Raw genomic sequence first — 60,948 nt, forward strand, 5'->3', positions numbered from 1 at the left:
GTCCCCTGAACATCTGGCTCTCTGCTTATTTTCAGGCAGAAATCAGCAGTAGGTGCCATTCTTATGAGTTGCTGCAAACAGGGAGCTTGAGTGACCCAGGACATAGGCACATGGCAAAGGTCACAGTGCCCACACCTTCAGCCTAACCCCCGTGTGCCTGTGAGCTGGGGGAGCTCATGCCCGGGGTCCAGGCTCCATAGTCCCCGGAGGGGGAGGGACAGGCTCCAGCCCCTCCCCTGGGGGCCATGTGATGCCGGAGCAGACCGGCAATGCCTATTTGGGGAGTAGAGTGTCATGGTTCCAGCGCAGCTCCGAGGCCACTCAGCTGTTATTTGCAGACCTTGCCTAATGACCCAGCCTCCGAGCTCAGAGGTGGGGGCTGGACCTGCAGCCGGGTCCAATTTCTCCTGCTCGCTGGCTGTCCCAACCCCTCGGCATCCCACCTTCTTTCTTCCCAGGAACACTGGATTCCCTGTAGGGGAGGTGCCAGAGGGAGGCGCTTAAGAGGGGGGCAGAGGGCCCACCTGAGGACCAAGAGGGGTTCCTTGTCTTGAGGGTAGGGGGGCAGGAAGGGCAGACAGGGTCCCTTGAGTGGGATAGACATGGCCCTGCTCTGTAGGGGCTCCTGGGGCTGGGGTGGGGGTGGACAACAGGATAGGTAATGGCGATTTCATAATTATTTCCCTCCTCATTCAAATGGGAGGGAAACTGGGTGGATGAATAGAAAATGGCCAGCACATCAGATAAATGTTCCCAAAGCTTGGACCGTTGACTCCTAGGCTGGTTTTTAAAAAAATATATTTATTTATTTTTTAATTTTTATTTATTTATTTATTTATTTATTTAATTTTTTTTTTTTTTACACAGAGAGGAAGGGAGAGGGATAGAGAGCTAGAAACATCGATGAGAGAGAAACATCGACCAGCTGCCTCCTGCACACCCCCTACCAGGGATGTGCCCACAACCAAGGTACATGCCCTTGACCGGAATCGAACCTGGGACCTTTCAGTCCGCAGATCGACCCTCTATCCCCTGAGCCAAACCAGTTTTGGCCCTAGGTTGGTTTTTCGAAGGTTGAGACTGGAATCTGAAGGGCATTCCTGTGACCCCCTGACATCAGGGCTGCAGGCGTGGTAGGGATGAAACTGGCCTCTCTGCTCTCTATGTCGGTGTCCCTGGGGTTTCATGCTGACGAAGTCCCTCTCTTTACCCCTCAGCCTGTGCCCTTGGCCTCCCCATCAACCACTTCATAGCCTTTTACCCCCAATGCAAGCGCTCTGTATCAGAACAGTCCCTGTCTCGAAATGTTGTGACAACTAAATGAGACAATCCTTGTGGAATGCTTGCAACAGCATTAGCACCCGGTAAGCACTCCATCAATGTCGCCATGGTTACCAGAGGTCATGGTACCAGGACAAAGGTGGCCAAGGCAGCTCCAACCTCCAGGCACTGGTGTGGTTCCTCAGCCTACGTGCGGCTTCTCAGGAAAGACAGTCCAAGGAGGGCGGCACCGATTGCCCCGGGAAGTCCCCCTGGGAAGCCCAAGACAACCAGCCAAAGGGCAGCTAAGGGCATGGTCCCTCCTTCCAGCCTAGGGCATCACGCCACTCCCTCTTCCCCTGCCTCTGCCTGTGCCCAGTCTCTCCCGAGAAAAGGAGGAACTTGGAATCCCCAGCCCCACCCTCCACCAGCGGCCTCAGTTGGGCAATGCAGGCTGAGACAGAAGCATGGTTTGGGGTTTGGCCTCCTGAATCCCAGAGCTGACGGCCCAGGGGCAGTGAGGACTGGCCCGAGCCCAGCCCTGAGGCTGCGGTCCCAGTATTGTACGGCTCTCTAAGCTCTCCCCTGCTCTCATCCCTGCGGTCACGGCTTCCAGCTCTTATAGCCGCGGGGAAATGGACTCCAGCAAAACCTCCCGGAATGATCTGTTTCTTCCACAAAAGACGTGCTGAGCACCTACTTCGTGCCAGACAACACTGTGGATGCCGGGGTGGCGCAGTGGGCAAAACCGGCAGAATCCCTGCTCTCTGGGAGCTCACGTTCCATGGGGGAAAGGGGTGAACAGGAAACTAAATTAGAAAATATTAATTTCTATTAATGATAAAGGCTAATAAAGAGGGGAGTGGGATAGACAGTGTCAATGGTGAACGTGTTATTGAGATGGAATGGCCTCATGGAGAACCTCATGGAGAAAGAAGGTGACTTTCTTCTTATTTAAAAAAAAATGTATTTCTTTATTGATTTCAGAAAGTAAGGAAGAAGGAGAGAGAGATAGAAACATCAATGATGAGAGAGAATCATTGACTGGCCGCCTCTGCATGCCCCTCACTAGGGATCGAGCCTGCAACCCAGGCATGTGCCCTTGGGCAGAATCGAATCTGGGACCTTTCAGTCCTCAAATCGATGCTCTATCCACTGAGCCAAACTGGCCAGGGCAGAAATGGTTGGATATTTTAAAGGAAGAGCCCACAAGATTTGCTGATAGACAAAATGGGGGCTTTAAGAAAAAATTGTATGTGCATATGCCCGGTATAATGTAAAATCCTTTCTAGAGTAGCACAATATCACTAAAATTTCACCATAATCATGTAAATGAGGTTCCATTGTTATTTGCCGTGTTACAGAATAGGGAAATGAGATGGAGGGAGGCTAAGAGGCTTGGAAAATCACGTGGCTGGGAGGTGCTAGAGCTGGTCTACATCAGAACCCACAGCAGCCACAGGGCAGGTCTCATCCACTTATTTAACGTGCTTCATTGCGCAGCTCCTCTGCAGCAGACACTGGACTAGAGGTTAGGGGTGCAGAGATGAGTGAGGACATCTGGACCTTGAAGAACATGTGCTTTGGAGGAGGAGGCAGAGATGTACAAACATAACAACGGTGAGGTAGGTGTGTAGAATCCTGGCCCTCAGAGGGCTGGGTGACTAAGTCTGCATAGCGGGGAGGGGAAGAGAAAGCACCTCAGAGGGGGTGATGTGTGGGGAGATTGCAGACGAAGCTGTGCCAAGGACAAGAAGGTAGAAAGCGGTCTGTGCAAAGGCTCTGGTTTGGGAGGTGTGGAAGGAGGCCTGGGCAGGCAGAGGTGAGCTGCCTGGGAAAGAGTTTGCCTGAGGCCAGAGGGCATCACTGCAGGTTTCCAAGGGCCGGAGAAGCCATCAGATCTATTTTCCAGAGATCTCACGTAGTGGGTAGGTGCCAGGAGAAGAGGACATAGTTTTCCCTGTTTTCGGATGACGCTGCCCGGGGAATCTGAGAACAGATGTGGGAGTGTGTATACATTTCCAGGAAACAGTACTTTCTGGGTGTGCGTGTCTATAAATATACTCGTACACAGGGCCTGGCTTGAGTCTCACTTGAATCAATGACAGCACTTGCCACACTCCCTGAGCTGCCTCTGCTGCCCCCTCCTGGCGAGGAGCCCTTACAGCATCCGATTTCACCACCTGGTGGACAGGGCCAGCTTCTGAGCTCTGTCTCACCATCATTCCCCTAGGGGCATGGCCAGCAAACTGTGGCTCGAGAGCCACATGCAGCTCTTTGGCCCTTGAGTGTGACTCTTCCACAAAATACCATGGCCTGGGTGAGTTTATTTTGACGAAGTGGCATTAGAAGAAGTTTAAGTTTAAAAAATTTGGCTCTCCAAAGAAATTTCAATCGTTGTACTGTTGCTATTTGTCTCTGTTGACTAATGGGTTTGCCAACCACGGCCCTAGGGCACCAAGGCGAGTCTCTACATGGCAACACTAACGATGTGCGTTCGGCCAGAGGAGGAACTATGGAGACGGCTAGATCCAAGCTGGGCCTGAACTGACTACACAGTGGAGTGAGAAGTGGGATTTTATTTGAAAACCTGACCCACATCCAATGGTTCAAGGACCATCCTGGTCAGAGGTAGTGAATGGATGAGATAGATGACCCTTATCCCATCCAGCTCCATGATCCATGAATAGTGGTGAGAGATGGAGACATGGAAAGACAGAAATGTATATCTGCACATATATTCTCTTTCTATGTATATATGAATGTTTACACTAGTACATGTAGATACACACACACATGCACACACGAGAGAGAGACACAGACAAGAAACAGGGACAGAAATAGACAGGGACAGAGAGACAGGGCAACCAAATTTGGGTTTTAACACGATAATCGTCAAGGCCCCAGCGGGAGCAGACCTACTAAAAATAGGCTATAATGTTGGTATGCAGTGGAGCCCAGCCCAGCTCCCCTTCCACGTCCCCAGCTCAGGAATTTGTACCAGCATTTCCCCTTGTCAGCCTGGAGGAAAACATGAAGATAGAGGGACAGGGACGGGAACAGGAAAAACCTAGACTCCCAGGGATTCGCACTGAGGACCGTCCCCTCCTCCCCGCCCCCCTGCCCCCCGCCCTGCCCCGAGGGCTTCCTCACTCCTCTGTGCCCACAGAGGGGACCCAGGTTGCTGGCAGCTCTTCCTGAGGCTGAGTCCCAGTCCAAGACCTGAGGGGGGCATGCCCTGGGCGCCCAGCTGCCCGCCGCAGTCAGAGGAGTTGGCCTGTCTCACGGGGCAGCTAAGCTGAGCCAGCACATCAGCCAGCTGCCTCCTTCGCCATCCGGCTCAGCAAGGGAGACAGCGGAATCCTGTTCTCCACGGGACTCGAGAGTCAGGGAAACGGTTCCTTCCCTCCTGGGCCCCAGTCTTCTCATCTGTAAAATGGGAATAAAAACATCTGCTACTGCCCTGGCCCATGGCTCAGAGAGTTGGAGCATTGCCTCATACATCAAAAGGTTATGGGTTCGATTCCAGTGGGCGCATATGGGAGGCAGCAGATCGATGCTTCTTCCCCACACTGATGTCTCTCTGTTTCTTTGTCTGTCAGTCTCCCTTCCTCTCTCTAAATATCAATAAGCATGTCCTCAGGTGAGGATTAAAAAAAAAGAAAGAAAAGAAAAGAAACATCCACTACTGTGTGATATCACTTATATGTGGAATCTAAAAGAAAAACAAAAACAAAAAAATCAAGTTCACAGGTAGAGATCTGGTTGCCAGAAATGGGGTGGGAGTGGACAAAATGGGTGAAGGTGGTCAAAAGGGGCACTTCCAGTTATAAAATATGTAAATCCCAGGGATAAAGTTACATAAGCACAGTGTCTATAGTATATAATACTGTGTTGCATATTTGAAAATCATTGAGAGTACAGTAAACCCTCGATTTTGTGGACTCGATTTAACGGACTTTGGGCTTAACAGAAAATTTCTGGCCCATGTATCATATGTGAAAATTAATGCCCTATTCATTTTAAAATGCTTTTAACCAAGATTCAGTTATAATTAAATTATCAGGTTATTTTTTTATGTTAATTCACTGTTATTTTGAACAAATTTTAGCAAACAGGCCCATGTTGGAAAAAACACTCTAGTAGTAATGCAAATAGAAATAAATATTGAATATCTACAACTATAGTCTACACATTTAACTCCGGAGTCACCGCTCTCAAACAATGTTAAATGATCAGCAGGTGGTCACATGGCACAGTGGGCGGTAATTGGCTCTGTTGTCACGTGGCATGACTCTCTGCAGCAGTTTTATCAGATGCCTCACTGTTCCCAGGGGCGCTGAGCCACGCCCAGCCATGCACATTCGTTTACTCCAGTGACTGATGAGTGCACGCATTTACCAGACCTATTCAGTATACACTTAAAATTACAGCAATGCATATGGAAAACGTTTCTGTGAATTCAACTTTCCATACCATTACACAAGCATGTCTACATACATAAAAACAGGTAAGCTAATTAGTCAATTTTTTAACAGACACGTTCAGAAAACCTACTTTATTATAGAATGGACTTTCGGCTTTCATGCCTGAATTAGTCCGTTACATCGGGGTTTTACTGCTGATCTTAAGAGTCTACATCATGAGAAATAGTTTTGTCATTATGTGTGGTGATGAATGTTATCTAGACTCACTGTGGTGATCATTTCACAATGTATACCTATACCGTGCACCTCAATAAAAACATCAACAAGTCTGCCCTCTGTGTCACAGCTGAGGAAGCTGTGGCACTGGGCAGTGAGTGACTGGCCCCGGTCATTGTCCTGCCCAGGATTTGGACCAGGCAGCCTGCCTCTGGGCCACGCTTTCATCACGCTTCTCGGCTGCCTCTCCAGCATCAGAGAAGGGCTCTGCGGTGTGGTGAGCGCTTTTGCTCAGGACGGGAGACTCCAGGACTGAAGACTCCAGGACTGAAGAGAGCCATTCACTCTGACTCTAAGCTTTCATTCCTATCCCTTCATTTGCAAACACAGTGGCCTCCACGTTGAGCTCGGTGCAAATCTTTGTTGCCCAAATGTTCAAATACAATCTGTACCCCTTCCCCAAGCCAGAGCACTGCCCCTGTGACAATGAGGAAGCCAGCAAAACTCACAGCGTTAGGCAAGTGAGGTGGTTTAATACAATCGAGAATTTTAACTAACTGCCCAAGACATTAAGTCATTATATTTTTAGCACTTTTCAGAAAACCCCTTCGACTCTTGTGGTGTAAGAACTGTTAACAAGCACAGCCGGTGTGGCTCCTGGTTGAGTGTTGACCCATGAACCAGGAGATTGTGGTTCGATTCCAGGTCAGGGCACATGCCTGGGTTGTGAGCTCAGTCCTCTGTAAGGGGTGTGGGGAAGGCAGACATCCAGTGATTCTCTCTCATCGTTGATGCTTCAATCCCTCTCTCCCTTCCTCTCCCTTCCTCTCTCTGAAATCAATAAGAACATATTTTAAAAAACGTTTCTGAAATGCAAAAAAAACCCCACACCCATCTTCATGAAAACAAACAGAAACAAAACATCTGTTGTGCTTACCCCCCACGGGATTGGGGGCACAGCTGAGGGCTTTGTAAGCTCTCTTGAGCACCACAGCACAAGGGGCCCTGGTTGTGTGTCTGCTCAGGGCTGTGCCTGCTTCCGGCCCCGGCGGCTCCAGGTGGCAGCGGTGCGGAGCAGGCTGTGTGTTTTCTTGGAGCTGTGCCTGAACTGGGGGTCCTGTGGAAGACCTGTTAGGGGACTTCCCGACTCTTAGGGGATTGTGTAGAGAGTGTGGGGAGGTAGGGGACAGGCTGGGAGGGGGCCACTGGGGAGACGAAAGACCTCTTCTCCATTCACCCGCCCCCAAACCTGCCTGCCCCTCAGGAGCCCGCAGGCCTCCAGGCTAGGAACACTGTGGGTAGGGGTGCTGGGGCAGACCACTCTGCAGGGTGTCCTTCCTTTCCCCTTTCCTCAGCCTCCACGCTCTGCCTGGAGTGGACACTGGGAAAGGGGACGGCAGGATCCGGGACACCGACCTGAGGGAGGGCCCGGAGGGAGGGCACAGCAGGCCTGGGTCAGATGTCCGCAGGAACCCGCCCTGTCCCCTGCTGTGAAGTTCATCTCCAGCAGCCTTGGCTCTGATGGTAATCCACGAAGAACGTCTCGTCATCAGCCCGGCCGGCGTGGCTCAGTGGCTGAGCGTCACCTATGAACCAGGAGGTCACGGCTCCATTCCGGGTCAGGGCTCAGGCCCGGGTAGCGGGTGCCATCCCCAGTGTGGGGTGTGCAGGGGCAGCCTATCAGTGATTCTCTCTCATCATTGATGCTTCTATCTCTCTCTCCCTTCCTCTCTGAAATCAATAAAATATAGTAAAAAAGAAAAAGAAAAAAAAAGTCTTGTCATTAGTCTGAATTAGTCACACCACAGTTATAGAGATTAGATCTTTAAATTAAGCTTATGAGCCAAAACTGGTTTGGCTCAGTAGATAGAGCGTCCGCCTGTGGACTGAAAGGTCCCAGGTTCGATTCCAGTCAAGGGCATGTACCTTGGTTGTGGGCACATCCCCAGTGTGTGTGTGGGGGGGGGGAGGGGGCAGGAGGCAGCTGATCCATGTTTCTAACTCTCTCTTCCTCTCCGTAAAAAAATCAATGAAATATATATTTTTAAAAAATTGAAGCTTATGAAACCCGCCTCACTCTCAGGATAGCAAACGTTACAATTTACCGAGTCCCCCCCACATGCTGGGCAAGGGGATAGACATCTTACACATTTCTTTTTTTTTTTTTTTTAATAAGTTTTTATTTTTCATATTATTACAAATGTTCCTCCCCGCCCCCCCCCCCATAGCTCTCCTCCACCAGGTTCCCACCCCACCCTCTGCCCTTTCCCCTCTCCCCATTGTCCTCATCCATAGGTGCACAGTTTATGTTCAGTCTCTTCCCACGGCCCCCCCTCCCCTTTTCCCCAAGAATCGTCAGTTCACTCCCCTTCCATACCTCTGATTCTATTATATTCAACAGTTAATATTGTTCATCAGATTTTTTTAATTTCCTTGGTTTTTAGATTCACTTGTTGATAATTACGTATTTGTTGTTCATAATTTTTATCTTTGTTTACTTTCTCTTCTGAAAGAACCCCCTTCAGCAATTCATATAATTCTGGTTTGGTGGTGATGAACTCCTTTAGCTTTTTTTTATTAGTGAAGCTCTTTATCTGGCCTTCGATTCTGAGTGATAGCTTTGCTGGGTAGCTTATTTTTGGCTGTAGGTTCTTGCTATTCATCACCTTGAATATTTCTTGCCATTCCCTTCTGGCCTGCATGGTTTCTGTTGAGAAGTCAGCTGACAATCGTATAGGTGCTCCTTTATAAGTTACTACCTTCTTTGCTCTTGCTTCTTTTAATATTCTCTCTTTATCTTTTGCTCTTGGAATTTTAATAATGATGTGTCTCGGTGTGGTCCTCTTTGGATTCCTTTTGTTTGGAGTTCTGTGCGCTTCCTGGACTTGTAAGTCAAATTCTTTCACCAGGTGGGGGAAGTTTTCTGTCACTATTTCTTTCAGTATGTTTTCGATATCTTGCTCTCTCTCATCTTCTGGAACCCCCATAATTCTGATGTTGGTTCGCTTGAAGTTGTCCCAGAGGTTTCTTACATTATCTTCAATTTTCTGGATTCTCTTGCCTTCTAGCTTCTGTGGAGGAGTGTCTTCTGGCTCTTTATGTTCCAAATCTTTGACTTGATTCTTGCGATCTTCCCTTCTGTTTTTAGGACTCTGTAGAATATTTTTTATTTCAGACAATGTATTCTTTATTTCTTGTTGATCCCTTATCATTTCTTGTTGACTCCTTATTAATTCTAGTTGATCTCTTTTCATATCCTCATAGGCCTTATCCATCTTTTCTAGGAAATTCTTGAAAAACCTTATAAGCGTAGATTTGAACTCTATATCCAGACGCTTTTTGTCCTCCATTTCTTTCGTTTGTGATCTCTTTTGTTGTCGCATTTCGCAGTTACAGATGGGACGGGGTTTCAGGGTGGAGCCTGCAGCTTTGGCTTCCGTCAGCCCCGCCCTATGCGGGTCCTTCAGTGCTCGCTGCCGGCGCCTCTGAGAGAAAGGTGCCCTCGATTTTCGCCTGCTGCCAAACAGTCTATGCTCTCCCACAATGAGCCCGGTATTGGGGTTCAGTTCAGTTGGAAGTGGAGTTGGAGGTGGCGTTCACAGCAGTCTGGAGCCCCAGTCTCCTTCCCGTCAGGGCAATCCCGCGGCACAGCCGACCGTCCCTTCTCTGGGGGCAGTGTGCGCGCCTCCGGGACCTCCTTTCTCCGCTTCCCCGGGTTCCGACTTACAGCCCAGCTCCCTATGGCTGAGCCTGAGTCCCCGGGGTCTGGCCCAGAACTGGGGTTCAGAGCAGTCAGGGGCCCAGCACAGTCGGAGTGTTTATCTCCTTCCCGCTAGGGAACGCCCGCCAGGCACTCGGCCTCCCTCCTCTCCGGCTCCGTCCTCTCCGCGCGCCGCGTGTCTCCGTACCTTAGGCTTTTACAGCTCCTCCGCGCTTCCTTCTGGTTTTCTCCTTGCTTCTTGTTGTAGGATTTCCAGTCAGTCGACTTTCCTGTAGTTCTGGGTAATGTCCATTTTATATTTTAGTTGTATTTTATTAAAATTGTTGTGTGCGGCTGCGGCTAGTTGCCTACCCGAGCAGCCATCTAGGATTGTCCGACATCTTACACATTTCAAGTCTAATCCTCCAGCCGCCTAGGGGTGGCTGTCCCCAGATGACAGGTGTGGGAGCTCAGGTCCTACGAGGGAAAGTCATGTGGCTGATGCCACACAGGGGAAGCCTGGGGACAGGCTGGCACCCAGGTCCCGAACTGGCAGCCTGAGGGGAGTGTGGGCGAGGAGAGTGAGGGGCAGTGCCCTCCAATCCTGAGAGCAGAGAGTCTCCGTGAGGTTGAGTGGGGAACACCCTCGGGGGAAGAACGTCACCAAACACAGCGGCAGCCCCGGACTTATTTGGGCATCTGGCTCTCAGCAGAGAGCTGTGTGAGAGAAGGGCTCCGAGGAACGGCGAGAATTCGTGGCGGGTCCAGCGCAGCGGGGCCAGGAAGCTGTGTTCCCAGAGGCCGCTGCGGTCAGTGCCCCCGGCTAAGGATGGGGCACTGCCACCGCCCAGACCAAGGGCTCCCGTGATTGCACGCTGTCATGGGCGCACGGTGTCTTACGCTCCTCCCAGCGCTCCTGGGTTGTTCTGTGATCAGCTCAGGTGGCCGGCGGAGAGGCTGAGGCGTGAGGACTCTGCCAGGGCCACTGTCAGCCCAGACACCTTTCCCCGAAGCGCTCCGGCAGGCGGCCACCTCCTGTCCACTCTGACAGATGCGTGTCCTCCCGCTGGGCTCGCTCCCTTCGCTGGGAGCTGCCTGGGGGTGCTGAGTGGTTCCAGCAGGACCCCACCACCAGCCTTAGCGACGAGTCCCCGCCCCTCTAAACAAATTCATTGGCATTCTGTTTGCCCACCTGCCTGCTGGGTGTTTGGTTCCTGCGAGCCAGGCCTTCAGATGTCACCAACTCTGGTGACCTGAGAAATAAAAACAAGTCCCAGACCCGTTGAGCAAAGACAGGCTGTTATCGTCACCAACGTTCTGCCTGCGGGAGTTGGGGCGGTGAGGGGCACAGGCTCCCTAAAGACCCAGTGATGCCTTGGGCTGTAGAATCCGAGACCCTTGCTGTGTGTCCTGGGGTAAGTCACTTAACTTCTCTGAGCTTCGCTGTCTAATGTACCTCACAGAACAAAAATAATGTGGAATCACTGTGAGTTAAAGTGCTCTGTGGTCTTTTCCCGCAGGAGCTCAGCCACCATGGCCGCCACGGTGCGGGCCTGCCTGGCCCAAGACTTCAGGGCAGGAAGTAGAGTGGGCCTTGCTCCTGTCACCTGCCAGACAGTTCCCCTGCTTCTTTCAGCCTCTGGAAGGCAGGCCCTGCGTCCAGCCAGCCCTCTGGACACCTGTCCCCAGGCAGGAGGCTTCTTCAGGCTTGTCACTCCTCAGCTCCTTGTCTGTACCCCCAAGTTGGGAAGGATGGTCACAGAGTGGCTTTTCAGTAAGTGTTTATGGGGGGCTCTGGGCTGTCAGGAAGCAAGAGGAGAGCCACCGACTGGGCGGGAGGAAGGCCCCGCACTTGGTCTACCTCCCAGTGTGAGTTCATCCTCTGCCAGTGTGGCTGCAGGCCCTGTGCCACCAGCCCGAACCATCCTAGTTGCAATAGCATCTCTGTTGTGGTTCCCCAAGGGCAGGTCAGCATCCCTCACCCCCACCAGACCCGGGACTGGGGTAGAAGCCTTGCTTTCTCCTACCTGCCCGCATCAGACTGACCCCCAGCTGGGCAGGATCCATTCTTGGGGCTCAGCAGGCGACAGAGCCCAGGCTGGCTGCTCTGGCTGATCCGATGAGCAATGACTTGCCTCTGGCTAAGACAGTGATCTCGCTGAGCTCTCGTTTTTGCCTTCTTGTCTAAGAACCGAAAGGCTGTTTTGCAATCTTTTGGCCCCTCTCCTCTCCTGCCCCGGACCCCTCTAACCTGGAGGACAGGGGCACAGGGCGGGATCGCTGCAGGGCATGGGGCAGGGCTGACCCCAGGGACCATCTCTGGAGGCCACCCAGGCAGATCCTCCCCATGGCAGGGCCTACAGAGCATCTCCTTCCTGGGCTAAGCGCGGTGAGTGGTTCTGGACCCTTCCCCGCCCCAGCAGCACCCTCTGCAAGCACAGGACAGGCTGTCTGCAGGAGAAGCTCTCCCGCCACTGCGGACAAAGCTCAGAGACAGACACAGGCGTTCCTGCACGGAGAGGGCTCACACACTCCTTTGGCCCCAAGTACTTCCACCTCCTCCCTGTCCTCTCCCCTCCTCCCTCCCCCACTCCTCCACCTTCACCCCCGAGAAAGTCAGATGGTGAGACATGGTGACTAGCTTTAAATAATCACAACCGGCTATTTTAGGCCTCTGGGGACAGGGTATATTTTCTGAGCTGCCAGAAACACACCTTGCATAAAGTAACACCTGTTGAGGCCTGACTTCCCAGACCACCAGCCCTGCACTCGGGCGGGGCAGCTGGAAGACGAAGGCCTGCCTCCCCCTGCTGGCGAGCCTGAGGACCACACCCCCTCTATACTGGATCCTCAGACAGTAACTCCGCCTGTTCCTCCTTCCCTCTCCCTCCGCCCAGGGAACCAGAGAGCTTGACTGCGGTGGGAAAGAGATCTCTGTCACTCAGAGGCAGTGTTCCTCTTCCTGTGGGGCGGAAGGAAAGATGAGGCTCAGTAAGTGTGTGACTTCCCCAGACTCCCCCAGGAAGTTGGAGCCTCCTTCTCTGCAGAACCCAGGAAGCGGCAGGCGTGTCCTCCTGTGTCCTCCTATCTCCATGGGCCAAGGCCTCCTCCCTACTGTGTTCCTCATCTCTGTCTGCCGGGCGCTCCATGAGCATTTGGGCTAAAGGAATGGCCGCCGTTCAACAGATCTGCAGCCAGAGAGACTCAGCAGGGCCAGGTGGTCTACGTGTCTCCTGGTTTGGGGGTCCTGGAGGAGCTGGAATCTGGGGTCCAGGAGAAGGGACCTCTCCACGGGGGGTTCTCACTCATGGAGGAGACAAGCCAGACGACTCTACCGAGAAGTCACATTGCTGCCCCAAGCAGGGACAGCGCTGAGTGTACAGCTGGAGGTAAGTGGCCCCAAGGGTAAAGGTTGGAGGGCTCCGGGATTAAGACTATGCTGGGGAGCTCAGTCTGGGAGCAGGTGCCCTGGCCTAGATCATGGCTTCCTCATGAGAAAGCTCCTGAGTCACGCTTCCCTCCATGCTCAGCATCTTCCGGATTACGAGAAGTGCTTGCCTGTGCTTCTTGGAGGGGCCCCTCTTCCTCTTTCCCAGAGAACATGCGGGTGGGAACAGTGTCCGTGTCCGGCTTTCCTCAGACCCTGGCCACCTCGGTCTCAGTTCTGCTGGACACCCCTGGGCTCCAGCTGAAGCGAGTCCTGGTGACTGACTGCAGCTCACAAAGGAGCTGTTTCTTTCCAGAGTCGCTGGCCAGGGAGTGTTGGGAGCCAGCAGAGTTGAGGCAAGCAACTCAGTCTTAAGAAAATAGAATTAAGTTCCTTCTAGCAGAAGTTATGCGGTGCCCTGAGGGCTTGGCCAGAAGATAAGATTAACCTGCAGCTTAGCATCTTCCTGCCGCTTCCCCTTCCTGATCCTCCCTCCTAGATAGCCCAGCCTTGGAATGTTGCACCTTAGACTGTTACACCTCCCTGTCAGTTAGCCAATCCTGTGTTGCCAGATGCCAAAGACCCCTCTGCATAAGCAACCCTGCCCCCCTTTGTTTCTGCTGTATAAATACAGCCATTTTAGAGAATAAAATTGAGGCTTGATCAGAACCTTGTCTTGCCTCCATTCTTCCGTATTCCTTGTTTGCCTCATTCTCTTAGGTGGTTCCTGTGTGCCCAGGTTGTTGCCCCGAGGGTCGGGACAAGGGAGGTCTCCCCACCCCCACTTGGCCCAGGCTCTCTACCCTCCGGGCCAGGGCCATGGGAGAAGGAATGTGTGGGGAAGTCCCACGTCCGCCCTGCTGTCCTAGCACCTAGTCATCGCACCTCTCCAGCCTCTAGGCATCTTGCTGGCTGGTTTGGTGGTAACTGCTGGAGTCTGTTGCCTTCGGTCCCCAAAGCTCCTCACCGAGGAGAGGGCTTCCTTCATGGTGCCCCTCCTTGCTAATTCCGCTGTGTCAGCAAGATCCCTTAGCAACAAATGCCATCACTGGGCAGTGGGTAAATACCTCCTAAAGGGAAACCCATTCTTACTGGAAAATGGTGATTCTAGGACAAGGGTCTGGAGCCAGATGGACCAGGATCTGAATCCTAGTTCAACCCGTTACTCTCTGTGTTGCCTTGGGCAATCTGCATAACCTCTCTGAGGCTGTTTCCGAATCTGCCAGTGGGATGATGGTTTGTATGCATGGGGTTGTGCAGGACTGAAAGGAGATAATGCCGTGACTCCACGTGGTTTAAATGTTGGGTCAAGGACAAGTGGAGCTAAAGGTAGCAACTGGAATATTAATACTACTATAACTTTTTAGGGAAATGTATTTTGAGGTAAACTACCAACATGTGAACTCTGAATTTTATTTTTTTAAAGGAATATTTTTATTGATTTCTGAGAGGAAAGGAGGAGTTAGAAACATCAATGATAAGAGAGAATCATTGATTGGCTGCCTCCTGCACACACCCCTTACTGGGGATCGAGTCCAAAACCCGGGCATGTGCCCTGACCAGGAATTGAACCCTGACTTCCTGGTTCATAGGTCCATGCTCAAACACTGAGCGTGAGTTTAAATTTTAAAAGAGGAAATAAAAAACTGAAAGGAATGTTTTTACTTGCTTTGGGTTATAATCTAACCTTGAGGGTTAAGAGTCTGCCTGTGTGGGTATGTCCATGGAAGAGTCTGCAAGTGATGTGTGTGAGTAGCCAGGTCCTGCCGGGTGCACAGTGGGGTGGTGGGGACTCATATGTAATCATTCCCTGAAGAGTCCTGGCTCTCATGGGCTTCAACCACTGACACCAGGACTCTTGGTGTGGGGTGGGGTCCCCTCTTGCAAAATCACTAGGAGCATCAGAGAGGTGGGCGGGAAGAGTCTCTTTTTTTCAGACTCCAGGGTGATAGGCCTGGGGGAAGATAAGTCAGTTGTTCCATGTATCAATGCCTCTGTTTGTACTTTGTGCATCCGTTTATTTTGTTTATTAAACTCCACTGAGAAGTGAGATCACATGGTATTTCACGCTCTCTGACTGGCCTTATTTCCCTTAGCATAATAATCCAGGCCCTCGCCGAAACTGGTTTGGCTCAGTGGTAGAGCGTCGGTTTGGGGACTGAAAGGTCCCAGGTTCGATTCCGGTCAGGGGCATGTACATTGGTTGCGGGCACATCCCCTGTAGGGGGTGTGCAAGAGGCAGCTGGTCGATGTTTCTCTCTCATCGACGTTTCTAGCTCTCTATCTCTCTCCCTTCCTCTCTGTAAAAAATCAATAAAATATATTTTAAAAAAATAATAATAATCCAGGCCCTTCCCTGCTGTTGCAAAAGGTAAGATCTCTCTTTTTCATGACTAAATAGTACTCTATTATGTAAATGTACCGATCACCTATTTTTTTATCCCCTCATCTACTACTAATGGGTTCTTGGGCTGTTTTCAAATCTTGGCTATTGTAAATAATGCTGCTGTGAACATAGGAGTGCATATATTCTGTCAGCATAAGAAACATTAAAAACTGTAGAGAATTTTTATGTGTTTATTTGAGCCAAGCTGACAATGATTGCTGGAAAGCAAAACCTCGACAGACTGAGAAAATGCTCCAGATAAAACCCTGCTTTAGGAGAAACCAAGATGGCGGCATAAGGTAGACACCCAAATGCAGCCTACTACAACAAATTTGAATTTAGAACTGGAAAACAGGAAACATCGACCTGAAGCACCGGATGGCTGGCTGAGAGGAGGCTCTACCATCTGGGAAGGAGAGAGAAGGCACGCTGAACCTCAGGAACTGTGAAGGTGCGGAGAACTGTGCGCACAAAAAGGTGGCTGCCAGACTTCGCTGCTGGCTTGCTTGTGGAGCACAGAGAGGGCGGGCTGAGTTCGCTGCTGGCTTACTCCCTGCAAGTGGAGAGGGCGACTGGCTTTCTTGTGCAGGAGGAAAACAGAACCACCCTATTTCTCTGATAGATGGCCTCAGACAGGGAGAGGCCAGACTGTCAGGCAGTGGGCAGAGATCTCTCAGAGGTGTGTGAAGCCAGCGGCCATTACTGCGGGACTCAGAAACCAGATCCTCGTAGGGAGGGGCTGACTAAAGCTTGTCTGCACCACCCCGAGACTCTGCCCCATCCAAGCAAAGCACAGAAGCCTTTTCAGTGGCTAGCTTTCTCGTTCACCATGAATAGGACTCTCCTAGGGAGGGGTAGACAGGAATCTAAAGCTTGTCTGTGCCTATACCAAAGAGGTGCGCGCGCCTTCAACCAATCTTCGGGATTCACCAAAGCTTGGCTGTGCCACTCTGAGTCTCTGCCCCATCCAAGCAGAATACAGAAACCCTCCTAGCTGAGACACTTCTGATCCTCATACCCTCTTGGCTTGGAGATCAACGCTTCCCAGTGATACCAACAACAAGCAAGGCTTAACAGCAAGACTGCACACACAACCCACAAAAGGCTACACCAAGACTGTCCACCTCAGGTAACTGGGAGGCTGACCCACTCAACCATATAGGACACCTTAGCACACAAAGCCACCCTACCAACTCAGGGAAGCTGTGAAAATGCCGAAACACGGAAACATCACAAATAAAAGAAATGGAGGACAAGAAGCAACTCGATATAGAGTTCAAAACCACACTTATAAGGTTTTTCAAGAGTTTCCTAGAAAAGGCTGATAAAATAAACGAGACCTATGAGGATATGAAAAGGGGTCAACTAGAAATAAAGAATACATTGTCTGAAATAAAAAATATTATACAGAGTCCTAAAAACAAAATGTAAGATCACAAGAATCAAGTCAAAGATTTGGAACACAAAGAGCCAGAGGACACTCCTCCACAGAAGCAAGAAGACAAGAGAATCCAGAAAGTTGAAGATAGTGTAAGAAACCTCTGGGACAATTTCAAACGAACAAACATCAGAATAATGGGGGTCCCAGAAGAAGAGAGAGAGCAAGATACTGAAAGAATACTGGAAGAAATAGTTACAGAAAACTTCCCCCACCTGGGGAAAGAAATAGACTTACAAGTCCAGGAAGCGCACAGAACCCCAAACAAAAGGAATCCAAAGAGGACCACACCAAGACAAATCATAATTAAAATTCCAAGAGCAAAAGGCAAAGAGAGAATATTAAAAGCAGCAAGAAAAAAGCAGGTAGTTACCTATAAAGGAACACCCATATGATTGTCAACTGATTTCTCAACAGAAACCATGCAGGCCAAACAGGAATGGCAAGAAATATTCAAGGTGATGAATAGCAAGAACCTACAGCCAAAAATACTCTATCCGGCAAAGCTATCACTCAGAATCGAAGGCCAGATAAAGAGCTTCACAAATAAAAAAAAGCTAAAGGAGTTCATCACCACCAAACCAGAATTATATGAATTGCTGAAAGGGGTTCTTTAGGAAGAGGAAGAAGCTATAGATAAAAATTATGATCAACAAATACATAACTATCAACAAGTGAAACTAAAAGCCAAGGGAATTAAAAAACCTGATGAACAATATTACCGTATTTATCGCCGTATAACGTGCACTTTTTCCTTGAAAATAATGGGAAACTGCATATGTGCGTTATATGCCAATAAATACAGTATTTAAAATTTAGGGTTTTTTTCCTGAAATTTTCCTCTTAAAATTAAGGTGCGTGTTATACGGCAGTGTGCGTTATACGCCGATAAATACGGTAACTGGTGAATATAATAGAATCAGAGGTGTGGAAGGGGAGTGAACTGACCACTCGGGAAAAAGGGGAGTGGGGGGTGCGGGAAGAGCCTGAACAAAAACTGTGCACCTATGGATGAGGACAATGGGGGGTGTGGAAAGGGCAGAGGGTGGGGTGGAAACCTGGTGGAGGGAAGCAATGGAGGGGGGGAAAATGAGGAACATTTGTAATAATATGAACAATAAAGATTTATTTAAAAAAATAAGAAAAATAAGCATAACCAATGGGGAAAAAAAATAAATAAAACCCTGCTTTATCCATCACCATCAAAAGAGCAAACCGATGGATAAAGCAGGCTATGCTCTGAGGTGCCTGCGCTTTGAGGGGTCCGGACAAAGGGAAATTACTTCTTTTCTGCAAAGGCGTGTTTATCAGGTATGTCATTCCAGATGCAAGGTGAAGATTGGCCTTTGTCAGGGGAGATTCTGGCGTAGGACATGGCCACCTGCCACAAACTGCTTTCAGTCCCAAAGTTTTCATTGGAGACCCTCCTCTGTGTTTCCTCTCGGTCTCTGAGGCCTCCCCAGAGCTTGTCAAGTTTAGCATGTGGCCCTTTTTTACTTTTTGAGGAAACTTGGTGCCATTCTCCCCAGCGGCTGCACCAGTCTGCCTTCCGCCAGCAGTGCATGAGGGTTCCCTTTTCCCCACCTCCTCTGAGCACGCTTCTGAGTTTCCATCCAGTGACTCCCAGTCTCCCACCTGGCTCCTCTGTCCTTGTGCACTTTGACCCCCACATTCTGTGGACTCGGGGTTGGCGTCCTGGGTGTTGGGAACCGGTGGCCAGGCCTCCTGGGACTGCCACAGAAATAGCTCATGAGGGGCCAGTTGCACGAGAGCAGAGGGCATGACTGGCCAGAACCAGTGTAAGCTCAGCACAGGGCCAGGCATGCAGTTAAGGAGTTAATGAGTCTGTTTCCGGCTGCTCTGTCTGCTTCTGCTTTTCGTACATGTTTGCCTCTTGACAGCCAGACCCTTGAACTACTCCTGACCTCCAAGCCCTGCGGTGAGGCCATCATTCCTCTGTGTGACACTGCACTTGTATTTCAGCAGAGACACTTCTGAGCACCTTGCATGGGTTTGGCTGACAAATTCAGTCACATATCCAGGGAGACAATTACATCTTCCGGGTTTGAGGAGACTTCTCAGGTCCCATTGCCTTCTTAGAGGAAGTGAAGCTGGAGTTTCAGGGAAGCTAAATCAGAAATGGGGTCCAGGGTTTCTGTTCCATGTGGTAGCCGGGTCCCGCTCAGCATCCGGCTAGTGGCAGCCCATTAGTCCATTGGGCAGGGGTCTTCAAACTACGGCCCGCGGGCCACATGCGGCCCGCAGAGGAGTCTGATCCTGCCCGCCAGGTTTTTTGGGCAGTGAGCGCAGCCGAGGTGTTACAGTAGGAATTAGTAGTTCATATAGTCCGGCCCTCCAGCTCTCTGAGGGACCGTGATCTGGCCCCCACTTTAAAAAGTTTGAGGACCGCTGCTTGGGTGTGGGGTCCCCATGGCTGTGGCAAATGCAGGAAGCAGGAGTGAGAGAGCCCCGCACGTCAGGAGTCAAGAGCAACCAAGAGAGCGAATTCCTTTGTTCAGGGGAATAAATATCCCCAAGTTTCATGCCCTTGCAGTGGCCACACCTATTCTGGCCAGTGGGCTAGTCTGAGGTGTAACTGACAACAAGCACTTTCCTTTAGTCACCCTCAGTTTCCTGGGCATGTGTCTGTTTTCCTCTCTGTCCAATCTGCGGGAAAAGACACGTGGCTCCCTGGAGAGGGCAAAGCTTTAGCGTTCTGGTGAAACTGCCCAAATGACATTCCTGTAATATTTGGCCTCCCCTTTGCTCCTTTCCTGTTATTAACAACTAGAGGCCCGGTGCACAAAATTCGGGCATGGGGGGGAGGAGGGGCCGCTGGGGGAAGGGTCCCTCAGCCTGGCCTGCACCCTCTTGCAATCTGGGATCGCTGGCTCCTAACTGCTCACCTGCAAACCTGCCTGATCACCCCTAACCACTCTGCCTGACTGTCCCTAACCACTCTGCCTGCCTCATTACCCCTTACTGCCTGCCTGCCTGCCTCATCACCCTTAACTGCTTGCCTGCATGCCCAATCGCCCCTAACTGCCTCTGCCTCAGCCCTGCTGCCAGAAGGTTGTTCTTTGTCCAGAAGGTGGTTCAGCTGTGCGGTCTAATTAACACATTATGCTTTTATATTATAGATATTAGCTGATTACAATAGCGTCAAAAGGATAGTTTTCTAGGAAGGAACTCAGTGTTCTTTGTTCTTCCTCATTCTTTCTGGTCATGTCAGTTTTCTTTGTGATGGCACAGTGTTGTTTAGATGACTTTCTCATAGATAAATAGCGTTGATTTGTCTGGCGATGTGGGCAGTGAGTGAGGTTTCTCCACCTGCCAGGCAAACACAAGCATGCAGAGCACTGAAGGTAGGCAGGCCTCTGTACCCCTCAAGGTGAGCCCTCCATCCCAGATACTCTTTACTGCCAAGGTTAACCCAAGCCTCCCAACTTCACCTGTTCCCCTGTGTGATCACTCTGACCTTGTTGAATGTTTAAGGCAGTGGTTGGCAAACTCATTAGTCAACAGAGCCAAATATCAACAGTACAATGATTGAAATTTCTTTTGAGAGCCCAATTTTTTGGTAGGTACATTGTTATTAACTTAATTAAGGTACTCCTAAGCTGGCCTTTCCTAAAAACTCAAGGGGCCAAAGAGCTGCATGTGGCTCGCGAGTCGCAGTTTGCTGATCACTGGCTTAAGGAGCTGAACTTTTCTTCCAATAATCCGCCAGAACCAACCTTTCCTTTCACCAAGTAAACTGCTTTCCCCACCCTCATCTTTTCTGATCTGGTCCGACGGGGAGACAGAAGCCTCACTGCTGCTGCCGAGTGTGATCTGTGAAGGAATAGACTTTAAAGCTGACTCCCTTCGCAGTCAGACTCAGCGGGGTGTGCAAACCAGATGCATCAGAGGTGGAATACGGAAAGGCAAAGCACATCTCCCCTGCTTCCAGCTTACTGGTGGCTCAGAAGCAAGCTGGAGTTTCCTCCCAGGCACAGCCTCTCCATGGCCTTTTACCTTCTCCGTGTCTCCAGTGAAGGTCTTGCTGAATATTCTATCATTCTTACCTAGAAGCTCTCTCCTACTCTATTTTGTTCCACATTAGCCCCATTTGATTCTAAAACACAATTCTCTTCTAGTCTCTATTCAGGGGTCTTTAAACTACGGCCCGCGGGCCACATGCAGCCCCTGGGGAGTCTCATCCTGCCCGCCAGGTTTTTTGGGCAGTGAGTGTAGCCAAGGTGTTACAGTAGGAATTAGTAGTTCATATAGTCCGGCCCTTCAGCTCTCTGAGGGACCGTGATCTGGCCCCCACTTTAAAAAGTTTGAGGACCCCTGCTATATGCTATGTAACTATAAGCAAAGGGAATGGGGACGTCCTGGGGAGCTTCTCATTCCAGATCAGGAAATATGAAATCACTGGGGCCCGAGAAATTTTAAGCTAAGCTTGAACTAGCAAAACTGATAGAACAACTAAGGTGAAAATTGGCTCTAATGATTCTTACCTTTGGGGGCATTTGCACTGTGGAATAAAGAGAATTTATCGAATTTTCCTCTGGAATAGTTGTCTGTTAAAAAAGAAGAAGAAGAAAAAGTCATCATCCATCCTTGGGTCACATAAGCAAGGCCAAAGAGATGCTGAGAATGCAAAGGAAAGAAAGCAGAGAAGGGAAGAGAAAGCAGGAGGGACAGAGGGTTCTGGATCAGGAATGGGTAGTGGGAAGTACTCTTGTTGATGATTTTAATTACAATTACCGTATTTTTCGGACCATAAGACGCACTTTTTTCTCCCCAGAAGTGGGGGGGAAAAGTCCCTGCGTCTTATGGTCCAAATATAGCCTACACATATACTTTAAAAAAAGTTTTTTTACTTGCCCGGCTCTGTGTGGTCTCTGTGTGCTTGCCCGGCTCGAAAATGGTTCTAAATGCTGCTGTTTACTTTACAGGGTTGATTACATGTGTTTATGACTGTGATGTTGGGTTTTAATGCACATAAAATATTTTAGGACACTATTTGTTTCAGAATCTTTTTTTCTTCATTTCCCTTCTCTAAAAACTGGTGCGTCTTATGGTCCGGTGTGTCTTATGGTCCAAAAAATACGGTATTAATAACTTGTTTACAAAATAATCAGATTATTTTAAAACTGTGTTGTGTTTAAGTGAACTTAAAATATATAAGATATAGCACTAGCCAGTTTGACTCAGTGGATAGAGTGTTGGCCTACGGACTAAAGGGTCCTGGGTTAGATTCTGGTCAAGGGCACATGCCCGGGTTTCGGGCTCTATTCCCAGCGGGAGGCAGCTGATAGGTGATTCTCTCTCATTACTGATGTTTCTCTCTCTCTCTCCTTCTTCCTTCCTCTCAATAATATATATATATATATATATATATATATATATATATATATATATATATATGTAAGCTATATAAGTCTCATGAGCTATGAGCCTCCAAAGTGATTAAAGGATAATTTGAATAATATTGTTAATTGTTGCAAATAAACCTTGTCATCAGTCAAAAGGGCCTTTGGAACGAGTCAGTAAAGATGACTGATGGGACACAGAACAAAACAAAACAATAACGGCAATAGCCAAAACCGGTTTGGCTCAGTGGATAGAGCGGTGGCCTGCGGACTGAAGGGTCCGAGGTTTGATTTCGGTCAAGGGCATGTACAATGGTTGCGGGCACATCTCCAGTTGTGGATTTCTCTCTCATCGATGTTTCTAACTCTCCGTCCCTCTCTCTTCCTCTTTGTAAAAAAATCAATAAAATATATTATAAAAAAAAACAATAACGGCAATAACCAAAGCTCCTTCTAGGCTGGTGAAAAGTCTCCTGGATCATTGAAGTTTATTCCTGAACATCCAAAACATCAAGTCCTGTGGTCTCCTGGGAATGTGTCTCTAGCAGGGTGGATGCACCAGAAAGTGATCAATTTTGACAGAAGCCAGGCTCAGTGCAGCACAGAGCAGTCTCCCCACAGAAAGAAAAGAGCTCTCGGGACACTAACATATAGGGTCTCCTCTTGGAAAAGTTGTAGGTAAGAGTAGGAGGCTGGGTGAAACTGGCATCTGGAGGCTCTAAGGTGTTCCTTTTATTACATGGGCCTCTGGGGGAAAGCCCTCCGTGACCACCGAGGAGCCAGTCCAGCCTGGACTGCAGTGATTGATCTTGGGGGTGAGGGTGGGAGTGGGGAGAAGGGACTTGCAAAGTTCTCTAGTTCACGTCTCCAGATTGCCTCTGTCTATTTAGCTTTTACAAAACTTTATACTCTTTTCAACGAGTTTCCTTTGGTTAAACCTTGTGTTCATTTACTGTAGTTTGGTGACCCGCACTTGGGAAGTCTTGAGTGTGGTCCAGAGCCACCAGGGGCCTTCTGAGTCCTTTTCTGATGGCTTCTTGAGAAAAAGGCATCTCTACGTCCAGTCTACTGGCATCACAACGCAAACGTAGTGTCAAAACCACACTACTCTACCTGGTGTCCTATGCAAAAGGGAGCAGGCCTGCTGAGGAGCTGTTGAGTAGCTATTGTGAACTGTGGAGAGAAGGGGTCATTCCACAGATCACAGTGTGAGCATTACTGGCTGGATCAGAACCAGGTGACCCAGAGGTCACCAGCTTCTGCATAAGAAAGAATCCACAAAGACTCGGGGAAGAAATGGTGCATTGTGTTTCAAGGATTGTACATCCTCATCTCCCAGGTTGTCCAAATCCATGGGAAAATCTCAAGTAGAACAAAAGGGGCCTCAGAGAGGAGGATAAGCCCCCCCCTCCCCCCCCCAAAAAATATAGGAATCGACTCACATTTGGGTTAGAGATTGTATAATACTCTGAGGTCTCTCCAGAAGGGGGATAGCAGTTAAGAATTTCCAGATGAGTGTCCCTTCTCTTCTCTTTATTGGACTTTTCTACAACCAAGTTGAAAGAGAATCAGAGTTGGCCCCTCCTTCCATTCACTACCCCCATTGGCTCACCACCCATCTGACAACCTACTTAGAGTGACCAATTATACTGGTTTCCCTGTAACTAAAGGGTTATTCCAGGACATGGGACTTTAAGTGCTAACCCCAGGAAAATCCCAGGATTTTCTGGTTATCCTCATTACTTCCCAGGCTCCGAAAGGGGTAGGCACTGGAGAGAGAACTGGAAGGACCTTGGCCTTAGGAGAGAAGCCAGAACTAAGGGATGCAGGCTGATGTTGTTCTCCTTGAGGCAGAGAGTAAGACCTCTTCCTTTCTGTACCCTTAGGCCTACCACCAGTTTGTTGAATTAATGAGGGAGTAAGTACATGAATGAGGGTGAAGACAAAAATGGTACATGCTCTACCTTTTACTTTTAGTCTCCATATAGTCAAAAGAATTAACACTGATACAAGGACAATGAGCAGAAAGGTAATCCTCAGGGCCATGGTGGAACCTAGGTCACCAGCAACACCTGTAAAGAGAGAACGGGAGGAGGCCCAGGGAAGGAATCAGAGTGAGCTAAGGAAAATGACCCAACTTTTAGAACAACTGCTACTTTCCTCCCAGTCTGGTGACTTCCCAGGGGCCTCCAGTTTTTACACAGGGTCCATTCCCACGGGGACCAGGAGCTAATGAAGGCAGAGATCCTGGGACTTTAGGCTTCTAGAGAAAGGGGAGAGACAGTCACCTTCACAGAGCTTCCGGGCAAAGATGGGGTTTGAAGAGTTGCTGCTAATGGGGTTCCTGGCCATGCAGACGAAGGCCATGTCCTCTTCCTCCTGCCTCCAGGTTATGGGGAGGATGGAACCATTATGAGACTCGTTGGAGGTCATCCCCAGGGAATTCCAGCTGTAAGTCACATCCTCTCCTCCCTGTTCCAGGAAGCATGTCAGATTGGCCACACATGTGCCGTTTTTATTGTTCTGCAGACCCGAGGTGATTCTGGGCTTTGATAGGTGCTCTATAAAAGAGAAATGGACAACCAAGGGTGGAAACTATGCCCATAGCACTCTTTTTCGAAATTATTCTATAAGCTCTGGACCGAAACCTCTCCAAAGTGCTGCAGAGTGGAGCAGCTAAGTGGTGATTTAGAGCAGAATTCTCATTCTTATCTGGAAAAGAGAACTATTTAGGTCTGCTTGTCCACAGCTATCCAGCAGCAGCAACAACAATAGTAAGATCTATAATAATAAAAACAAGATATGCTAATTTCGTGCACCGGGCCTCAAGTCATCAAGAATGCAGCTGCTGGTTATTAAGCACAGCCACATGGCAAGCATTGTGTTAAATGTATTTTAGATGTAAGCTAATTTTATCTTTTTAAAAATATATATACTTTATTGATTTTTTACAGAGAGGAAGAGAGAGGGATAGAGAGCTAGAAACATAGATGAGAGAGAACCATTGACCAGCTGCCTCTTGCACACCCCCTACTGGGGATGTGCCCACAACCAAGGTACATGCCCTTGACCGGAATCGAACCTGGGACCTTTCAGTCCACAGGCCGACGCTCTATCCACTGAGCCAAACCGGTTTCGGCTAATTTTATCTTTTTTAGAGGCTCTCCATTTCTTTGTCATTAGGCTTCCTTGAAGAGACTTTCCCTGAATTCTTCTGGATGAATGACACTTCTGGGGTCCCTCCCTACTCGGTGCTCAATCCTCTCTCTCAGAGGATGAGCAGTTGGCTCATTACTGAGATGGTGAGAGTCTGACTTCTATCATCTGCATTTCTGTACTTGTGGGTTGAACTGTGAAGACTGCTGCCAAATGTGGTTTGCCCTTCCCCTAGCTAGCGTGCCTGCAGAATGCATTCTTCTGTTCCCTTTAGCCGTGTATATATGGAAGACACACCTGGATCAAGGTGAATGGCCTACCTCCTACAAGTAAACCTGGAGGGCCGTCTCCTGGTGTCTGTGATATTGCATCTCAGTGAGTGAGGCAGCTATTCTTATAGCTAGTGGTTGAATAATTGTTTTGTAAATTCATCTTTCTTGAATGGGCTCCAAGGTCTAGACTTGGGGGGAAATATTTATCCTAGATTGCTTTAAAAGAAAAATAATGCTTATTTATTTATTTATTTATTTATTTATAATCCTCACCCAAGGATATGTTTTTATTAATTTTTAGAGAGAGAGGAAGAGAAGAAAAAGAGATAGAGAGAGAGATAGATAGATATATAGATAGAGAGATAGAGAGAGAGAGAGAGAGAGAGAGAGAGAGAGAGAGAGAGAGACATTAATCGGTTGCCTCCAGTACACAGTCTAGGTATGAGTCCTGCCTGGGAATCCAGTGTGAGCGAAAATGCCTAGCCAGTTGAGCCACCTAGACAAAGCAAACTAAAGCTATTTTTTATCTTTTTCTATTCTTGTGTCTATTTCTCAATTGATTGGAATCTGAGGAAAAAGAAGTGTGATTGATGTTTATACCCGATACACAGGTATCACTTTCCTCCCCATTACAATTACGGAAACTAAGTTTCAGAGCAATTAAGTAATTTGGCTAAGACCGTGCAACTAGTAAATGGAGAAGCCAGCATTTGACCTGTGTGATTGCACTTCCCATGTCACCCACCTGCTGCACCACACCGCCTCTTACAGGACCTCTGAGGAGAAGGGGGTTTCAGAAGTCAGATACATCTATTGATACTTCAACCATGCAGGAGTTCCATCTTCCACATTCTTGCCAAGTGTTTATCCTGCCTTTGCTGAAACATCTCCAGTACCAGGGAGTTTACCACATTACCTGGCGGTCACTGTACTCACCATAGACCCGCAGCCCATACTTCTGGGTGATGGGCTTCTGGAGGGACGAGCTGTGTATTTCAACTACGTAGGCACCCGAGTCATTCTTGCTCAGTTTGCTGAGCTCCAGGGAGTAGTTCCCGCGTGAGAAGGCTACCCTTTCCTGGTTATGACGGTTAGTCACTATGACAGTGTCTGATTTGTTTGTCGATGCTGGCTGTATGGTGACAAGAGTAGTGCGTCCAAAGAACCAGATAATGCTATCGATCCGATCTTGTGAGTGTGTCAGAGGGAAAATCACAAACCCACCAACGCCACCAACCAGCTCCTCCTGGGCTCCAGAGGCTGCAGGTCCTGCAGACACAGAGAACCATAAAATAAACGTGAGTCCCTGCTCTTTCCACCAATTACTCGGCCCCTTTGGGCTCTAGAAAGGTCCCTAGAAAGCCTCTCCGTCCAACCCACCCGGCCCCTGGGAAACCTTTTGAAACCTCGTTCCCAGGAAGGCATCGAGGCCAGAGCTCCCCCTGAAAGGAGTGGCTCAGCTAACCACCCCCCTCCCAGCGGCCTCTGGCTGAGGCAGAGCACAAGGCCCAGCTCCATCCCTGAGGAGGAGAACTGGGAGGTTACAGTCCAAGTCTCCGCCCACTGCTCCTGGGGGAGCCGAACTAGGTGCACTCGGTGCAGGTGAGGAAGGAGAGCCTTCCTGACGGAGGGGCGGGGGGGGGGCAGAGGTTTCGAGCACCGATCAGAACAGTGGGAGGTAAGCTGTAAGTGCCTCATGGGAGTGATAGCTTAAACATCTGAGGACTAGTTCCCTTTCCCTTGTATGACAGAGTGGATACTTTCCCTTTTATGTCCTTTGGTGACCTCCCCTTAAGCATCAGCTGCTCTCCCAGTACTTCAGAGCGAGAGAACCTGATGCCCCTGGCTGGTTTAGCTCAATGGTTATAGTGCTGGCCCTCAGACTAAGGGGTCTCAGGTTCGATTGCTGGTCAAGGGCACATACCTGGGTTGCAGAATCCCTGCCTGGGTCAAGGCATGTACGGGAGGCAACTGATTGATGTGTCTCTCTCACATTAATGTTTTTCTCTTTTCCCTTCCCTCTCTACTATCAATTCTCTCTAAAAATCAATTGGGGGGGGGGGGCGGTTCAGGGAGAGAGAAAGAGAGAGAGAATCTGATGTTACCAAATGTTGACCTAGTCCCTTGATTATAGGTCTGGGATCTTGACCAACATTTTTGCTAAATTTAATTTCAAAAGAACTGGTTCCTCTCCCTGGAGAAATCCCTTTTAGGAGGCAGTTCCTGATTTCAAACATTATTCTCCTGGAGTGAGGAGCAGGGGGGGGGGGGGGGGGGGGGGCGGGGGAGACGGCGGGGAAGGCTGTGGGTGTGGGGGAAGGGTGTCAGTGGGGGGGGTATTATTGTAATACTTTCAATAATAAAGATAAGTTAAAAATAAATAAGTAAATGCAATGTGGAGTATTTTTGAAAAGCACAAAACTACACACACATGCACAAAACACACACATTATTCTCCCTATAATTTATCGGTCAGTGAATATATTCTTTGAGTCCCTCGGGCCTTTATCAAATCATCCTGTTAAGAAATCTGATTTTTCAAACAACTGCTCTCCCTGCCTCCTTAATACTAAGGTAGGATGGTTTTTCAGTTGTTCTCTGATCACCTCAAAGTAAATGTTACAGCTGAAATCAATTTTATTTTTAATTATTAATGGATCAGTTAATGCATTTCTACTTTCACTCCAACAACAGAGACGAAGGAATTAACAGTTTACAGTCAAATGAAGGTTGAGCATCACTTGCCCTCAAGTCGGTGTAATTTTTACAGTGAGTAACTTTTTCTCCTCCTGAGGTTTTAGGAGGTGACAAAACTGCATGTGGCTTTCCTGCTTTAACACACCACACAAGCTGTATTTTCAGGGTAAATGTCAAAAGGTGTAAATTATGTGGTTATATAAGAAAACTAAAGGCCTGGGTACAATCGCATGTGGTAGCCCACTGCTGTTTGCAGCCCCCCACCGGCCCGCCACCCCACCACACTCGCTGCTCCGCCTGTCTTCCACCCACCTTGCTGCGATCAGAGCCTGTGGGCTGTGAGGGAGGGACCGAGAGGTGTATTTGGTCATCCTGGTCATCACGGACACTGGCTTTATATATATATATATATATATATATATATATATATATATATATGTCTATCTATCTATCTATCTATCATCTAAATTTATTTTCAGAAGAACTGGCCCCTTTCCCTGGGTAAATGCCTTTTAGAAGGCAATATATATATATATATATATATATATATATATATATATATATAGAGAGAGAGAGAGAGAGAGAGAGAGAGAGAGATGTCTCCACATTCGTAGTTCAAATGAAACTGGAGGATGACATTACAAATTGCCAGCACGAGTCTAGATGGAGTATATTGTTCTATCTTAATTGTATCTTCAGGAGGGAAGAGGGGTCATGAGAGAAGAAAGTAGCCCCATGCTAGTCCCTAAACATGAGTTTGGAGAATAAGGGGGTGAGTCCCAACAAGTTTTGTGTCCCCTTCCCAATTTACTGTGAAAAGTGATGTAGAAATAAAAGACTTCTCGGCTGTCCCAAACTCGACTGCTGTGATGGCTTCTCTGCCTGCCAGTGTGACCCTATAGAGTTTACCATGTCCAGGTAGGTCACGCTTTTCTCATTCAGTCACTCCTCTCTTTAACAAGATTTTTTTTGGTTCCATATTTATGCCAGGCACTGTTCAGGAGCTGAGGATATAACTGGGGGGCAAGCCAGCTATGGGGTTGGGAGATTACCATCTGATACCTAAGTACGTGTTTTAAAAAGGAGAGTATAACCAGTGCTTGGGAAAAATACAGCGAGGGGACTTATCATGACTGTGGAATCAGCTGACTCTAGGTCAGTGGTTCTCAACCTTTCTAATGCCGCGACCCTTTAATACAGTTCCTCATGTTGTGGTGACCCCCAACCATAAAATTATTTTTGTTTCTACTTCATAACTTTATTTTTCTACTGTTACGAATCATAATGTTCATATCTGTGTTTTCTGATGATCTTAGGCAACCCTGCTAGGGTTGAGAACAGGCAGTGGGCTACCACACGTGATTCTTCAGGGTGGCTATTGGACAGAGCCTTTTGCTGTGAATTAGCCAAAGTCTATAGGCACTGGGTTCCAGATCACCCAGGAGGGTTGGAGCTGGCTTCTTCTCCCAGGCACGTGGAATGCTGTGAACGCTTTAGAGCTCTGAGTTAACCGGAAGTCAGGAGAGCTGGGTTTCCTTCTGGTTCCTTCATAATAATAACTCCTGCAGCAAACACTAGTGTAATGGGCATTATCTTTCTTGATCCTCAAAGCATTTCCATGAGATAGAGGTGAAGCTGCACGTTATAGTTGAGGACACTGGGGCTCCAAGATGCTAAGTGACGTTCCCAAGTCCCCAAATTTGAAAATGAGAGAAGTGGGATGAGAAGTTAGTTAATTCTCTGTCTCAGGGTCTGTGTTCTGTCTCACTACTGCCTCGCCGCTCACCACTTCGAGTTTCGTGTTCTCAACTTTCATAGGAGAAAGAGAACAACCGGGTTATCACTTCCACCCCCTAACCTGCTCCCCCAAGTCTGCCCACAGTTTAGGTTTTAGGTGAGAACCTGCCATTTACTCCCCCTCTTCCCCCTTTTCTAAGTTTCACTTGAATCACCATTTCTGTTCAGGGAAAAAGTTTATAAGGTGAGAATTTTTTTAAAATTATTTTTTATTTATTTTTTAAAAAATATTTTTTATTTATTTTTTTACAGAGAGGAAAGGATAGAGAGAGAGAGCTAGAAATGTCGATGAGAGAGAAACATCGACCAGCTGCCTCCTGCACATCCCCCACCAGGGATGTGCCCACAACCAATGTGCATGCCCTTGATCGGAATCGAACCTGGGACCTTTCAGTTCACAGACCACTGAGCCAAACCAGCTTTGGCTTATTTTTTATTAAAAAAAAAAAAAAAAAATATATATATATATATATATATATATATATATATATATATATATATATATAAATGATTTTTTTACAGAGAGGAACAGAGAGGGATAGAGAGTTAGAAACATGAATGAGAGAGAATCATTGATCAGCTGCCTCTTGTACACCTCCTATTGGGGATGTGCCCGCAACCAAGGTACATGCCCTTGACCGGAATTGAACCTGGGATCTTTCAGTCTGCATGCCCACACTCTCTGAGCCAAACCGATTAGGGCGGTGAGAACCTATTTTAGGATCAACTGCTTAGAACCAGGGGCTTCCTAAATAAACCTCTAATGAACTCAAAAAGGGAGTGTGTCTGCTCATGCTGAACAGTTGGTGGGGCCAGGTGGTGGGGAAAGAAGGACTGGGAGTGCTGGCTGTGTGGTCTTGGGCAGATCACTTCACGCAGGCCTGGGGCACGTGTAAACAAATCAGCTCTGTCAGATCTTCAGAGAGACATCTGCTGGAGGTGCCCGCGGACTCTGATGACCGGAGGTATACTCCTAACTTACATTCCTGATCTGGTCTGAGGTCCCTGAGGGTAAGCAAAATGTTCAGACAGGAGTACTGTGACAGGTGGAGGAAGTTTCCAGTCCTTCATGGCCTTAAAGTATTGTACCTACAATATGAGTTATTTTTATTTTTATTTCTCCTCCCCCCCCTTTTTTTTTTGCTTAATCTTTACCCCAGGATATTTTTCCTTTTTTATTTTATTTATTTATTTATTTATTTATTTTTTTAGGGACAGTGAAAGAGAGAAGGAATGAGAGAGAGAAACATTGATGTGAGAGAAGCACATCGATTGGCTGCCTCCTACATGAGCCCTGGCCAGGGCCAGAGCCAGGGGAAAGCCTGTAACCAAGGTATATGCTGTTGACCAGAATCGAACTTGGGACCTTTTGGTCTGCAGGCTGTTGCTCTATCCTCTAAGCCAAACTGAGTTTGTTTTGTAGGACCAATATGAGTTTGTTTTTGACACAGGGACTGATTAAACTGTTTGGGTTAAGCCCTGACCAGTGTGCTCAGTGGTTAAAGTGTAGGCCTGTGCACTGAAGAGTTAAGGGTTTGATTTCCCCCCAAGGGTACCTGGTTCACAAGTGCAAGAAGCAACCAATAGATATCACACTGATTTTTTTTTCTCTCTCTCTCCACACCCCTCCCTTCCACTCTCTCTCTCTTAAAAACAAACAACAACCCAACAACAACAACAACAAATTTCTCAGATGAGAATTAATAAAACAAACAAAAACGCTTGGTTTAAGAGATAAAATTAGAGAACCAAGATGGTGGCCTAGGCAAATGCTGCCTCCCACAACCACATCAAAATTACAACTAAAATACAGAACAACCATCATTCAGAACTGCCTGAAATCTGGCTGAATGGAAGTCCTACTCCTAGAGAAATAAAGAAGAAAGCTCATTGAGACTGAAAGAAATAGACTTACAAGTCCAAGAAGCATGGAGAGTCCCAAACAAGATAAACTCAAAGAGGTCCATACCAAGATACATCAAAATTAAAACGACAATGGTTAAAGACAAAGAGAGAACCTCAAAAGCAGCAAAAGAAAAGCAGTTTCCTACAGGGAGTGCCCATATGACTGTCAGCTGATTTCTCAACAGAAACTTTGCAGGCCAGAAAGGAGTGCCAAGAAATATTCAAAATGATGAAAAGCAAGAACCTATAATCAAGATTACTTTACCCAGCAAAGCTATCATTTAGAATTGAAGTTCAGATAAAGAGCTTCACAGACAAGAAAAAGCGAAAGGAGTTGGTCATGACAAAAGCAGTATTACATGAAATCTTGAAGGGTATTCTTTCTTTTTTTAAATATATTTTATTGATTTTTTACAGAGAGGAAGGGAGAGAGATAGTTAAAAACATCAATGAGAGAGAAACTTCAAGGCCCCTAGTCATTTGTCTGCTCCCCTACCAGCCTGGCCGCCCCTAACTGCCCCTGTTTCGGCCGGCCTGGCCTCCCACTAACTGCCCCCTGCCAGCCTGACAGCCCCCTAACTGCTCACCTGCTGGCCTGACGGCCTTAACCACCTCTGCCTTGGTCCCTGCCACTGTGGCTTTGTCCAGAAGAAAGTTGGAATCCGAAAGATGTCCGGTTGACTCAGTCTAATTAGCATATTACCCTTTTATTAGTATAGATATGTATTACCAATGGAAACAGAAAATAGGGTGGTAAAGGCCTAGGGTGAAGTGGGAACTGGATGGAGGGGACCAATGGGGTGAGAGGGACCTGTTATACTTTCAACAATAAAAAAAAGAGAGCGAGAAAATTAAAATGTTTCCCTTCACCAATATAATTGCTTTACATATCATTTAAAAATATATTTCTAAACATAAAATATAAAGTATCTTATAAATGTATTTAAAGGAAATACCTTAAATATACATATATTGGGTCTAGTAATAATTAATGTCGTTTTTAAACATTCGTTTAAAATCTTGCTTGGCGTTGACTTGTATTGACATAACCTTCACGTGGTATCTACAGAACGTGTGAAGTGCAATTAACAAGTTTTGCTTGAAAAAGTTTGTGTTTGGTTTGGTTTTTGTTGCAAAACTAGGGCTAAGAAGATGGCGGATGAAGAGCATATTCGGCACTGCATGCTTTACGAGTTCCAATTAGGAAGAAAAGCAAGTGAGGCTGCAAAAAACATCTGTAGTGCTCTTGGTCAAGATGCAGTTAGTGCCAGAAAATGCCAACGTTGGTTTGAGAAATTTCGCGAGGGAAATTTTTCATTAGATGACAAGAGTGGTCCAGGCCGTGTGTCCAATTTTGATCAAGAAGCTCTTCAAGCTCTTTTGGTGCAAAATCCTCAAATTACCCAACAAGAGCTTGCGACAACTTTAAATTGTTCACAAAAAATAATTTCCAATCAATTGCGTGCACTTAGCAAAGTCCAAAAGTTTGGAAAATGGGTTCCTCATGAGTTGACCGACAACAACCGTAATCAAAGAGTCACAATTTGCAGTTTGCTCCTCTCTCGTCAAAACTGTTTGCCGTTTTTAAAGCAAATTGTTACCGGAGATGAAAAATGGGTGCTGTATGTTAATTTGAAAAGGCGGTCTCAATGGTTGGACAAAAATGAGGCTCCGCAGCCCACGCCAAAACCTGACTTGCATGCGAAAAAAGTGATGTTGTGTGTTTGGTGGAATTTTACAGGAATTCTTCATTACGAACTTTTACCATCTAACCAAACCATTACAAGTGCAGTGTATAGTGCCCAATTGGAAAGGTTAGCCCAAGCTTTAAGAGAAAAAGAACCCACGCTGATTAATCGGAAGGGCATAATTCTTCACCACGATAACGCACGACCGCATACTGCAAGAATCACTGCTGAAAAACTGCGCCAGTTGGAATGGGAAGTTCTCCCTCAACCTGCATATTCTCCTGATATTGCCCCTTCCGATTACCATTTGTTTCGTTCTTTGCAAAACTTTCTTCTTGGAAAAAAATTTAATAATGAAGAATGCCTCAAAAATGCATTGACCGAATTTTTTGCATCAAAATCACAAGAATTTTACAACAGAGGGATTAAAATGCTTCCCGAGCGTTGGGCACAAGTAGTAGAAAACAAGGGCAACTATATTGTTGATTAAATTTTGTTGTATTGTTTAAATAAATTCGATTTAAAAAAAAAAGTATTAGAAAACGACATTAATTATTACTAGACCCGATATTATAATCCTCACCTAAGGATATTTTTTTCCATTGACTTTTAGAGAGAGTGGGAGGGAAGGATGGGGAGAGAGAGAGAGAGAGAGAGAGAGAGAGAGAGAGAGAGAGAGAGAGAGAGAGAAAACCAGAGAAACATATTAATTGGTTACCAACCCCATGGGCCCCGAGCAGAGCCAGGGATCAGGAACTGAAACTGTAACCCAAGTGTGCGGGCGCCCTAGACTGGGAATCGAACCTGTGACCCTTTGCTGACTAACACTCTAACCACTTAGCAACATAGGCCAGGGATAAATACATATTTATGAAAAAAACAAAACACACCTGTATGATATTATTTTGTTTTAAAGATTGTCCTCTAAGGGAGGGAGGGCTAAGGTCCCGGGAAGATGACAGTCTTCATCTACTCTGTGGCAGGAATTGTGATTAGAACACAGGTCCTCCTGATCCCCGACACCACTTCTTCTAGCCCTTCCTTCCCTGGACACTCGGAAGGGGAGTCAGTCCCCAGAGTCCTTCCTTCTACTCTCTCTTCAGTCTCTTTTCAGAGACCATCGGATGTAAAAGGCGATATTAGATAAGGGAGCAGAGCCTCCTGAGTTGAGTCACAACCCCAGAGCGGTCCCAGGACCTAGAGCTACACCTCTTAATGGGGAAGGCAGCCAGGAGAACAGGAGGATCTGCTGGACTCACCCAAGAGCTGGCAGAGGAGAAGGATGAGGATGAAGTTCGCTGGGGAAACCGGCATTCTGCTCTGGAGGGCAGTGATTCAGATGAAAAGCTTCCCTCCTGCCGGTCTCAGGTTTCTTCTCCACTGGGGTCTAAAGTGTGTGGGAGGGACAAATGAGAATGAGCCACATCTGCTTTTAGTGACTAGTACAATACAAAAGCGGAAAAGAAATTGAAACACAGGTGATGAAAGTCCCATCTTTTTTTTTTTTCTTTTTTTTTTTAATATATTTTATTGGTTTTTTACAGAGAGGAAAGGAGATAGAGAGCTAGAAACGTCGATGAGAGAGGAACATCAACCAGCTGCCTCCTGCACAGCCCTTACCGGGGATGTGCCCACAACCAAGGCACATGTCCTTGCCCGAATCGAACCCGGGACCTTTCAGTCCGCAGACCGACGCTCTACCACTGAGCCAAACCGGTTTCGGTGGAAGTCCCATCTTACAAAGAGTGGGCGAAGATATTTGTAATACATTATTCCACAAGAATCTTGTATTCATAATATAAAAAGAAGTTGTACTCATCATTAAGAATTAGGCAGACAGCCCAATAGATAAGAGGCTCCAATCAGTACTTCATAAAAAAGAATATTGAAGTGGGACATCAAGAAAAACCACGAAGAAAAGAAAGCACATAGGAACAAAAGGTCAACAGAGACATTACAGTGATTGTGTGTGTGTGTGTGTGTGTGTGTGTGTGTGTTAATATTTACCAGAGGGGTTTTTTCCATTGATTTTTTTTTTTTAATCATCTATGTGAGAGAGACACATCGATTGGTTGCCTCTCACATGTACCCTGACCAGGGGCTGGAATTGAACCTGAGAACCTTCAGTCCGAAGGCCCATGCTCTACTCACTGAGCCAACCAGCTAGAGCTAAAGATAATTTTTTAAAAGAAGGAAACAGAGTGGTAGACCTAAATCCAATCAAACACAAGAAAAAATATTGCAGTCTGCCCTAACTGGTTTGGCTCAGTGGATAGAGCGTCAGCCTGCGAACTGAAGGGACGCAGGTTTGATTCCAGTCAACGGCATGTACCTTGGTTGCTGGCATGTCCCCAGAAGGGGGCGTGCAGGAGGCAGCTGATCAATGTTTATCATGGATGTTTCTAACTATCCCTCTCCCTTTCTGTAAAATAAGTAAGTAAATAAATAAATACATAAATAAAACATATATTTTTAAAACAATGCAGTCAAAACAGGCAGTAAAAACAATGTATGAGGCTGCTGCTGCTGGCTTAACATGGCATACTGTTTGACAGGAAACTTTTTTTTTTTTTCAAAAGTAGAAAGGGTACATTCTATATAATGAAAGGGTAATATGCCAATTGACCCAAATAGCAGAATAACAAGAACGACCCCTCCAGTCACTATGAGGCGCAATGGCTGTCAGGCTCTGATTGCCCAATGTGAACAGGGAACCGGGGGTGGGTGGTGGGAGACGCAGGTGGTGCCAGGCCAAAGCCCCCACCCCACCACACAGAGGGGGCGGGGCCTACAAGCAGGCAGAATGGCAGACCTCTTGGCTCCTCCCCCCAGCCAGCAGGCTCCGATTACCTGATGGAGATTGGAGAACTGGGGGTGGTGGCATTGGGGGACAGGGCTGGCTAGGGACAGCTGGGGAGGATGGCCCTCATCGCAGGCCAGGCCTAGGGACTGTACCTGAGCATGAGTTTTGTGCGCTGGGCCTCTAGTTCTGTAATAACAGTATAGTAAATACTAAGATTGTTAGGGGTAGAAATAGAATAATGGGTTATAGTTATAAGAAATATTAATCGAGCTCTGTTAACGGTGATGGTTCTATTCTGATTAGAGAAGGCACATGCTAACCTGGCTGAGAGCTGTACGCCCCAGGACATGGAAGGCTAACACTGGAATGCCTTCCATGAACCGAGAACTTCTCATCATTATGGAAGAATTTACAACCTCCTGACTGAAACAATCTATTCCTGTAGGTACACACATTTCCCGTAACCTGTAACCACTGCAAATTCCCCATGCCTGAAGTTCCTACTCTCCCATGTAATCTTTGTCCTTCTACCCACCCTCTACTCCACACCCCCTCCCCCCCACTCACCACCCTGTGAACATAGGGGTGCCCATATTCTTCAAAATTCGTGTTTCTGCCAAAACCGGTTTGGTTCAGTTGATAGAGCATCGGCCTGTGGACTCAAGGGACCCAGGTTCTATTCCGGTCAAGGGCATGTACACTGGTTGCGGGCACATCCCCAGTACAGGGTGTGCAAAAGGTGGTTGATCGATGTTTCTCTCTCGTCGAATGTTTCTGATTTTCTATCCCTCTCCCTTCCTCTCTGTAAAAAATCAATAAAAATATATTTTAAAAAAACATTTAGGTACATGACACTGTTGGACACATTTTATAGAATGTGCATTCTTGATTACCAAAAAACTCTTAAAAAAAAATTCGTGTTTCTGATTTCTTCAGATAAATTCCAAGAAGTGGAATTTCTGGGTCAGAAGCTTGTCAGTTTCTTCAAAAACTAAACATGTATTTACCATATAACCCAGCAATCACACTTCTGAACATTGATCTCAAAGAAATGTTTTGCCTTTTGTATTTTGAAGATCTGTTATTACTAGTAATGCACATTTTTTATTTTTATGCCTTCCAAATAAATTGATACCTTTATCATTATGAAATGCCCCTCATTATCACTTTGTCTTAAAGTCTACCTCAGTTTCAGGTTCAACTCCCGGCCCTGGTCAGGGTACATGTGGAAGCCAACCAACTGATGTATCTCTTTCACATTGATGCTTCTCTCTGTATCTTCCACTCTCTGAAAATCAATGGGTGAGGATTAACAACAACAAAATAATCTATACTAATAAAAGGGCAATATGCTACTTAAACTATTAGGTCTAGTAATAATTAATGTCGTTTCTAATACTTTTTTTTTTTTAAATCTAATTTATTTAAACAATACAACAAAATTTAATCAACAATATAGTTGCTGTTGTTTTCTACTACTTGTGCCCAACGCTCGGGAAGCATTTTAATCCCTCTGTTGTAAAATTCTTGTGATTTTGATGCAAAAAATTCGGTCAATGCATTTTTGAGGCATTCTTCATTATTAAATTTTTTTCCAAGAAGAAAGTTTTGCAAAGAACGAAACAAATGGTAATCGGAAGGGGCAATATCAGGAGAATATGCAGGTTGAGGGAGAACTTCCCATTCCAACTGGCGCAGTTTTTCAGCAGTGATTCTTGCAGTATGCGGTCGTGCGTTATCGTGGTGAAGAATTACGCCCTTCCGATTAATCAGCGCGGGTTCTTTTTCTCTTAAAGCTTGGGCTAACCTTTCCAATTGGGCACTGTACACTGCACTTGTAATGGTTTGGTTAGATGGTAAAAGTTCATAATGAAGAATTCCTGTAAAATTCCACCAAACACACAACATCACTTTTTTCGCATGCAAGTCAGGTTTTGGCGTGGGCTGCGGAGCCTCATTTTTGTCCAACCATTGAGACCGCCTTTTCAAATTAACATACAGCACCCATTCTTCATCTCCGGTAACAATTTGCTTTAAAAACGGCAAACAGTTTTGACGAGAGAGGAGCAAACTGCAAATTGTGACTCTTTGATTACGGTTGTTGTCGGTCAACTCATGAGGAACCCATTTTCCAAACTTTTGGACTTTGCCAAGTGCACGCAATTGATTGGAAATTATTTTTTGTGAACAATTTAAAGTTGTCGCAAGCTCTTGTTGGGTAATTTGAGGATTTTGCACCAAAAGAGCTTGAAGAGCTTCTTGATCAAAATTGGACACACGGCCTCGACCACTCTTGTCATCTAATGAAAAATTTCCCTCGCGAAATTTCTCAAACCAACGCTGGCATTTTCTGGCACTAACTGCATCTTGACCAAGAGCACTACAGATGTTTTTTGCAGCCTCACTTGCTTTTCTTCCTAATTGGAACTCGTAAAGCATGCAGTGCCGAATATGCTCTTCATCCGCCATCTTCTTAGCCCTAGTTTTGCAACAAAAACCAAACCAAACACAAACTTTTTCAAGCAAAACTTGTTAATTGCACTTCACACTTTCTGTAGATACCACGTGAAGGTTATGTCAATACAAGTCAACGCCAAGCAAGATTTTAAATGAATGTTTAAAAACGACATTAATTATTACTAGACCCGATAATTAAGTAGCATATTGGACATCCTTTCAGACATCCATTCTGGACATCCTTTCAGACATCCTTCCAGACAAAGTCATAGTGGCAGGGGCCGAGGCAGAGGCCATTAGGGGTATCAGCTGACAGAGGAGCAGTTATGGGGCAGCCAGCCCAGCAGGGGAGTAGTTAGGGAGCGGCCAGGCTGGCAGGAGGGCAGTTAAGTGGTGACTAGGCTAGCAGGAAACCAGTAAGGAGGTGATCAGACTGGCAAGCAGAATTAATTAGGTGCAATGAGGCAGGTAAGCAGGTGAGTGGTTAGGAGCCAGAGGTCCTGGATCGTGAGAGGAATGTCTGACTGCAGGGTTAGTCCCAATTCTGGGGATCTGGCCTAAAGTGGCAATCGGACATCCCCTGAGGGTCCTGGATTAGAGAGGGTGAAGGCCTCGCCATCCTGCCCTCTTGCACAATTTTCATGCACCAGGCCTCTAGTTAGTAAATAAATAAATAAATAAATAGACAAAAACAAATAAATGTTTTTTAAAACAGAGAACACTATAGACTAGTATTACTTAAGAATAAAGTTGAAACATTAACAAATAAAATCCATTCATGTATTATAAACATGTCATGACTGATTATCAGTTATCTCAGGATTGTGAAAATAGGCCCTCGTCATAAAAATTTATCAAAGTGAAATCCATCACACTGACTAAGGCAAAAATGACATATGACCATGTCAGAAGATATAATAAAATGTTGATAAAATTCAATAATCACTCATAATTTTAAGAATTTGTAGGAAGCTACAGAAAACATCATACTTAAATGCTGAATCTTTGGAAACAATACCGTCAAAGTCAGGAATTAGACAAGGTTTCTCGAGCCACTACTATTATTCATTAATTAACTGGTGTCTTGACCAAAAAAAATGAGACTAAATAAATAAATAAGTGAATAAGTAAATAAACAGATTGGAAAATGAGAGTCAAATTATCATTTTAAGATCAAATCCATCAATTTTTAAAAATCTGCAGATAAATTGCAAGAACCAATAAAAGAATGAGCAAGGACTCCAGCAAACAACTGATATTTTTCTACCTTCAAATCCAGTGATTTTTCCATTATGAGGTACCATCCATTTGTAAATCATACTTGTACAAATGTGGCAATGGTAGAAATAGTAGTTTTGAAATGTGATTTTTTTTAAATATATATATATTTTTTCATTGATTTCAGAGAAGAAGGGAAAGGGAGAAAGAGATATAAACATCAATGATGAGAGGGAATCATTGATTGGCTGCCTTCTGCACACCTCCTACTAGGGATCAAGTCTGTGCCCTTGACCGTAATGGAATTCAGCTCCTTTTAGTCCAAAGGCCAATGCTCTATCCACTGAATCAAAACGGCTAGGGTTTGACATGTGATTTTGATTACTGAGATTCTTAGCAAACAGAATAAAGTTGGAAAAGAGATCTTTTGTAAAAATGGGCTCAGTGGTAGATTGGAGAATATGTTTCATTTTAATTCAAACAATTTCACTTTTGTGTTTCCTGGAATGTTTTTCCTTGTCCTAGAAATGATTAAGCCAAGTCTTTTGGTAAAATATTGAGAGAAGCTGTCTTAAGACAGGAAAAGGCCTGACTGAATGAGATCAGTAAAAAACCCTCAGGCTACCCCACCAAAGCATTTAGAAAGAGAAACAACATCCACAAAAGAAGCCTATGCAAAAACAAATTGCCTTTGAAAAATAAAATGTATCAGCAGCATTTGTTAATTATTTCTTTTTTTCTTGAGAAACCATTCTTTCTCTCTTGGTTCTCTCCTACCCACGGCTTCTCACACTCCTATGCTCAACGTTGGGAATCTCTCCCATCTGTAAACGTTGAAAAATTTCTGGGTTTGGTTCTTAAACTTACTCATTTTTTAATCCCTATATTTCAATTGATTTCATTCAATCTCTTGATTTGAAATACTCAGTTTTATTTCTAACTGTGATCTCTTTCTTAAATTCCAACCATCTATCATCATCTCCACTTGAATATTCAACAAGTAGCTAGGGCTAGAACAATACTTCTAATACATAAATCAGATCCAGTTATTTCTTTGCTTGCCGTTCATTTCCCATATCTCTGAGGATAAAATGCAAAATCTAAAGCTTCACATGTGCCAAATCAGGCTCTTGCTTCCCTGCCCTCTACTTTCTCCACCTATCTTCTTCATTGCAGTAAATTCTTGCTGTAGTCATTAAGTTTTTCATGCCAGAAAATTATAATTATCTTTGACTCCACTTTCTCATATACCATATCCATTCATCCACAAATTCTGTTGTCTCTTCCTTGGGAAATGCCTAGAATCCAACCACGTTTTTCACCTTTACCAACCTTCACCACTACCATCACTTGCCAGCACGATTACAAAAGTTATCTAGTCTTCTTGCTTCCACCTTGGTCCCTTATACTCTGTTCTTCATAGGCCACTACAATGATCCGAGATATGCAAATCAAAACAACAATGTGGTACCATTTCACATCTGTCAGAATGGCTGTCATCAACAAATCAACAAACGACGAGTGCTGCAGAGGATGTGGAAAAAAAGGAACCCTCATGCTCTGCTGGTGGGAATGCAGACTGGTGCAGCCACTATGGAGAACAGTATGGAGTTTCCTCAAAAAGTTAAAAATGGAACTCCCATTTGACCCAGTGATCCCACTTCTAGGACTTTATCCCAAGAAACTAGAAACACCAATCAGAAAGGATATATGCACCCCTATATTAACAGGAGCACAATTTACAATAGCTAAGATTTGGAAACAGCCTAAGTGCTAGAAAACTGTGGTACATCTACACAGTGGAATACTATGCTGCTATAAAAAAGAAAGAACCCTTACCATTTGCAACAGCATGGATGGACCTGGAGAGCATTATGCTAAGCGAAATAAGCCAGTTGGAGAAAGATTAATACCACATGATCTCATCCATATAATGATCAACATAATTTGATGAACAAAAATAGATCCAGAGACAACGTAACACTGAACAGACCGTCCAACCTCAGAGAGAAGGCAGGGGAGGGGGTGGTTAGAGATCAACCAAAGGACTTGTATGCATGCATATTAGCATAACCAGTGGACAGGAACACTGGGACAGTGGGGGCTTGTTCTTGAGGGTGGGAGTGGTGGGGGGTGTCAATTGTGGAAAAAGGAGACACATGTAATACTTTAAACAATAATAATTAAAAAAGAATAGAATGCTTGTACCCTGTTTCCCCGAAAATAAGACAGTGTCTTATATTCATTTTTGCTCCCAAAGATGCGCTAGGTCTTATTTTCAGGGGATGTCTTATTTTTCCATGAAGAAGAATACGGTACACATTTATTGTTAAATGAAAATAAAGGAAATTTATTACCTGTATACAGTACAGTAGTACGGTAGTTGTCAACATAAACCAGACAAACTGTGAATCCTACAGTATCAAGAATTTACTCATTTATTCAATGACAGTCAGGTCATCATCTTCTGAAACATCATCATAACAATCCAATTCCTGAATTTCCTGGTGAATTTCTTCTGACTCCATTTCTTTCAGAATCAGTGGACCAAATCTCTCATGTTTAGCCTGGGGGGGGGGCTTATTTTCAGGGGGATGCCTTATATTTCACTCAGAAGGAAACCTGTAAGTAGGTCTTATTTTCGGAGGATGTCTTATTTTCGGGGAAACACGGTATATTTCAGGGAGAAAATCTGTCTCATCTCAAAGTGAGAAATGCTTGTTGCTTTAAAGCAGGGGTGGGGACCATATAAGGCCCACAAAAACATTTGGTCTGGCCCTGCTCAGGCCTTAGGGGTGAGTTAATTAAATGTTTGACCAAATACGGCAGGCTAATTTTTAAGTTGGTCATTTTATATGGCCTGAAAATGATGTTATAAATATCCAAATAGTCCTTGGTAGAAAAAAGGTTCCCCACCCCTGCTTTAAAACATAGTATTTAGTATTGGTACAACTTACCTCGTTTTAAAAATAGCTTGTTCAATAGTTATTTCTTTTTTCAAAGCAATTATAATTGAGGTATGTTGTGCGGAAGTGGGCATACAGCAAGCACAGCAGGCCTTTTTCTTATGTTATTTTTGCACTCAATCATCATTTAAATTTTTCTTCATAAATTCACCAAGTATGACATTAAAGTATGAAATAGAGAACTTTACATTTAAAGCTAGCAAAGTATGAGAACATTTTGAAGCCTTTCTCCCTAATATATTTTATTTATTTATTTATTTATTTATTTATAATATATTTTATTGATTTTTCACAGAGAGGAAGAGAGAGGGATAGAGTTAGAAACATCGATGAGAATCATCGATCAGCTGCCTCTTGCACACCCCCTACTGGGGATGTGCCTGCAACCAAGGTACATGCCCTTGACCGGAATCGAACCCGGGACCTTTTAGTCCCCAGGCCGACGCTCTATCCACTGAGTCAAACCGGTCCCGGCTCCCTAATATATTTTAAGCAAAATTTGACAAAATTCTTAGACACCTTCAGGAGAATGTTGTACATCTTCTTTCAACTTATTCTGAAATACTTATATTACTATAAAAAAAAAAAAAAGTCCTTGGGCCCACCTGCTGTGTCTCAGTGGTTGAGCGCTGAGCAATGAACCAGGAGATTATGGTGAAGCATCCATCTAATATGAAAACTGCTGTTTGAAATTTTAACCGTGCTGATTGGCTTCTGTGAATTCTTGCTTGCTAAGACTACTCCCACTTCAGCTAGGCTATTGAACTTTCCTATAGGCCTCTGGTTGAGGTCTCAAGGCCCAGCACATACGGGCTCTTTAAGAACTTGCAAAGGGTGCCGAAACCGGTTTGGCTCAGTGGTAGAGCGTCGGACTGAAAGGTCCCGGGTTCGATTCCGGTCAAGGGCATGTACCTTGGTTGCGGGCACATCCCCGGTAGTGGGTGTGCAAAAGGCAACTGGTCGATGTTTCTCTCTCATCGACGTTTCTAGCTCTCTATCTCTCTCCCTTCCTCTCTGTAAAAAATCAATCAATCAATCAATCAATCAATAAATAAAAATAAAACTTAAAAAAAAAAAAAAAAGAACTTACAAAGGGCCCGGAAACACTCCATATTTAGGAGACAAAGAAGGTAAAATCATATAATTAGGGAGAGTTCCTGCATATGGGGGTCCAGAATTTGAGATACATTTTCCTCCTTACCCACGCATAATAAATGTAACTCCATCTAAGTATTGCTTTGTTCTTCTTCGGTTTTCTGTAACAATGGTTCTATTCCCAGTCAGGGCACAAAACTGGGTTAGGGCACAGAGTAGTTTTAATGTGGGATCTGCTACTGCAAGTCATCTCACTCCTATGGTTTATAAGTTGCAGGCCCGACCCCAGGGTGGAGCGTGCAGGAGAAAAGCTGTAAATGATTCTCTCTCATCATTTCTGTTTCTGTTTGTGGATGTTTATGTATACATTTGTTTGTTTTTTAAAGAAAAAAGAAATGTCCCTGGAAAGGCCCAGAACTGCTTAGTCATCTTGCCTATTCACACCTATGGTCATTTTCTGTTTCGTTATTTGCCTATGAGTTATTGGCTAAGCAATAACTCATAGGCAAATAAAACTTTTCATTCTTCTATTATTATTCCTCACACATCTCTAGTGTACCTACTAGTTTCTATGCCCTTCTCTCACATCTTCTCTCTCCCAGTCTCACCAATCATGCTGCATGTCTTTGGGAAAAGGGACTCTGGAAGAAGGTTACCCTTTTTCTGTGCCCAAAACAGGGCGTGATGTGACTATACCCAACACACTGACCCAAACACCCAAAGACCTACCTCAAATACAGTGGTGGAGAGCCCAGGACCAGAACCTGCTGCTCCTCATTTGTCACAAACACGACTTGTATCGTCCATTGTGTGTGTGTGTGTGTGTGTGTGTGTGTGTAATTATGGATTTCAGAGAGGAAGGGAGAGGAGAGAGAGAGATAGAAACATCAATGATGAGAGAGAATCATTGATTAACTGCCTCCTGCATGCCCCCTACTGGGGTCGAGCCCACAACTCTGGCATGTGCCCCTGACTGGAATTGAACCTGAGACCCTCTATCCACTAAGCCAAAACTGGGTAGGACACAGAGTAGTTTTAATGAAGTCATCTCACTCCTATGGTTCATAATTTCTTCACGTGTAAACTTAGAATAAAACTGCCTTCTCATGCCTATGTCATGGGTTATTGTGGGAGCAAAACTATGAATGGGTATGAAAGCAGGTTTTAACTTTAAAGAGCTATTCTAGAGTGACTACAAAGGATAGAGAGAAGGGGGTTTTGCAGGCTGCATTGAGTTTGGGTACTTACCCAGATGTCTAGAGCTGACCTAGCCCAGTTTCATAAGTTCTGAAATGTATTGTAGAAAGCAGGACAGACAGAAAGAGAGCAGAGGAGTCCGAAGCACCCCAGGTCTTGTACCCATAACTGCGGAACCTCCACCAATCCCAATGGACTGGGAAATTTGGCCTTGGGCAAGGTGACTTTAATGTTCCATGCCTCAGTTTTCTCATCTGGGAAATGGAGATATTCATAGTTCTTAGTTCAGGTGACTGTAAGTATTAAATGAGATAATCCATATTAAAATAGCACAAGGACTACCTTCTAGTAAGCCCTAGTAAAATTAGCTAATATATAAATATATTTTAATCCTCCCTCAAGGATATGTTTTTTTTAAAAATATGTTTTTATTGATTTCAGAGAGGAAGGGAGAGGAAGAGAGAGATAGAAACATCAATGATGAGAATCATTGATCAACTTTCTCACTCACTCCCCACACCGGGATCGATCCCACAATCCCGCGCATATGTCCTGACTGGAATTGAACCATGACCTCCTGGGAGAGACAATTCAGAGTTGCAAGTACTCAGAATACTTTTTTAAAGAGACATATAGGATATGACTGCTTCTCATTTACCTGCCTTTTATTTTGAATAATAGTAATTCATCCTTGAATGCCATCTAAGGCTCTGGTCTTATCCCATCCCCAGTGGTCCACTCTGTTCAGCAAGACATGCTAGCACTGAGACTTCCTGGGAATGAGCCTTCCTGGCACCATGGGACTCCATTATCCAACCAAAGTTTGATCATCAATTCATCCTTTGGGTTGATTTATTATCAAAAGGGAGATGTGTGGGTGAAAAAGGGTCACATGCTAACCTGACTAACTCAGGGAAGGCCTGCATACCCAAGAGACCTCAAATAACCACAGAGTGTTAGCAGGAAACCCTGAGACACCCCCTTTCCCCGGTTGGGTTCGGGCTGCTTGTCGCTGTGTTCAATAAGGAAGGCAGGGTTGAATCATATTAGGTATTTATTGAGAAGGCTGCCAGGTGCGGTTGCTAGTGAGCACCCACAAACAAACAGAAGTCCAGGATGTGGCCCAAAAGGTTGCCTATAATTGTGCACTGGTTAAAGGGAAAGGGACTAGGGTAAGGAATGCAGCTACATGCAGGCCTGGGGGTCCACCGATGTCAGCTATGGACCCCCAGGCGATGAGATGACGTTTTAACTCCTGGTGGGTTGGCCTGGCTATGCTTGTGGGTTCTGTTTGCTGGATTCACAGCTGAGTCACCACTTCAATTGCTTTGCACAGGCCTTGAAAAGGAAACTTTAAGAAAAACTTAATCCCCTATTCACAGGAGTATCTGTGTTCTAAGATTTAAGATAATATGATTACTTTTCAGATTAATTCAGCTGCTCTATCTATCCTATCTAATACAAGGCAAATTGTCCCCTCGGGGCTGGAGCTCAATCAACCAGGAACTCGACTGGGAGCTCAACCACTTTCTGTGACATGCGCGGACCACAAAAAGGCAGCGCAGAACGAGGGGAGGCCCAGGTCCGTGGCCGGAAGCCGCCAGGAGCCCTACCTATGCACAAATGTTATGCATTGGGCCTCCAATTAGATTATAAATCCATTCTATCAAACAGATGAACTAAAATTAAAACTGCCACTGGGTTCTCAGATGTAAAGAAGGTAAACCTATAGTACTTCCTATTTTCAAGCCCTTACCCATAAGCTAGTGCGAAGGGAAGTCGGGTTTTTTTTGTTGTTTTTTTTTTCCTAGCCGCAGGCTATTCATTGAACACTACCCAGACTGCACATACCGGAAGCTCTGGAGAGAAGCATGGACTCCGAAGGGTTGAAGTGGTGTCTAGCTCTCCAGCTTCTACTGCCTCATTGCTTCTTGGAGACCAGCATTCAAGGTATTTTCCACAGATTGTCTGTCTATAATTGTGCACTGGTGGGACGGAAATGAGGACGTGGGGTGTGACTCAACCTGAGTTCCATCTTTTTTCTCCAGGGGGCCATAAGAAAGTAGGCCCCCTGCCGAAACCGGTTTGGCTCAGTGGATAGAGCGTCGGCTTGGGGACTGAAAGGTCCCGGGTTCAATTCCGGTCAAGGACATGTACCTTGGTTGCAGGCATATCCCCAGTAGGGGGTGTGCAAGAGGCAGCTGGTCGATGACTCTCTCTCATCGGTGTTTCTAACTTTCTATCTCTCTCCCTCCCTCTCTGTACAAAATCAATAAAAATATATTAAAAAAAAAAAAAGAAAGAAAGTAGGCCCCCTTTTAGTCCCGTGGTTTGCATTCTGTGAAGTACTAGTAGTTTCCAAATTTTGAATAAAAGGAAGTGTTGGCAGCAGTGGGAGGGAACGAGCTGGTGTTAGATAGGGTGGGGTCAGACCGGATCTGCATGGTGTTCAGCGACCTTGTTACTTGAGTTCTGGCTAGGAAAGGATTCAGAGTCAAGACTCAAATTATAAGAGAACATTTATTTAGAAAAATCACAGAGGTAGGAAAAATAATTTGTAGAAGAAATGGGCTTAGGAAACATGTTAAGGAGGTAAAGGTAGGGCCCTTGGAGCTTGGGAGTGAGGAAGGTAATGCCTGGGAGGAGGAGAGAGGGAAGAGAAAGGTGAGGGTGTGCTTCTTGGAAGACAGGGTACTGGGCCCTCCATCCTAAGGATTTTAAGGGTGGAGATTTTAGGGGAGGTTCCAGGGGATAATTGATTGATGATTGATTATCTTTATTGTTCAGATTATTACAGATGTCCCTCTTTCCCTCCACTTCCCTCTGCACCCCTCCACCCGGTTCCCACCCCATCCCAGGGTCCATATTTGGCTTCTATATATGTAGATGGACCACTGGTGTATATGCAGTCCTTCATTGACTGAAGTCAATTAATCTATATATATGTACAGTATTTACTTCTCCCCATCTACAAAAAGAGTCAACAGACCTCCTTTTACCTTGCATCTTGTAGGTATCATTTTTTTTTTTCTCCAACTTAACCAAACCTGAGTTTTTACAGCTGAGGTTTATACAATTTGGGGTACCCCCATATAAGAAAGAACAAACTGTATGTATAAGAATAAAAATAAATTTAGTTAGGATAAGGAAAGAAATCCCAGTGTGTCACAAGTTTTAAAAAACTTACAAATACTACCAGTATCACTAAAGCCAGCAAAGCAGCATAAAATATTGGTACTGAAATGTGTTCACGCTTTTATTATGCTTTGCCACTAATTATCTCTGTCTTCCATCCACTTTAAACCTTGTTTCTCTCCACACCTACTGCTGGGAAACTAATCGAACCAGTAGGGAACACAGGCCCAGAGAGGAGATGACTTGTCATTATTTTATTTTGAAAAATCTGCTGAGCCAACCTCAGTGTCCTTTTTCTTTATCACCTGAGGCAGAACTGAATGGATTATAAGCAACATTTCCTGTCGTCAAGCCCACTTCCCAATCTCCAACTTTCATTGAATTCCTGATCATGGGTCTATTATGCCCAGACTTCATGATCCCCAAGGACCACCAAGGAGCCAAGTCCAATGCAATAAACAAAAGAGCCTCTTCCATGTTAGCATGGGCTCTGTCCCACTCACACCGACAGCATGGCGGAAGAGAGCAAATTTCACCAAGCCCTGGGGTTTTACTCCGGTGGTGATGTCACTGCTTTGGCTGACCCTGATTGGTTGGGTGAGGGCTAGGGTCCAGTTACACAAAATGGAGGATAGCTCTGCCCTGCCCCACAGTGGAGTCAGGAGTTTATCCTCACCCCGCCCTGCCCTCTCAGGTCCAGGCTGTAAGCAGAAATTCCTTCCTTCTTCCCTGACCTACAAGCCCAGGCATCTCTGCCTTCTCTGTCTCACTAGCAGGTCAATTAGCAGATAAAAAATTCGCGCTCTCTGGCAGCAATGTGAGTCTTCAAATCTCCAATTTGTCTGAGAACTACCTACGTCTCACCTGGTTTTACACTACCAACCAGAAAATTCTAGAATGGGAGACCAACCAGCCTACTCCTAAGTACTACAAAACTAAGTTTAAGGACAGAGTGACACTTGATCTTCAAAATGGCACACTCCACATCTATGATGTCCAGAAAGAAGACAGCAGCACCTACATCCTGAAGGTGATGTTGACGTCTACGTTTGAAGAGGAATGGAGCATCCCATTGAAAGTGTTTGGTGAGTTTAGGGAACCCAGGGGCAAGTCCCCATTCTGGGCCCCTGGATGGACCAGTGGGAGGCTTCCTGGTAATCATGGGGCTCTCTTGGGACGAGGAGAGAAAAACCTCAGGACAGGCTTAATTTATTTCTCCTGAAGCCAATTCTACTTGGGAATGAGCCTGGGCTGACAAGAGTCCAAATTGATAGTCTTGGGACATTTAACACCTCTTCTGATGTTAATGAGTCTAAGATTTAAAAGGAAGAAAAACAATAGAGGTGGTTACCTATCTATCCTCTTGATTTTCTCCTTCGATAAGTTCTGAGCTCATTTTAGCAATATATTTAAACAAAGACTTTATCAGACCTAAGGAAAAATATAGAAGAGATAAAAGATGGAGTAGAATATTAAGGAGAGGGAGTTTTTAATCTTTCTGAATGTATGGGCCAACAACTTCTCCTCATAGCTCCAGCTTAACCAGTATACGTGGAATAAAGACATTCCTGGGTTAATTATTACTGGAATCAGACATTATTACTGGAATCAGACATTATTACTGGAATCAGACATTCCTGGGTTAAAAACTCTGGCCATTTACTAATTATGTGACCTTGGAGAAATATTTTAACATTGCTGTGCCCATATTAGGTAAATTTCTTCTTCTTTTTTTTTTTTTTTTTAAATAAATCTTTATTGTTCATATTATTACAAATATTCCTCATTACCCACCCCCCCTCCATTGCTCCCCTCCACCAGGTTCCCACCCCACCTTCTGCCCTTTCCCCACCCCACATTGTCCTCATCCATAGGTGCACAGTTTATGTTCAGTCTCTTCCCACACTCCTCTCTCCCCTTTTCCCCGAGAATCGTCAGTTCACTCCCCTTCCATACATCTGATTCTATTATATTCACCAGTTAATATTGTTCATTAGATTTTTTTTTAAATTCCCTTGGTTTTTAGATTGACTTGTTGATAGTTACGTATTTGTTGTTCATAGTTTTTATCTTTATTTACTTTCTTTTCTGAAAGAACCCCCTTCAGCAATTCATATAATTCTGGTTTGGGGGTGATGAACTCCTTTAGCTTTTTTTTTTTTTTTTTTTTTTTAGTGAAGCTCTTTATCTGGCCATCGGGGCACATACCTAGGTTAGGGGTTGGGTGTATATATGAGGCAACTAGTTGATTTTCTTCTCTCAAATCAATGTTTCGCTTTCTCTCTTCCTTCCTCTCTTTAAAAGTATTTATTTTTTTAAAATAATAAAAAAAGGGCCAAAACCGGTTTTGCTTAGTGGATAGAGCATCAGCCTGCAGACTGAAGGGTTCCAGGTTCAATTCTGGTCAAGGGCATGTACCTTGGTTGTGGGCACATCCCCAGTAGGGTGTGTGCAGGAGGCAGCTGATCTGTGTTTCTCTATCATGGATGTTTCTGACTCTCTACCATCTTCCTCTCTGTAAAAAATCAATAAAACATATTAAATAATAATAATAATAATAATAATAATAATAATAAAGAAAGTCCACCAACTTACTTCTGCCTGGAACTGAGTCACCAGTTCTGGGTGGGTATCCTGTATTGGGAGTGAGAGGAGGCCAAGAGGGCAGAACGTGCAGAAGTGCAAGTCAAAGGGACAGGTGCTCCAACTGTGGAGGTCTAGATAGACCATCATGCCAAGGAATGTAAGCTGCCACCCCAGCCCACAATGGGCCACTTCTGCCAGAGCATTGGCCATATGGTGGCCTCCTGTCCACTGAAGGCCCAGCAGGCCCCCAGATCACAGGGAAAGCCAGCCTACTTACAGGAGGAAGAGAAAGAGATCCGTAGCAATGATCCATTCCCAGAGGCCCAGCATTGAGCCCACAGTGTGTGTGGGGTATTCTTCTGTGATCAGGAAATGTCAATGAGCAGGTGGGATGAAGAAAGTAGAAACAGGGTGGGTAGGGGGCAGCTGGCACTGCTATGTATCTCAGTCTGGAGTCCACAGCATCTCCCCCTCTTCCTTCTTGGAGGGTAGGCAGGGAGGGGAGAGGCAAAGGAACTCCAACCACTCTCTATCCAAATGCATGTGAGGGCTTTGGGGGACACCCCTCCCTATATGCTCTGAGTCTTCAGCCCCAGAAGTTCTAGCTTGAAAAGTGACCTGGATAGGGAAATCGTTTTTCTTTTAAAGAAGGGTATGTAATAATACCATTTCTTGTGCCAGAGTGAAACAGATTAAGCTTGAGACCAGACTGATAGACCCAACTCACAAAGTTGGGAGGGCATCTCAGGCAAGGCAGAGTTTTTCCTTTGTCTTCATAACCCACTCTTGGGATAGGGTTCTGAGAACTGTCCCAGGCAATGGGTTGTGATGATAGGCAAAGGGGTGGTTGGGAAACTAGTTGCAGACCAGCTATTCCTAAGCTCATTCCCATCCCCATTCTGGGTCAATACCATTTTATTTATTTATTTGGTCCCTTGGAAAACTGCTCCTTGTCCCACTTTTCCAGATTGCCAACTGCACAAGCTGTGTGGATGACCCATCTTATGCACTTCAACTTTTTTTTTTTCTTCTACTTTTTAAACTTTCAGCCGAAACCGGTTTGGCTCAGTGGTAGAGCATCGGCCTGTGGACTGAAAGGTCCCAGGTTCAATTCCAGTCAAGGGCATGTACCTTGGTTGTGAGCACATCCCCGGTGGGAAGTGTGCAAGAGGCAGATGGTTGATGTTTATCTCTCATCAACGTTTCTAGCTCTCTATCTCTCTCCCTTCTTCTCTGTAAAAAAAAATCAATAAAATATATTTAAAAAATAAATAAATAAATAAATAAAATAAACTTTCAGGTATTTTGTTTTGTTGTTTTGTTTTTTGTGTTTTTATATATATACAGAGAGAGAGAGAGAGAGAGAGAGAAACATTGATGTGAGAGAGAAACATTGATTGGACTCCCTTCTACATGTGCCTCCAATGGGAATCCAACCAGTGACCTTTGGCGCATGGGACTACGCTCAATCAATTGAGCAATACCGGCCAGGGCCACTTTCAGGTTTCTTCTCCAATATTTACTTATTTATTCTAACCTCAGGATATTTTTTCCATTGATTTTTAGTGAGTGAAAAGGAGAGAGAGACAGAGACAGGGACAGAGACAGAGAAAGAGAGAGAAAAGAGAGAGGGAGAGAGAACAATGTGAGAGAAACACATTGTTTGGTTGCCTCCCGCATGCACCTTATTGGTGCTGGGGGAATCAAACCTCCAACCCAAGGATGTGCCTTTGACTGGGAATCAAACCCAACACCCTTTGGTGTGTGGGCTGATGTTCTAACCACGGAGAAACACAGGCCAGGAGCTTAATTATATTTTATTGATTTTTTTACAGAGAGGAAGGGAGAGGGATAGAGAGTTAGAATCATCGATCAGCTGCCTCCTGCACACCTCCTACTGGGAATGTGTCCACAACCAAGGTACATGCCCTTGACCGGAATCGAACCTGGGAACCCTTGAGTCCACAGGATGGCGCTCTATCCACTGAGCCACGCCAGTTAGGGCTTAAGCAAAGTAAGCTTCCTTTATTTTATTATTACTTTTTTATTTTTAAAAGATATTTTTATTGATTTGGGAGAGGGAAAGAGAGATAGAAACATCAATGAAGAGAGAGAATCACTGACCAGCTGCCTCCTGCACACCCCTTACTGGGGATGGAGCTCGAAATCCGAGCATAGGCCCTTAACCGACATCGAAACCAGGATCTTCCAGGCCAATGCTCTATCCACTGAGCCAAACTGGCCAGATATTAAATTTTATTTTTTGATTACAGCTTACTTTCAACACCTCCTTATGTTAATTTCGGGTATTGGCCCAGCGGATATAAGTTAGTAAGTGATCCCTCTGATAATTCAAGTGCCCACCTGGCACCATATATAGTTATTACCTATATTCCCTATGTTGTAACTACCAATTAGTACTTCTTAATCTATCACCTATTGTCCGCATCCCCAACATCCCTCCCTACTAGCCTTTGTCAGTTTGTTTTCCATATCTATAAGTGTGTTTCTATTTTATTTGCTCATTTATTTTGTTCTTTAGATTCCACAAATGTGATATCATATGGTATTTGTCTTTCTCTGACTGATTTATTTCCTGAGCATACTACCCTCTAGATCTATCCATGCTATCACAAATGGTAAGATTTCATTCTACTTTATGGCCGAGTAATATTCCATCTCATATATGTACCACAAATTTTTTATCCACTCATCTATTGATAGACATGGGTTGCTTTCATATCTTAGCTATTGTAAATAATGCTGCAATAAACAAAGGGGTGGATATATTCTTTCAAATCATTGTTTTGGGTTTCTTTGGATATATATCTAGAAGGGGAATTGCTAGGCCATAGTTCCATTTGCAATTTTTTGAGGAAACTCCATTCTGTTTTCTATAGTGGTTGCATTGGTCTGCATTCCTACCAATAGTGCATGAGGGCTCTCTTACTCTAGGTCCTCACCAACACTGGTTGCTTGTTGATATTTGATGATAGCTTTTCTGACAGGTGTGAGGTGGTATGTCATTGTGGTTTTGATTTGTATTTCTCCAATGATTAGTGATGTTGAGCATCTTTTCATACGTCTATTGGTCATCTGTGTATCCTTTTTGGAGAAATGTCTATTTAGATCTTCTGCCCATGTTTTAATTGGATTGTTTTTCTGGTGTTGAGTTGTATGAGTTCTTTAGAAATTTTAAATATTTACCCGTTATCAGATGTACCATGGGTGAATATCTTCTCCCATTCAGTAAGTTGTCTTGTCATTTTGTTGATAGTTTCCCTTGCTGTGAAAAACTTCTTAGTTTGATATAGTACCACTTTTTAATTTTTTAATGTTGTTCCCCTCATCTGAGGAGCTATGTTGGAAAAAAATATTGATAGAGAAATATTTGAAATCTTGCCTATGTTTTCTTCTAGTTTTATGGTTTTGAATTTTACATTTAAGTCTTTAATCCATTTTGAGGTTATTGTTATGTATGATGTAAGTAGGTGATCTAATTTCAGTTCTTTTGCATGTATCTGTCCAGTTTTTTAAACACTAGTTATTGAATAAACTATCCTCTCTTTTTATTATCCTTCCCCTGTTTCCTATTTTGGACCAGATATTCTGTCCTAAAAACTTGACTCCTCTTTTATCCAGCCCCACAAAATAGCTCCCCCAGTTAATGTCTCCCCAACTCTTTTTAAAATATATATATTTTTAATTGATTTCAGAAAAGAAGGGAGAGGGAGAAAGATATAGAAACATCAATGATGGAAGAGAATCACTGATTGGCTGCCTCTTGCACACCCCACACTGGGGATTGAGCCCACAACCCGGGCTTGTGCCCTGACCAGGAATGGAACCATGACCTCCTGGTTCATAAATCAACACTCAACCTCAGAGCCATACTGGCTGAGGTCCTCAACTCTGAAGTTATATATATGCAAAAAGCTTGAAGAAGCTAAGAATACTCCATTTCTTGATCCCAAACTCCTGAGTCAAGACCATTTCTTGATATGTGATTAATGCCAAACACTTAGATTGCTATATGGAGATGGATCAGGAGTACTTTAACCTCTAATGTTCAAGTAGAGAGGAGCAATAATGGGGCCTTCCATTTTGAAAGTGGGGTTGGGAGACCAAGAAAGGGGAGATGAATGTATATCCAAGTCACTCGGGAATTTTATGCAGGTACAAGAAACTTATGTCAAAGTAGCCACAAGATTGTTTAGGAGACAGATGAATGTAACTCCATCTTTACTGCTGGAAACCAAAGCTTTGTGTGAAACCTTAAATTTATGGGGAGCAAGGGCAAGAAAGCATGTATTTATTTATTCTCTTCCTGATTTCTCCCCCACATTTTTGTCTGCAGGAGACTGAGCCTCCTTGGGCTTTGGTGACCCCCATCATTGGGGACTGCTTATTTGATGGCTGATTTTGCTATGCATTAGTCATTTGCAATCTATCATTTCCAATATACATACTGACCTTTTCCCTTCTTTTTCCCTCTGAGAAAATAAAATGGATAAGTAAAGAAGAGAAGAGGGAGAAAGAAAAAGGCTAATTAACCCAACTTGGTTCAGGTATGTGTGCCTGATCCAAACATTAATGGCCAAAAGGGTTAGGTTATAAAGCAGAAACCTGACCCTAGCAGATCTGTCTGCCAACACTCTGCTGCTCTTTCTGGTCCACAGACTGTCAGGAACCCATTTTGTTTCTGAGTGCATAGCTCCTCCTCCTAAACCTCTCCCAGTCTGAAGCTTCCCAGAGGGCCAAGCTGCTCACTAGTTCCCTCTTTATAATCTATGGTTCCTTCTGGGGTAGGAAGTTAGAGAAAAGAGTCTGGGCAAACATCCAGGAGAAGTGTGCACCTCAGAGCCTTGAGTTCCTCATCATAGTACAAGGATAACTACATCTACCTTTTAGGATGCTATAAAAATCCAAGTGGGTAATTTTTAAATGCTAAAATAGTGAAAATAAAACATGTTGTATATATTTAGATCCTACCAGCCTGATAGTTCCAGTTCTAAGAGGCTAGATTCCTCTTCTTGCTCACTTCTCCCTTGTCACATGGCCTACCAATTCAGGAGGTCCTGAGAACAGGAAATATTCAGTCTTTTATAGTAGTGTTTAGAAAAAAAAACTCCAAATTTGTATCACTTACCAGTTTGCGTAGTTAATACTCCCACCACAGCCAGTTCTAAGTTACTAATGGTTTCGCAACCAGCTTGCAAAATTTCTGAATATTTTAAAATCCACTATCTAGTTTGGCTTCAGTCCATCTGCCTGAAGATAAGACCCTCAGGATGTGTCTAGAAGAAGAATTGTCCTTTAGTCCAGCCCAGGAATTTCTGATAGCTCAAAGGGGGCATCTTGGAACCAGATTACCCCAGTTGATTCAATAAATCCCACCCACAAAGTGCCCAGGGCTGTGCTGCTGACCATGAGAAATAAGGAAGGTCTGCAGGACATGAAGTTAGACCACAGGAAGTGGAGGGAGAATTGCATGAAAATTGATCAGCTGAAGCATGCAGGGGAGTTGAGCAATCTGAGAGATGATGAGTCTAGAGTTCAGGACACCAGCCTGATAGAGCTCCCTCTGCCCCTCCACACACTTACAACCCACAGGCAAACTATGACTCTCTGCCACATTTAAATCCTGTGAAATATGACTCTGCAGATGGTTTACCCTTGACCAGAGTAAAAAACCCCAAGAGAACTTCAAGCGAAGTGACCCTAGCACAGGAAGGGACAGATGCTGGGATTATGTTTTCGCGTGTCTGGCAGCAGGACCATAGCTGTGGCGATGATGTGACCTTCAGCATGCTTATAACACAGTCTGCAGAAAACCCCTTCCCAGGGACAATGTCATTTTGCAAATGAGGAGGAAATTCAAGGCATCCATTATCTTGCCTAATGTCACTCCACCAGAGCCAAGTACAGGGTCCAGGCTGGTCTCAGTTCAGAGCTAGTGTTTTGTCCTTTCTATCTTACAACTGCTCCATCCATCTACTCATTAGATACTTCTAGAATACCTGCTATGTGGCAGGCACTGCCCTAGACACTGAGATACCAAAGTGAACATACACAGTTCTGCTGACAGGTGCTGGGGATTACATGAGGTTCTTCTCTGTAGCTCTGCCAGAGTCCAGAAAAGAGCCTTGCCATGTGCAGGGCAGAATCTCTTACCCCAGGACTCATGCTGAATCTGAGTCCAAAAGTCTTTGGAGGACAGACAGACCAAGGTGTCAACTAAGGGCCATTGCTAGGGAAGGGGCCCTGAGCAGTTCAAATAGTTGGGATACCAGCCCTGACCCTAGCAGATCTGTCTGCCAACACACTGTTGTTCTTTCTGGTCCACAGACTGTCATGAATCCATTTTGTTTCTGAGTGCATAGCTCCTCCTCCTAAACCTCTCCCAGTCTGAAGCTTCCCAGAGGGCCAAGCTGCTCACTAGTTCCCTCTAGAGGGGCTTCTGCTCTATGACTCCAATTCCCACAGCACTTGTCACTCCTAGCTTCGTTTGTACATCTTTAGCTAAACCTTCACAGCATAAATGCCCCACAAATGCATAAATCCAATGTCTCATCTTATAACACCCTCCTCATTTTCAGATCGTGTACCTAAGCCTAACATAACAATCGAGAAGACACAGGAAATGAACAACAGGTGTTATCTGATCCTGTCATGTACGGTCAGAAATCAGTCTGTCAACTACACCTGGTATGGGGACTCAGGACCTATTTCAGAACAGCTCCAGGGTGGTGTGCTTAATATCACCGTTATACCTCAGAACTCCTCCAAGTTTTACAGATGCGAAGCCAGCAATCCTGTGAGCCGAAACAATAACACAGTCTACTTCATTCCACCCTGCAAACTGGGTAAGAAATATTCCTAAGGGAGCTGAGGTGGGTTAAGGGTCACTAGTTTTCTCTTGAGTGAAGAAAGGTGTGGGACCCTTTCAAATTCTCCTGGCACAGAATTTGATGGAGAATCCCAAAGTCATCTGGGAGACTCGGGTTCTACTCACGGCTCTGCTAACACCCCCCATGAACTCACCTCATTTTTGTGGAGATCAGTGTCCTTATCGCAAGGACAGTTGCACAGGATGTCACCTCCTCGCCTGCTCTAACAATGCATGGTCTTGGAATCTGAGGCCAGGGTAACTGTAGGACAATCTGAGAAATCAGGGAGACCAGAGAGAACAGAGCAAGTGTGAGAATAGGCCACACATTGTTGAGCAGGTGCAATGAGAGGTTTCTGGTAGATAGTCTAAATCAACAACAGAAGAAGGGCCAAAGAGATGAGCATGACGGAGAACAGGAGTGAGAGCCTTTTCCTAAGATAGAGACTCTCTGCTCTCCCCAGCTGTGTTTTTGGTGAATTTAGGCAGACAAATTCTGGGTTTTGTGTTTAAGATTCCTCCAGCTCCTGGGAGAATCCACTCACTCACTTGAGCATCACTCCTGAATCTCTATAAGCCTACACAGAACCCATAGTGGGGAAGCTAAGATTGGGTAGCAAGTCTATGGGTTTTGGAGTCAGACACCTGGGAATTGATTCTGGGAATGTCACTTACTAACTAAGCAAGTTACTTAGCTTCTCTAAGTAATTTTCCTCTTAAATTACAGACAAAATAATAGTCCTTATCTCGTGTTGTTGTAAGGATTGAGTGAGACAATATAAATGACCTAGCACAGTGCCTGACAAGTCTTCAGTGAATGGTAGCTAAATTATGCAAAGTCTTTCCAAATTGAGAAACACTAGGAGTTTGGGGGATTGCTTAATAAACATGGATTGCTATCACCAGCATTCAGGTCTCTCTTAGTCTCTACACCCCTGAAATCACATCTCTGAACTCTGGGTACATTTCCTTCTAGAATAACTCATCCCTGTGCTGCCAACATTTACCTGAGATCCCTGTCATGCCCAGTCATCAGGGACCATGGCCCCCCAAGGACATTGCTCTTTCATGGTCTTCTGGGACCCAGTCTACTTTCCCCCTATGTGTGCTGATTTCTCTATCTCTGCTGCTACAGGTGGATTATGGAAACTATATGTTCTTTATTCTTCCCAACTAAATGGTCATATCTCTTCTAGTCTCTTTGTATTTGCTGCTTTTCTGTCACCTCAGGCTCAAAGTGAAGTTTGGTGTCTGACCTTGAGACCACAAGTGGACTGGGCAGCTCCATCACCACCTTTACATCAACACTTTTTCCTGAGATTCAGGAAAAGGAAGACACACAGTCTCCGTCCTTTATAAAAAAAGAGGGTGACTGCTCATTTGCAGCAAGGATGGAAACAATAATACATAAATTTTTTGGAAGAGTTAAACCTATCTTGTCACTTTTTAGCTGCCCAAATTATCCTAGAAAAGCATCTCCCTTCCCTATTTTATCACTCATTGTCTTTCCCTTATTATTTTGTACTTCCTTCCTTCTCCTCCTGGCTGTCTCCTCTCCTCCTCTGTTTTAATTCCCTTCTCTCCCTTCCCGCTTTTTTTCCTTCTAGTTGGTACAAATGGTTAATGAGGTGGAGAAACAGGAAGTAGTCCTTCATTTCCTAAGTTCATCTGTGCATCTAATGATCATCTGTCTATACCTGGAGCTCTGCCCTACTCAATGCTAAAGCGATTCTTTCCCAGGCCCACAGACATGCAAGCACAGGACTCAGCTGAGCCATTAATCGTCAATGGGTTTCTGCACTCTTTATATTGTAATCTGGGGAGACTGAGCCAGTCTGGGGTGAGGATATCTCAGGCACAATGATACTGGATTCAGGGAGGAAATACACTTTCCTGCTCCCACAACAATGTCCACACCGCCACCCTTTTCCAATGCAATAATCATACACCTAAGTATTTGGGGTTTTCTTGCCTTTACAGCCCTATCCTCTGGAGTAGCTTGGATTCCAATGTGGCTCATGGTCATGGTACCCACCATTACTGGCCTCCTATTGATCTGAGACAAGCTCTTCTAACTCAAGGGTGAAACTAGAAGATTGCATGATCTTGTCTTCAACAGCAACCATGCTCATAACCCGAGTAGAAGCTCTGGTTCTATGGGATGGAGAAAATGTATTGAAGCACCTATAAAGAGTTTCAAATTAAAATTTTAAAAATCATGACTACAACCCAGCTGGCATGGCTCAGTGGTTGAACATTGACCTGTGAACCAGGAAGTCCTGGTTTGATTCCTGGTCAGGGTGCATGTCCAGGTTGCAGGCTCCATCCCCAGTAGGGGGGGCATGCTGAAGGCAGCTAATCAGTGATTCTCTTTCATCATTGATGTTTCTATCTCTCTCTCCCTCTCCCTTCCTCTCTGTAATAAATAAAAATACATTTACAAAAAATCATGACTACAGTATGGTGATAACCAGAGGGAAAGAGTGGGGAGGTTAAAAGAGGGTAAAAGAGGGGTAAAAATGGTGAAGGAAGGAGACTTTACTTGCGGTGGTGAACACACAATACAATATAGAGATGATGTATTATATAATTGTGCACTTGAAACCTATATACATTTATTAACCAATGCCACACCAATAAGTTCTAACAAAATAGACCCAGAGACATAGAACCATGGAACAAACTGATGAATTTCAGAGGGAAGGTGGGGGAGGGGCAAAGATTAACTGGGGAACTTATATGCATATATGCACAGCCCATGGACACAGACAATAGTGTGGTGAAGGCTTGGGAGAGGCAGATGTTGGGAAGAGGAGGTCAATGGGGTGAAAAAACACACACAAAGGAGACATCTGTAATACTTTCAATAA

The 60,948-nt window shown here is 45.2% G+C and overlaps 2 protein-coding genes across 4 annotated transcripts; one reads left to right on the plus strand and one right to left on the minus strand.

Moving 5' to 3' along the window:
• Positions 1-12,498: 12,498 nt before the first annotated feature.
• Positions 12,499-60,519, plus strand: CD48 (CD48 molecule). 3 transcript variants are annotated; one of them, XM_084865928.1, is made up of 5 exons: positions 12,499-12,992; positions 47,280-47,418; positions 49,377-49,688; positions 57,789-58,055; positions 60,059-60,519. In XM_084865928.1, exons 2-5 carry the CDS (start codon positions 47,340-47,342, stop codon positions 60,136-60,138), a joined length of 738 nt encoding a protein of 245 aa, XP_084722054.1. In that variant the 5' UTR covers positions 12,499-12,992; positions 47,280-47,339; the 3' UTR covers positions 60,139-60,519. The 3 variants fall into 3 exon arrangements, with proteins under 3 accessions (XP_084722054.1, XP_084722056.1, XP_084722055.1); XM_084865930.1 differs by having other exon boundaries at positions 12,568-12,992; positions 49,380-49,688; XM_084865929.1 differs by lacking the exon at positions 12,499-12,992 and having other exon boundaries at positions 46,839-47,418; positions 49,380-49,688.
• On the minus strand, positions 17,110-35,105 carry SLAMF7 (SLAM family member 7). The gene is made up of 7 exons (XM_084865918.1): positions 34,992-35,105; positions 26,582-26,914; positions 24,506-24,778; positions 24,182-24,289; positions 23,660-23,763; positions 21,360-21,422; positions 17,110-20,184 (listed from the first exon to the last, which is right to left on the minus strand). The coding sequence occupies exons 1-7, from the start codon at positions 35,044-35,046 to the stop codon at positions 20,113-20,115; spliced, it is 1,008 nt and encodes a 335-aa protein (XP_084722044.1). The 5' UTR covers positions 35,047-35,105; the 3' UTR covers positions 17,110-20,112.
• Positions 60,520-60,948: the final 429 nt, after the last annotated feature.

The sequence above is a fragment of the Pipistrellus hanaki genome, assembly GCF_964339955.1.
Source record: "Pipistrellus hanaki genome assembly, chromosome: 18".
NCBI classification, from domain to species: Eukaryota; Metazoa; Chordata; class Mammalia; order Chiroptera; family Vespertilionidae; genus Pipistrellus; species Pipistrellus hanaki.

Bases quoted from the DNA above. Each gene is read 5' to 3' on its own strand.
- SLAMF7 (XM_084865918.1), bottom strand. From the start codon at position 35,046: ATGCCGGTTTCCCCAGCGAACTTCATCCTCATCCTTCTCCTCTGCCAG. The intron at 24,290-24,505 runs GTGACTGTCTCT...CTCTCTTTACAG, and splicing joins TGCCCGGAAGCTCTGTGAAG to GTGTTGCTGGTGACCTAGGT. The intron at 23,764-24,181 runs GTAGAGCATGTA...ACTTGGTTGTAG, and splicing joins ATGGAGACTAAAAGTAAAAG to AAAAGTCCAATAAAGAGAAG.
- CD48 (XM_084865928.1), top strand. From the start codon at position 47,340: ATGGACTCCGAAGGGTTGAAGTGGTGTCTAGCTCTCCAGCTTCTACTG. The intron at 47,419-49,376 runs GTATTTTCCACA...CTGTCTCACTAG, and splicing joins CTTGGAGACCAGCATTCAAG to CAGGTCAATTAGCAGATAAA. The intron at 58,056-60,058 runs GTAAGAAATATT...TTGCCTTTACAG, and splicing joins CATTCCACCCTGCAAACTGG to CCCTATCCTCTGGAGTAGCT.